We start from the raw sequence: 72,089 nt of genomic DNA on the forward strand, positions 1-72,089 counted from the left end.
ACCTGGCTAATTGTGTTTGTAGAGGTCAAGATATTTATGATCGTTAAGGAGGTTTTTAAAAAAAAGAACATGATGCATCTTTCACTTTCCCGAAATGTTTGTTCCTGCTGCTTATGCACAAGCCAAAAAAAACTCAACAGTCAACATTGCATTTATTGAAACAATCCTGCATATTTGTAAAGCAAGTTAACTCCACAGGACCTTGTGTTTACAGCATTGGTGGGTTTTCACTTAATTCTTTAACAGATTCTATTCTGCACAAAGTTCCCAATCAATGAAACTGAAACACTTTGTGCTGCTGAATTACACAGACAGCACACTGTTCTGAGGAGGAATTGAGGTAATTGGATCAAGAGGATATGTCCATTCTGTTCCTCCTTTTACCACTTCTCTAACAGAAATGCATTAAACACTTGCATATGCAGTACTTGTTGAAATATCATATACAAATGAAACTGCATTTCAGGCAAAAGTAAAAATACATCCATTCCTACTTTAATTTTCTAGTAATCTATGAATTCCTTTTTGGATTTGTATGATAAGGAAATATCCAGCAATGTACAATGAAAAACACAACTCATGTAAAGCAAAACCTGTTCCATTTTGTATCTTTCAGGTTATGAGAAAGTGTGAAAAAAAGTGAGTTTTCAAAAAAAGTATGAGTTTTCAAAAAAAAATGTTTGGATGCATTTGTGAGGGATTACCACATTACTCATCTCTCCTGTCAAACTAAAATAATGTTCTGATACTTTTTGGACGCTGAGTCAATTGTTTCACCATTCATTTTAAAGACTGTCCACATTTTATGATAAACTGACTGTAACTGAAAGAAATGAAACAGAACAACTAAAATAGTTGCACTGTTGCTTAATGCATTTCTCTTCTCTCAAAGTCCATTCAACAAGTAAAATCTGCATATTAATCTAGTATAGATTAATGGGATACAAGTCTATTGTGGCTCAACAGACAGATAATACTGGGCCGGTATTGTACCTCTTGCCAAGATGTGTAGAGTGTTATCAGGCCTTAGAGGTGTACACCCCAGTGTTTAACTTGTTCCTTGGTATGAAGACAATATCTGCTGAATGTTTCTGAAACATACTGATCTTATTTCCACTCTTGTGTGGCATTTTAACTTTTTCTGAATCAAATACATTTTGGGACTGTTGAATTCTTAGGTTGCCAGGTTATGGCATATAGCAATCTGAAAGATTCTGTAGCCTCACAGGTGACACGAATGGGCTGAGGAAAGACTAAGATAACTTTAGTAGCAGGCACTTTAAGTTCAAAATGTGCAGGTTACTTTCAATTGAAGTACTTGCCCCTCCCATAAACTGAAAAGAAATTTTCCTTGAGAAAGTTCTGTCCCCACTTCGTAGTCATATTAGTGTAAAAAATATTTTAAAGAAATTTATAAATTTGTTAGCTGCGGTCTTTCCCAAATGAAAATTAATGACACATTGGTTTTCAGATGGCTGAATGATGAGTCTTTCTGACAGGTATACCCAATGCTAGTGTATCAAGTTTGATGCCTTTCAGGTCCAGCCAACTTAAAAAATAGTCCATGTGTATCCTACCTAGAGATTTGGCAAAAAGACATCTGTGATTGTCCTTAGTATTTAAAAAAAACTGCTGCTCCTGCCTGAAGTGAATGTTGGCCAGAATTTTGGGGTTAAGAGGGCCCAGCATCCCTGCTTAAAACAGCTAAAACATACTGCAAAAATCTTTCAGCACAGTATAAAATATAAGACTGAAGCAATTATATTTACATTGCCACAGGCAGTGAAAAATCACCATTGTTAAAAATGCAAAGCAAGAGGATTAAAAATATTAATCATTTCAGGGCAGGGCAACAACTGAAATTCTGCAGTTACCCTCAGCACCTTGGAGTTGGAGAATTAACAATTTTGGCTGTCTTGCATGCTCACTATTTAGTCCTGCTGGAAAGTATGCTCTGAACAGCTGGCTGTTACAGGAACAAGATCAATGTCTTCAAAGTAACATGATACAGCTTTCTAGCCCTGTACTGCTGAGCAAGTACCTGCCAAATGAAGTCCAGGCTCTTTTCTCAAAAGGGAGACTTGCTCCTCAAACAAACTTGTGTATCTCCTTGTGGCATTGAGCACACAAGTTTACCAGGTAGTTCCCATAACCCTTCCTCTTGTGATTGCCTTTAGTGCACAACTACTGCTAGAGACCTGAGAGTAGAAACCGAGGGAACTACTCTTCAATTAAAAGGAGGGAAAACAAGCTTCCTTGAGAGACATGGTGCTGAAATGGAAGATCAGGTCCATGTTCTCTGCTAGAGGGGAAGAACTTTGGATAGAAAGAAAGAAAGGTCTAAGGCTTGTTTCTTCTTTTGGCTGGTTACAAACAACACTGATCAAAGCTTACCAGTAACTCAGCTACTTATCTTCCCTGTGCAGAACTCAATTCAAGGTGGGCAAAGATAATTGTTTTTATACCACACTGTTACAGTTTAGACATTGAACTGGGTAGCATTTAACATGCAGTTTACCTACTCTCCAAACTGACTTCCCTACTTGTCTCTCAGTTCCAATGGGAATTTAGAGATGGGTGATTGATTGACTGTTTATAAACTGTTCCTGGTGTTAACATTTTGCATTATAGCAGAAGCTAACATCAATTAATCACATTCTATTTTATTTTGGGAGAAGGAATCTTTAACCTCTATATTTTTGCCTGTTCTGAATATGGTCCAAGTCCCTACAGTTTTGCTGATCATACTTCAGTGAATTTTACTTTGGAATCCAAGACATCCCCAATTTTTATCTATCCATCAAATGGTTCATGGGGCAGCACAGAACATTCTTTATCTCAACAAGATTATAATGAGATATGGTTAACTGCAAGCATATTGAGTAAGATAGCACAGATTTAACATTATAGGTCTAATGTTATTACTGATTGAGGGTTTCTCCATCTCATCAGCAAATCATATAGATTACACTAAGAACATAAATCAGGACTGGTTTTCATTTTGAAGATTGCAATCCAATGTAAGATGTAAAAAAAAAACGTCTATCATCTGCAGGCTCAAGCATGTTTCCATGCATCTGGCAGTTTAGACTAAGGAGATGTCCCATGTAATAATGTGCATTCCTGCCCCACTTTTGGACAAACCAAATCAAAATACCTAAAATCACTTTTTTACAGCATAGGCACATATAGCTTCATGTTGTGCCAGCTGTTGTGAACAATCAGAAACTTAGGTCCCTGTTCTCCACCTATAGCCTCTACTACTTCTGCTAATTACTAGATGCTGGTAATGTCTTTATGATGTGGTAATGTTTGACATATTGTTGGAGGTGAAGACCAAGACTGTCTCCTCTGGTTCCTCCTTTGGCTCAGCTTTCACACGTATCCTTGATCGTTTCATCTCTGCCTGCCTTTCTTGCTCCTCCTGCTGCCTATGACATTTCATGTGAGCATTTCGACTTTTCACTTTGTCAAATACTCTGAAACATAAACGTGCAAGATAACAATCAATTTCTGCAATACGATGTGTTATTAGTTTGTAGACAGTATTATGGTTACTTGCCAACATAAATAATAAAAACACTGCTGATAGAAAAGGGAAAAGACTTCAACTCAGAATCGAAAGCACAGCAGAAAGTGGTCTGACACTATTAGGTGTCATCAAAGCCAGATGCTGATCTCGCAGTAATCTCCATAGACAGAAGTTATACCCAGCTCTAAAAAGAAATGCCTACGAAAGAAGTGTTATGGCTGAAAGCTGCAGTAGTTGTACACTCTGTAAAACTTGGGATTGTATAGTTAACTAAATGGAATATTAACATCTTTACACAAATTTCTCTGAACATCAATTAATAGCGTGCAGAACATAAAACCTTCTTGTTTTACTTCAAAAAGGGGCAGGTTACCTGAAATAAGGTTATGTTCTCTCACTGTGGGGGTGGTGAGTTGAGGGCCATGTTGCCAAGAACACCCAGATTTTTTTCCCTAAATTTGCTAAAGGCTTTTCATCTGTTTTATTCTCTCAGACAATTACATCTGTTGGAGGGGGGGGGGGGGGGGGGAAGAGATGTGGGAGCCATGATTAATTACATACTGACTAATGCTTTGTTAAATAACTCCACTGTAAAGAGTCTGGGAGGGTTTTACTGTGTTAAAGGCAATCTACAAGTCCAAGTTGTTGTTTGTCTTGAATATATTCAACAGATCAAGCTGGTCTCTTCCTGTCCATCTTTTCAGTCTTGCAGTTTCACCTCAAAAGGAGCAGAAAGGAGAGGCTGATAGGAAACATGAGGTCACACAACCTTCCTGTGCACAGTCTAAAGAGAAGGCTGCTCATGGCTTTGGAGTGAAAAGCAGAACACACAACTCCTTGGTACTCACCTAAGAATGTAGAGCAACATTATATGAATCAGACTTTCCAGTAGGAAGTCAATCTGCAAAGGTGTAAATAGAAGTTGGACATGGGGGGGCTTTTGGAAGCAGAAACATCTGAAGCACAATTACCTGGCATCTGGGACTCCCCAAAACAAAAGTCTCCAGCTCAAGAGGCAGAAACCTCAGCTGATTTGCTGCAATTCTCTACATTGCAACAGTCACTGTTTTTCAAAAGGAATTAAAGTACTGTGAAGTGTTTTGTATCAGCGAGTGGTAGCAGGCTCTATAAAAACAAAAGTTACTTCTTGAGCACCTCAATAGTGTTTAACCAGAAAAATAGTAACATTGCAATGTCAGACTGAAATTTCACCTAAACCCATCATTCACAATCCAACCTACTTTGTGCATTCTTTACATGGGAAATTTCCCACAGTAAACTTTTTCTCATTCTTGTCTTGGACTCCTGTCTGACAGTGAACTGATGGAGAAGGGTTAGGCTTAGCCCGTACAATTTTCTTCTTTAGTTTTTCTCTGCTCACGCTTGTCTGGGAAGGAATGCTTGTACTCTCTGAGAATGACTAAGGGGTGAAAAGGAAAAAAAAGTTGAAAATATTTACTCACAGCGGTCTCTGAAAATATTACAAGTGATTATATTTGCGGTTCCTGATACTAAATGTGTTTCCTGCAAAGAAAGAGAGTTCAAGGATACTATAGGTCACCTAGTCAGTCTTAAGAATCAAATCCCTTTCATACTACTTATTACCAAAAGTATATTTCAGCTTCTCTTAATGTTCTCAGATGACTTGCCTGCTCTGCCTCTCTGGTTAGTTGTCCCTATCGCTTTTTCATCATGCTTTGCCTAAAGCTAATTCATCAACTATTTAATCATTTTCCCTAGCTCTAACAATGCCAAACTTCATCAGTACTGCACAGAAATATCAATCTGTTGTTTATAAACTCCCAATCTGGTGCAAAGCTTGAAGATCTAGAGGTGAGTGGCTAGGCTAGAATGTCTGCTAGACAGACTCAAATAATTCACCATCTTGCTGATATGTGCTACCCTGACCTTTCAATCTATATTGAAAGTTAAAATTCTCTATTACAATTAACCTCTCACTGCAAGATCCTTGACTAATTTTTGTATTTATACAGCTGTAACTTCACACTTGTTACAGGGGGTTTATGTACAAATCCTATTACAGTCTTAAATTGTTTTCTATTTTTTAATTATACCCATAAAGTATCCACTATGTTTTTACCTTTTTGCTATATCCTATCAAGGAAGTTCAATGATTTCATCCTTAATGAGTAAACCTCCTGTTCAACCATTTTTCATCTATCCCAGAGACCCTACAAATCTGGTATATTTAGTTCCCAGTCTTGACCATCTTGCAGCTACGTCTCTAATGGATCCTAAATCTCCACATTTAATACATTGACAATGCAAATTCAATTTGTTCCTTATACACCATAGATGTGCACAATGAATATGTATTTGGGTCAAACGTACTTATTTAGAACATTACAGCGCAGTACAGGCCCTCATTGACCTGTGAAACCAATCTGAAGCCAATCTAACCTACACTATTCCATTATCATCCATATGTTGTTCTTCTCTAGTGTTGTATTGATAGCAAGTTTCACTCTTTTCACCTGTTTAATTTATTTAAACCTTTTCATTTTGCTCGCATCTACAGTATTGAAATGTCAATTTCGGTTAACTCTACCCAGTTTCTCTTTGTTTGTTTCTCAACTATCTTGCCCTGAAACAGCAGCTCCTTCCCCCCCCTCTCTTTCTAGATTACACTTCTTGTCCTATATATCCACTTCAATAGGATGATGGTCTCACAGCCCATGTCACATAGAGCTTCTCACTCTGCCAGTACTCCATGAAATGGTATTCCATTTTTCAATATGTTCCTAATAGATTTATCTTGATGCCTGAGGTTAAAATCTGAGGTCCTGTTCTCTACTTTAGCCCCTGGTTACTGTAGGAGCTGCTAACCCCTACCGACCTAGGTACTCATCTTGCTAACACTTCCCAATGTAGTTGTGCCACTATTCCGCTCTCTCCTTTTCCAGACACAACGATGTGTCCTAGACCTTGGCACTGGGCAGGCAACGCAACCTTCAGAACTCCTGGTCAAAGAGGAAAAAGTACCTTTTTCCGACTACTGTTTCCTCATACAACCCCATTCCTTTTCACGCTTTCCATGTGTATGGCCTCATGCACCATTGTTGCAAGGTAGCTTGTCATCCACTCTGCAGACTGCTTCATCTATGCAGGCAGCAAAGGCCAAGTCACCTGGAGTACTGCAGCTGGGGTCCCCTTACCTGTTTGCACCTTGTCCCCTCACTAACCTGAGCATAAATAGCAGCATTTCTAACCAGCTTTTTTATTTCTTTTCCATCAGCGGGACTCTCTGTCTCAGGCTTTATCTCGTCTTCCTCAAGCAAGTGTGTTCGCTTCCACTCAAACTTTAGCTGTTTCTTCCAGGTGTAGTAATATTCAACACACTGTGCCACGGTCTTGTGTTTTATCTGAAAAACAGCAGGACCCATGAAAGCAATAATCCTGTTTTTTCAGGGTTGATTTTCTGTGTTTGTGCTAATAGTGGGGAGTCTCACTCGGAGGAATAAACATGCGCACATTTTGGATCCAGAGCTCTATAATTTCTTTAAAGTACAGAGTGAGGTGTCATTGGTTGTGGTCATTCATAAAACCTGCTCTGTAATCTTTACTAAGGGTGCATCCTACTACTCAGTGTTTAAATCATCCCTTTTTTGAAAAGTATGTTTTGATTCAGCTGGCTGAACAGTCTTGAAGGTAACATGGGCATCTATAGAGTTTTAAACTGGACAGATAGTCTAGTCTGGTGGATTTTTTTGATATAGAATAATCGTAATAATGCCTTAATGCATAGTCTGTCCTATATTCATCAGCTGCTCTGACTCAATACTTACCGATGCTCACAACTAGAAGTTCTCAATTTTAGAATTAAACTGCTGTACAGTTCCACTGCAAAACAGCAATTTCTAACAGTTCCACTGACACAGAGGGGAAGCAACAACCCAGTAGTAATATCACTAAACTATTAATCCAGAGACACGACCAATGTTCTGGGTACCCAAGGTTCAAATCCCAGCATGACAGATGGTGGAATCTAAATTCAATAAAACTCTGATCTAATGATGACCATTAATCCATTGTTGATTGTCAGGAAAACCCCATCTGGTTCACTGATGTCCTTTTGGCAAGGAAACAGTTGTCCTTACCTGCTCTGGCCTACATGTGACTCCAGACCCGCAGCAAGGATTGACTTTCAAATTAGGGATGGGAATTAAATATTGCCCTGGCCAGTGATGTCCATGTGCCATGAATGAAAAACAAATCAATGACCTCTTTGCGGAAAATAGTGGTATATGCTGTGAGCTCATAGAGGTGGTCACAGTCCCCTTCCTAATTTATTTCATTCAAGTTCCTTCAGCTTAGTAAGCCAGGAAAGATTGATTTAAGAAACAGTTACAACTTGGAATAGGAATATGGAAAGATAAGCTGAAAGGCTTTCTATGTCCAAACCATTTTTTTGTAGAGAGAGTTTTATTCTCTGCACTGGATTCAATCCCAAGCTACACAAATATAAAATAATTCTTTTACTGGCATCAGCCAGTTATCATTTTGAAACATCACTTAAAATCCTAACAGATGCAGTCCTTTTCTCTTATCACTAGGTGGTAGCAGCAAACTGTGAAATATAGCAGGGAATTCTCAATGGAACAAACAATCTAAAATTACAGTACAACTTCATAATGCAGTATTATTAATAATACACAAATATTTAATCAATTATAGTTTTGTGATTGTTTTACCAAGGGTGCCCAAGATGTTTGACTGTGAAACGTTTCTCGACAGAGTTAATACTACATTTTACTTTGGAGCCACTGCATCCTGCTAACCCAAATATATAGTTTAGGCTACATCATCTTTTATTAAATTCTTACAAATTCCATGGTCAAGTTATAAATAGATCATGCACTAGTAATGTGCTGTTAGTGCTAGCTGATTAAATACTGGATGATGCAATGCAGTCAGAGTCCAATTTGCTCCGAATGCTGGAGGTTCAGACTGTCCAGGTGAAAGCTCCCTCTGTATATGAACTGCCCAAATCAAAACTACTTTGGACAGGACCCCAATATTCAATACTACGGAGATCAAGATGGCAGTGTAACCTAGGAAACCCATAGACTAAAGGCACAAGCAAAACATGCAGCATCCAGAACATTCTGGGAACACTTACAGCGGAGGTGGAGGAATTGGGAATATGGGTTGGGTACAGGGACATCGACCACCTCAATGTGTCCACCGCCCTCACCCACTCCAACCTCTCACCCACTCCAACCTCTCACCCACTCCAACCTCCCACCCTCACAATGCACAGCCCTCCGCTCCAACCCCAATCTCACCATCAAACCCCAGCGGGGGGGCCGCAGTAGTAGTGTGACGCACCAACCTCTACACCCCTAAGCCAGGCGCCAACTCACAGACACCTCCTCCTACTGCCTCCTTGATCATGAGCCCACCTCCCAATACCAAACCATCATCTCCCAGGCCATCCAAGACCTCATCACCCTCTGGGGAATTCCCACCCACAGCTTCCAACGTCACTGTCCATGAATCCCTCACCACCCGATTCTACCTCCTATTGAAGATTCACAAACCTGATTGCTCCGGTCGACCCATTATCTCAGCCTGCGTCTGTCCCACTGAACTCATCTCTTCCCATCTCGACACTGTCCTGTCCCCCTTAGTCCAGGAACTCCCCACCTACATTCATGACACACCCATGCCCTTCACCTCCTCCAAGATTTTCATTTCCCCAGCCCCTAGGTGTCATCTTCACCATGGACATCCAGTCCCTGTACACATCGATCCACGGCGACAAAGGTGTCCAAGCCCTACATTTCTTCCTCTCTCGCTATACCAGCCAATATCCTTCCACCGACACCCTCAACCGCCTGTCTGAACTGGTCCTCACCCTCAACAACTTCTCCTCCCACTTCCTCGACCCAAAGGAGTAGCCATGGGCACCCGCGTTTGACCCAGCTATGCCTGCTTGTTTGTCGGATACATGGTCCACTGTTACACCAGCACCACCCCCCGCCTGTTCCACCGCTACATCGATGACTGTATCAGCGCCTCCTCATGCTCCCACGAGGAGGTTGAACAGTTCATCAACTTTACCAAAACCTTCCACCCTGACCTCAAATTCACCTGGACCATCTCGGACACCTCCCTCCCCATGCTGGACCTCTCCATCACTGTCTCCGGCGACCGACTAACCACAGACATCTACTACAAGCCCACCTTATTCCCAATTCTTCTGCTTCTGTCACAGCTGTTCCCAGGATGGCCAATTCCACCTCAAAGTCCCAGATGGCCTCCTTCTTCATGATCGCAACTTCCCTTCCCACATGGTTGATGATGGCCTACAGTGCATCTCCTCCACTTCATGCACCACCGTAATTTAACCCCACCCCTCCCAATGCAACAAGGACAGAAACCTCTTGGTCCTCACCTTCTACCCCACCAACCTCTGCATACATCACATCATTCTCCGTCACCTCCAAAAGGACCCCACCACCAAAGATTTATTTCCCTCACCACCCCTATCAGCACTCTGGAAAGACCATTCCCTCTACAACTCCCTCGTCAGGTCCACACCGCCTACCAGCCCCACCCCACACTCTGGCACCTTTCCCTGTCACAAGAAGTCAAAACCTGTGCCCACACCATTCCCCTCACCTCCATCAAAGGCCACAAGGGATCATTCCACATCCGTCTGAACATTACCTGTTCCTCTAGCAATGTCATCTGCTGCATCTGTTGCACCCGGTGTGCGCTCCTCTACATCGGGGAGAAAGGACACCTTCTTGTGGACAGTTTCCGAGAACATCTCTGGGACACCCGCACCCACTAACCCCACTGCCCCGTGGCTGAATACTTCAACTCCGCCTCCCACTCCATCAAGGACATGCAGGTCTTGGGCCTCCTCCACAGTCAAACCGTTACCACCTGATGCCTGGAGGAAGAACGCCTCATATTCCGCCTTGGGACTCTGCAACAGGATAAATGTGGATTTCAACAGCTTCCTCATTTCCCCTCCCCTCCCACATTATCTCAGTGCCAAGCCTCCAACTCAGCACCACCCTCCAGACCTGTCCATCACTCCCCCCTGACCTGTCACCTTCTCCCTCACCTTCATCCGCCTATCACTTTCTCAGCTACCCATCTCCCCCCCCAACCCCTCTCATTTATCTCTCAGCCCCGGCCCACAAGCCTCATTCCCGATGAAGGATTTTTCCAGCAACACACTCTTGACTCAGCATCCTGCTACATCAGTTTACCACCCAAGTGAAGGTATGAACTGCCTACAACAAATTTAATGTACTACACAGGCTCAATTTCTTACAAGTTGAAGAATGGTGCATCTCAACTGACTTAACATGCTAATTTTGCCATTTAATTATCTCTTACCATCTTCTGCATCAGGAAGAAATCCTTGTTGTTAAGGCAAATTGCCCTATTGAACAACCTTTTCTCTGCCGTAGTCCACTTCTCAGTACCTAAATTCAAAAGAAAACCCTGAAGAATTAACAATGTACAGGTGAAATGACAAACAGCAATTGTCAAAAGTTTGAAAAGGGTACAGGATGTGCTGGAATTACACCCCAGGCCATTCAGCACATGAAAGAGAAAACTCATTAAATTCCAGTCAAACATTTAAATCAAGAAATGTTCAAACGGAACAGTCTCTTTTCAATATTGACTGATCAGTTCTTTGCATCATTTTCTGGTCTCACCACAGATTTCTTCAAGTCACTTTTCATTTTTTTTAAGCTGTTTATTTATGAAGTGTATAAGATATATCTATTTCACCTCTGTAATAGCTTGGCTATTATTAATGACATCTTCGAGGAGAAAGTGAGGTCTGCAGACTCTGGAGATCAAAGCTGAAACTTTATTGCTGGAACAGCACAGCAGGTCAGGCAGCATCTAGGGAACAGAAGATTCGACGAAGGGCATGTGCCCGAAACGTCGAATCTTCTGTTCCCTAGATGCTGCCTGACCTGCTGTGCTATTCCAGCAATAAAGTTTCAGCTATTATTAATGACATCAGTGCTGAACCACATCACTTGACGAAATGGAAAAGGAATGCACAGCAGAAAGCGGTCCCACTCACCCTGTCAGTCAAAAGAAGTGCATGGTTTCTAGGTTCATTAATTTGTTGATGATTGCCATAAAGTGCCAAAACACACTGATGTTCTGGCACACAGCTTTGGAGTATTAGGATCATGGAGCTCCAAGACAAGGTGCTGTACACAGTGACAAGTAGTGGTAAAATAACTTGCATTTCAATGGCTCCTTTCAGGTGTCGCAAAGCACATTACAGCCAATGAAGTACTTTTATTTTTGATATGCAGTCACTGTTAAAATGTAAGAAATGAAGCAGCAAACATGCATTAAACAAGCTTCCACAATAATCTGTTTTTGTGATGTTGACAGAATGATCAATACTGGCCTAAACATTGTAATTCCAGCACACGGTGATATGGAACAACATAGCAATGGAGCTCCAGCCCAACAATCTGTTTGCCTCTTCACCAGGGAATCAGTGAATCATAAATTGATGCTATACATGAGGTAAGATGAAACTGCTTAGAAACAAAGAGAGAGACAGTAGAGGTGCTGCTCAAATTGAAATGGTCTCTTCCAATATAAAACAGGATGTTTGCTGAAAGATAATAACCTTATTTACTTTCCATTCTTATCCTTGCTATATAAAAAGTGAAAGCTCCATGGTTAAACCCACTCAGCAGAAATTAGCTAGTCATAAACAGCAGGAAAGCCTCAGGTTCGATGCTCAATTTGTGCTGAAAGCCAAGGATAGAGAGAGAAAGAAAACAATCAGCCAGCATTCCTACTCCTGGCTATCCATCTGCATAGCACATGTGGGGTACGGACAAGGACAGATCTGAACTCAGCCCACTACCACCATAGCTCAATATCCTACAAACAAGCAAGCATAGGCAAGAAAGACAACCATTTAGATGAGAGAGCAAATTGTCCTGTACATCGTCCACCAACACAGAGAAGATAATGACTTACGATATTTTTAACCTTGGATGAATTAGTCTTGTACCCAACATTTAAACAGTTGATTCTAAAACTATCGCTATAGTAATTACAGATGCAACATTTCTTTTTCAACATTTCCCTTCGCACAATCCAAGATCCCAAACAAACCTCTCTGGTGAATTAGCAATTTACTTGTACTTCTTTCAATCTACTATATTCTTTGCTCACAATGTGTCCCCTCTGCAGTGGCAAGAAAAAAATGCAGGCTAGGTTGTTTGTAATTCCAATAAACAGTTTCGCTCTCATGCTAACATTTCCATCCTCAGCCTGCTGCAGTGTTCAAGCAAAGCTCAACACAAGATGGAGGAATAGCACCTCATTTTCCACTAAGATACTTTACAACCTTCAGGAGTCAACATGGTCTTAAGTTCTTCACTCAATGAACTCTGTCCTCCGTTTTGATTCTTTCATTCTCCAAATCCCCAATCAAGTGTTTTGTTTGCATGGATTTGCTCTCAACAGAACTGACCTATTTTCTGTTATTTAACACCTCTCATTAATATCTACTCTACATCTTCTTTTGACCACCATTGCATTCTCTTTGCCTTTTGCTCTGGGGCACCTTTCCTTTCTGCTCCACTATTTCAAAGGTGCTGCCAGACCTACTGAGTCTTCCCGGTACATTCTGTTTCTAGGTCCACTGAAATGCTTCCGTTTCAATTAATAACACCCAGGTGGGAGCTAAATTCCAGCCAGGTGAAGAGCTGAACATCAGAAAGCTTAAGAGTGAGAAATGAAAACTTAGGCAATGAAGACAGCTGTTTTATCCAAATAGGCTCTCTATTTCCAAACATAAGACCTGCTGATTACATTTACAAATTAATTCCCTTCCAACAGGTATTAATCAAATTTATTGACACAGGCTTTCTGCAGTCCAAAATTAGGGTTTGCTCTTGCCATACAGCAGTGCAAGCTAGCTTGTCCAACCAAATGAGGTTGGGTTCGACATCCGTCAAGGCAGAGAGTTTAGTGCTGAAAACAGTGAAGCTACTGAACCACCTGAACATTGAATCTATCTTTCATGTAAGTGGCTGTGCTCTTACCAGTGTAGTGGTAATCTCCCAAGGGGTGACAAGGGTCTCGCCTTACACCTTTCATTAGTAACATATCCAGGGCAGCCTACAAAAACAAATATCAAGAGGAGCCGGAAATAAGATGAATCTGAATTAACACATTTGAATAAACTTGATCTGAAGCCATTCTAAGAAAGTTAATGCATTTCAAAATATCAGGTGAAGAAATCTGATGTAAAAGTCTGACATGCTAATTCCAAGCTGTCATTCAATAATATAACTGAATTCTAAATCCATACAATTTGCTGTATAACACAAAGCAGGGGCTTTATTTACAGAGATGTGAATTGTGACTTGCAACTTGTGATTTTAAACAAACTGCAACAGAAATTAGTCTTGGCCAATTCCAGTGCAGACTCTAAGTCCACCTGACAATCCACCAACATGCATATCTCTGGACTGTGGGAAGAACCAAAGCACCCAGCAAAAACTCACAGAGACAGGGGGAGAAGATGCCAAAAGATACCTAACGGCAAGTCACACACTCCACAGCCGAGAGGCCAAAGAGGGATAAGTGGGTGGGATGATTGCAGAATCCATGACGTGGAGGAGGCGATATTGGGCTAGGGTGGACAAAGTTAAAAATCACACAACAACAGGTTATAATCCCAACAGGTTTATTTGGAAGCATTAGCTTTTGAAGCACTGCTTCGTCATCAGGTACATGTGGAGCAGTACCATAAGAGACAGAATTTATATCAAACAAAACCAGATTGTTGTTAAGTCTTTTCTCTTTTAGAATGGATTACAGGGTTCGGTTCATTAATATGTAAATCCCAGAACTTCTTTAAGTCACATTCTTAAGGTTTTATAAAAAAGTGACATCTCAGCTCAGACAATGTATTAAAGGTGTGAGGTTAGAGTCGTACCCAATCTTGAGTCAGACTGGTTCTATTTCCAAAGTAGAATTTACAAATTATTACATGGATTGACTGCCTGCAGGTTGTGCACTTTTTCAGCAAAATAGAATGTATCTGCAAATATAGTTCTGCAAATACAAATTCAATTATAAATAGACATAACTCTGTGCGAGTGCAGGAGAGAGAATGTGTGTGTGCATGTGTGTGAGAGTGTGTGTTTGCGTGTGCGCAAGCTTGGTTAAGTGTGTGTGTGTGATGAGGTATAAGCCTGTGAGAGGGTGCATGCATGGGTGAGAGTCTGGGGGTGTATGTGTGTATGAGATAGAGTGTGTGTACAAGAGAGGGTCTGTGTGTGTACGAGAGAGAAAGGGAGAGAAAGGGAAGAGAAAGAATAGTGTAGTGGAGTCACCTGTTGTGTGACATGAACCCAAAAGTCTCGGGTGAGGCCATCCTCATGGGTACCGAACTTGGCTGTTAGCCTCTGCTCAGTCACTTGCGTTGTTGCCTGTCCCGAAGTCCGCCTTATAGGCGTCAATCCATGTAATATTTTGTAAATTCCACTTTCGAAATAGAACCAGTCTAACTCAAGACTGGAATACAGACAGACTTTAACCTCACACCTTAAATGCTGTCACCATTATTTTATCAAACCTTAAATTATCTTGAGACTGTGACTTAATAGTAGTTCTGGGATTTACATATTAGTGAACTGAAACCTGCAACCCATTCTAAAGGAGGCAAGATTTAACAACAATCTAGGTTTGTTTTATATATCATTTCAGTTGCATGACACTATAATCTTTTGCTATAAATTCTGTGTCTTATGTTTCACACATGCCTGATGAAGGAGCAGTGCTGAGAAAGCTAGTGCTTCCAAAAACAACTGTTGGGCTATAACCTGGTGTTGTATGATTTTTAACTATTGCAGAATCATTGCATTCCTTGTGGCCAGAATTGGCAAGTGGCAATGTAAGTGCATAACATTTGTGTCCAGTTACAGCATACTTGGGTTGTGATTACATCTAACAAATACTTCCACTGCACCTCCTTTATCTCTGAGAATTAGTTGCCCTAACTCTACCTTGACTGACCACCAACTATTAAAACATGCAAAAGTAATATTATGCTTTATGTTTACTCCTTCACTTGTCAGACTTCTAAAAACACAGGAAATAGGAGTAGGCCATTCAGCCCATCAAGCTTGCTTCACTATTCAAAAAGATCACAGCTGATCATTCTATCTCTACCACATTTCTCCCCCAACTATTGTCAAATTACTTGATGTCATTAATATCCATGAATCTAGAGATTTCAGACTTAAATATGCTCCATTATTGAGCTCCCGTAATTCTCAGAGGGTAGCACAGTGGCTACCACTGTTGTCTCACAATGCCGAGGACTCAGGTTCAATTCCAGCCTCGGGTGACCGTCTGTGTGGAGTTTGCACATTCTCCGTGTCAGCATGTGTTTCCTCAGGTGCTCTGGGTTCCTCCCATGGTACAATGATGTGCCATTGGATTAGCCACGCTAAATTGCTCTATAGTGTCCAGGGATGTGGAAGCTAGGTGGATTAGAAGTGTTGAGAGTCTGGGTGGAATGCTCTTTGGAGGGTTAGTTCAGACTCGATGGGCAGAATGACCTCTATCTGCAGCACTGTAGGGATTTTATGAGAATTCCAAATATGCAAACATCCTCAGAATGAAGTAATTCCTCCTCATCTTAAACGTCCTTTCCCCTATTTTGAGACTGCCCTCATGTCCCTCTCCAGTCAGGGAAAATATGCTCCCTGTTACATCCACCCTGTCACAGCCTGCAAGAACTCTGGTAGTTTAAATTATGTCACCTTTCATTCTTCAAAACTCCACAGAATACAAATCCAGGATCTCATAGTAAATCAGCTGATATTTGTGTCACAAAAATGTCATAACAATGACCATCTCCAATAAGAGAAAATTATAACCATCCACTGGATGTCATCCCTTGACATTCAGTGGCATTCCTGGCTCATAATTCCCCACTGTTAACATCCTGTGCTTTACCACTGACCAGAAACTGAACAGGACTAACAACGTCGGTATGGTGGGTACAAAAACAGCTAACTGAGTAGATCTCTTGCAGCGAGCAACTCACCTCCTGACTTCCCAGAGCCTGTCAAACATCTATAAGGTAGACGTCAGGAGTGTGACTGAATACTTCCCACTTGCTTGGATGAGTGGAACTCCAACACAAAGCAGTCTACTTGATAGACACCACATCAACAAGCATTCACTCTGCCACCAATACTCAGTAGCAGCAGTGAGTACTATCTACAAGCTACATTGCAGAAATTCCCCAAAGCTCCTTAGCAGCTTCCAAACCCACAATCACTACAATCAGGAAGAACAAAGGCAGCAAATACGTAGCAACACCATCACCTACATGTTCCCCTTCAAGACCCTCACATCCTGACTTGGAAATATATCACCATTCCTTTTGTGACGATGGGTGAGAATCCTGGAATTCCATTCCTAACAACATTGCAAGTGGACTCTAGTGATTCAAGGAAGCAGCTTACTGCCATCTTCAAGAGTAATGAAGGATGGACAATAAATCCTGGCCCAGCCAGTGATTTCCACATCCCATGTCTTCTACCAGGGAGTAGTCTGATGTATCTCTGTTGCACTCCCTCTATAACAAGTATATCCTTTGTTAGATAAACAAAATCTGCTCATAATACTCAAGGTGCAGCGCACCTAAGTTCTATACAAGTTCAGCAAGACATTTTTACTCCTGTATTTATCTCTGAATGAACAGCAGCATACCACTTGCCTTTCTAGCTGCTTGCTGCTCTTGCACACTAGCTTTTAATGACCCATTCTAAAGACACCCAAGTCTCTTTGGAAACCAACGCTTCCCAACCTCCCACCATTTAAGAAATACTATGCCCTTCTGATTTTTTTCTACCTTACTGGATGATCTCTCATTTATTCACATTGTATTCCAACTATCCTGTTCTTGCCCATACACAGCCTGTCCAAATCCATTTGGAGCCTCCTTGGATCCAGCTCATCTCCAATTTTATAGAACGTTACAGCACAGTACAGGCTCTTCGGTCCTCGATGTTGCACCAACCTGCAAAATTAATCTGATGCCCATCTAACCTACACTGTTCCATTATTATCCAGATGTATGTCCAATACCCATTTAAATGCCCTTAACATTGGCGAGTCTACTACTGTTGCAGGCAGGCCATTCGACGCCCCTACTACTCCGAGTATAGAAACTACTCCTGATATCTGTCCTAAATATATCACCCCTCAATTTAAAGCATGTCCCCTCATGTTAGCCTTCACCTTCCGAGGAAAAAGGCTCTCACTGACCACCTGATTTAACCTTGTGATTATCTTATATGTCTCAATTAAGTCACCTCTCAACTTTCTTCTCGCCAATAAAAACAGGTCTCAATTCCCTGAGCCTTTCCTCGTAAGACCTTCCTTCCATATCAACATCCTAATAAAGCTCCTCTGAACCTTTTCCAAAGCTTCCACATCCTTCCTATAATGTGGTGACCAGAACTGCACGCAACACTCCAGGTCCAGTCTTACCAGTGTCTTGTACAGCTGAAGCATGATCTTGTGGCTCTGAAACTCAATCCCCTTACCAATAAACACCAACACACCATATGCCTTCTTAACAACCCTATCGACCTGGGTGGCAACTTTCAGGGTTTTATGCACCTGGACACAGACCTCCCTGTTCATCTACACTGCCAAGAATTTTACCATTTGCCCAGTACTTTGCATTCCTGTTATTTCTTACAAAATTAACTACCTACACTTTTCCACATTAAACTTAATTTGTCACTTCTCAGCCCAGCTCTGCATTGTATCTATGTCCCTCTATAACCCACAACATCCTTCGGCACTATTCACAACTCTGCCTACCTTAGTGTCATCTGCAAATTTACTAAGTCATCTTCTACGCCCACCTCCAGATCATTTATAGAAATGATATACAGCAGTGGCCCCAAAACAGATCCTTGTGGCACACCACTGGTAACTGAGCTCCAGGTTGAACATTTCCCATCAACCACCACCCTCTGTCTTCTTTCAGCTAGCTAATTTCTGATTCAAACTGCTAAATCACCTTCAATGCCAAACCTCCTTATTTTGTGCAATAGCCTACCGCGTGGAACCTTATCAAACGCCTTACTGAAGTCCATATGTACCTCATCAACCGCTTTGCCCTCATCCACCTGTTTGGTCACCTTCTCAAAGAACTCAATAAAGGTTGGGAGGCACGACCTACCCTTCACAAAACCGTGTTGACTGTCCCTAAGCCAACTATTTCTCTCCACATGATTATAAATACTATCTTTTATAAACTTTTCCAACACCTTACCTACAACCAAAGTAAGGCTCACTGGGGCCTATAGTTACCAGGGTTGTCTCGACTCCCCTTCTTAAACAACAGAACAACATTTGCTCTCCCCCAGTCTTCTGGCACTACTCCTGTCGACAACGATGACATAAAGATCAAAGCCAAAGGCTCGGCAATCTCTTCCCTGGCTTCCCAGAGAATCCAAAGATAAATCCCATTTGGCCCCGGGGTCTTAACTATTTTCAGATCTTCCAAAATTGCTAAAAACTCCTCTTTGTCAACCTCAATCCCATCCAATCTTGTAGCCTGTATCTCCGTATTCTCAAAACATTGCCCTTTTCCAATGTGAATACTGACGAAAAGTATTAATTAAGCACTTCCCCTATGTCCCCAGATTCCACACACCACTTTTCACTACTATCTTTGATTGGTCCTAATCTTACTTCAATTAATTTTTTTTTTCCTGATATACCTACAGAAGGGCTTAGAATTTTCCTTGATACTATCCTATCCAACTTCTCATGTCCCCTCCTAGCTCTTCTTAGCCCTCTCTTCAGATCTTTTCTGGCTAACTTATAGCTCTCAAGCCCCCTAACTGAGCCTTCATGCCTCATCCTCAGAGAAGCCTTTCTCTTCTTCTTGACAAGAGCTTCAACCTCTTTAGTAAACCATGGCTCCCTCTATCGACAACTACCTCCCTGCCTGGTAGGAATATACTTATCAAGGACCCGCAGTAGCTATTCCTTGAATAAGCTCCACATTTCAAGAGTGTCCATCCTCTGCAGTTTCCTTCCACATCCTATGCATCCTAAATCTTGCCTAATCGCATCGTAATTGCCTTTCCCCCAATTCTACCTCTTTCCTTGTGGTATATACCTATCCCTGACCATTGCTATTGTAAACATAATTGAATTATGGTCACCTACCTCCAAATCTAACACATGACAGGGTTCATTCCTCAGTACTAAATCCAAAATGGCATTGCCCCTCATTGGCCTGTCTACATACTGTGTCAGAAAACCCTCCTGCACACATTGAACAATGTAGTTTTGTGTCACCAGAAAACTTGGAAATACGACATTTCAAACTCACATCCAAATCATTTGTACAGATTACGAACAACTGTCATCCAACTGTTGATCCATACAGTACCTCATGACGATCAGCCTGCCATCTTTAGAATACTCATTTTTCTGTTTGTGAAGCAATTCATAATCCATAGCAATATTTACTCCCCAGTCCCATCTGCTTAAATTTTGTTTACTAACGTCCTCTGTAGGACTTATTGAAAGCCTTCTAAAAATCCCAACACATCTCTGGTTCTCCTTTATCTATATTTCAAGTAAAACCCTCATTTCCACTATATACAAGTAAGCTTTTCAACAGGGTGATGATAAATAATGGTAAAGGTAGTTAGTGAAGAGCAAAGAATAAAATTCCAATTATGATGGTTCAGAACAAGCACTATGCATTTTCAAAGAAATGAACATGGCTGGTTACCAAAATATCTCCCCGGGTGTCGTGTAGACAATGCAGAGCTAATTCCAAATTGGTACCTCCTCCAGGCAGCACACTCGAACAAGCTAAATTCAACAGATCTGTCACTGCAGAAAAGTAAGTTAGAGAAAATCACCATAAGAAACTGAGCAATTTGAGTAGAAAATGCAACAGCGTCATCTGTAGTTTCGTCCCTCTCCACCCTCTATCAAAAGATGCTAAGTCCAACATCCACAAACACATTTGCGCCCTCTATTGAATAATGGCCAGGAGCGAGATCTGATTTTCTAACTCTTCCCCAAGTCTCCTTTGTGTAGACATTAGTAAACAAAACGGACACAAGTGAAATTTTGGGGGAGTGCGGTTGGTCTGTTGTGTGGAGACGGTCATGAAGAGGCTTCAAATGAACCTTCCCACACCCATCCCATTCCTGCAACCAGTCACATTTTACATTCTCCCCCACCAAAAAATTGTCAATGGGGAGCAACATAAAAATTCAGCCCACTGTTTTAAAAATTGAAATGCCTTAAAAATTTTGAGGGTGGGGGCTTGTGGCAGAGAATAAAATTCAGTTTTAAACAAAGCAGATTTTTAAAGCTACTCAGAGTTCACATTTCAAGACTTAAACCAGATGGACAAATAATAAGTAAAAAACAAACAATAAACAGTAAGTTTTATTTTTTAAAATCACTTTATTCTCTACTGTGGTTATGATGAGAGTAATTCACACTCTCTGAATGATTAAAAATTGCAAGAATATTCCATAAGACTTTCCTTGGCCTAAATTTACAAATTTTCAGTTTTTAGTTTGGGAATAAAGAACTTGAGTATTGCTAAAACAAATTTGTCAAAGCTTTTCATCTTATACTCATCATGACAATTCATAAGAATATCAAATTTTCCCCATACATTGTTATTTCATACAAATTGTATTGGTAAGTGCAAGACGAAAGGTTTTCACAAAATGCAACTTTTCTCAGAAATAATTTGTTAAATCATGTACTCACAGTTTGAGTTCCTCACATGACTACTCATTTGCAAAAGAATAATTTATAGCAGTTATAAGTCAAAACTTTCTGATCTGCAACAATACAGGATAGGATTTTCGTATTTATATCAAATAAGCTAACTACATCTAGCAGAGATTTCACGACAAACAGATTAAGGCAGCTAGCTTGAAACGCATGATCACAACATTTACTTCTGCTACCAGAACTCTAGCTTCACATCACCCGATGAGCTCAAGAAATTTTAAGAAAATACAAAATAATAATTTTTCAAAAGAAAAGAAATCTCAAACTTACCTCTCATCTGAGTGATTTTATTAGTTTCAATGTCATCCCATGGTTTCCATACTAGATCTGCTTGGTGAACGCTATCATCAAGTAATGACTTGTCTTGCAATAACGGAATCTCTGCCTGGAACCGTGTTCCAATGTTAATATGCCTAAAGCAAGTTACACAGGATGAAATGAAAATTATGCTGGATCATAAGTGAATGAAATGGCCAATTGGAGAGAATGGAGAACTCTCAATCCTTCATACACAAAAATCCTAACCTCAACTAGCTTGCCAATGAGGAGACACCAAAGCAAGCAAATAAATCTCAGAATTCATTACTAAGGTGAGTATATTGTTTTCCTCTATCAATTAATGGGTATTGTAGTAGCTGTGGTACTATGTTGACTGTGTCAGTAGATCCATTATCCAGAGGTTAAAGGGATCCAGAGGTCTGAATTAATGATCTAGTAAAATAAATTTAAATCCCATAGGGCTGCTGAGGAAGTTAGAGGCATAGAGATGTACAGAATGGAAACACTCTTCGGTCCAACCCGTCCATGCTAACCAGATATCCCAACCCAGTCTTGTCCCACCTGCCAGCACCCGGCCCATATCCCTCCAAACCCTTCCTATTCATATACCCATCCAAATGCCTTTTAATTGTTGCAATTGTATCAGCCTCCACCACATCCTCTGGCAGCTCATTCCATACACGTACCACCTTCTGCGTGAAAAGGTTGCCCCTTAGGTCTCTTTTATATCTTTCATCTCTCACCCTAAACCTATGCCTTCTAGTTCTGGACTCCCCGATCCCAGGGAAAAGACTTTGTCTATTTATCCTATCCTTGCCCCTCATAATTTTGTAAGCCTCTATAAGGTCACCCCTCAGCCTCTGACGCTCCAGGGAAAGCAGCCCCAGCCTGTTCAGCCTCTCCCTGTAGCTCAAATCCTCCAACCCTGGCAACATCCTTGTAAATCTTTTCTGAACCCTTTCAAGTTTCACAACATCTTTCCGATAGGAAGGAGACCAGAATTGCACGCAATATTCCAACAGTGGCCTAACCAAGGTCCTGTACAGTCGCAACATGACCTATCAACTCCTGTACTCAATACTCTGACCAATAAAGGAAAGCATACCAAACGCCTTCTTCACTATCCTATCTACCTGCGACTCCACTTTCAAGAAGCTATGAACCTGCACTCCAAGGTCTCTTTGTTCAGCAACACTCCTTAGGACCTTACCATTAAGTGTATAAGTCCTACTAAGGTTTGCTTTCCCAAAATGCAGCATCTCGCATTTATCCGAATTAAACTCCATCTGCCACTTCTCAGCCCATTGGCCCGTCTGGTCCAGATCCTGTTATAATCTGAAGTAACCCTCTTCGTTGTCCACTACACCTCCAATGTTGGTGTCATCTGCAAACTTACTAACTGTACCTCTTATGCTCACATCCAAATCATTTATGTAAATGATAAAAAGTAGAGGGCCCAGCACCGATCCTTGTGGCACTCCACTGGTCACAGGCCTCCAGTCTGAAAAACAACCTTTTTCCACCACCCTTTGAGCCAGTTCTGTTTCCAAATGGCTAGTTCTCCCTGTATTCCATGAGATCTAACCTTGCTAATCAGTCTTCCATGGGGAACCTTGTCAAACACCTTACTGAAGTCCAAATAGATCATATCTACTGCTCTGCCCTCATCAATCCTCTTTGTTACTTCTTCAAAAAACTCACTCAAGTTTGTGAGACATGATTTTCCACGCACAAAGCCATGTTGACTATCCCGAATCAGTCCTTGCCTTTCCAAATACATGTACATCCTATCCCTCAGGATTCCCTCCAACAACTTGCCAACACCGAGGTCAGGCTCACTGGTCTATAGTTCCCTGGCTTGTCTTTACCGCCCTTTTTAAACAGTGGCACCACATTTGCCAACCTCCAGTCTTCCGGCACTTCACCTGTGACCATCAATGATACAAATATCTCAGCAAGAGGCCCAGCAATCACTTCTCTAGCTTCCCACAGAGTTCTCGGGTACACCTGATCAGGTCCTGGGGATTTATCCACTTTTAACCGTTTCAAGACATCCAGCACTTCCTCCTCTGTAATCCGGACATTTTGCAAGATGTCACCATCTATTTCCCTACAGTCTATATCTTCCATATCCTTTTAAACTTAGTTATGAAATTAATCTGCAATAAAGATTAATTGGGGGCAGCATGGTGGCTCAGTGGTTAGCACTGCAGCCTCAAAGCACCAGGGACCCGGGTTCAATTCCAGCCTCGGGTGACTATGTGGAGTTTGCACGTTCTCCCAGCGTCTGCACGTGTTTCCTCCAGGTGCTCCGGTTTCCGCCCACAATCCAAAGATGTGCAGGTTAGGTGAATTGGCCATGCCAAATTGCCCATAGTGTTCAGGGACATGTCAGTTAGGTGCTTTAGTCAGGGATAAATGTAGAGTAATGGGAATGGGTTTGGGTGGGATATTGTTCAGATGGTCAGTGTGGACTTGTTGGGCTGAAGGCCTGCTTCCAAAGGCCTGTACGGATTCTGATTCTAATTCTAAAAACATAGGCTAATGGGAAACCACTGATCTTTCATAAAAATCCATCGTCAATGTCTACTGAAAAGGAAGTCTGCCATCCTGACTGATATGCAACTCTAGACTTACAGATTTGCATCTGTCTCTGATATAAACTTGCTAGCCATTTAGTTGCACAGGCACAGCAGGCCACCTAACCCTTCAGGCTGTTCTGTCATTCCATGAGATCATATTTGGTCTGCCATCTAATTTTGCATATTCATTTTTGTCCCATAACCTTAATATTGTTAACAAAAAACTATCAAGCTCAGACTTAAAACTGATCGAGCATTAGTTGCCATTTGTGGAAAGAGTGCAGAACTTCTACCACTGCAAAGATTGCCTTTTATTGAACTGTCGATTTAAAAATGGGAGAAGATACTGTTTTAAACCAAGGAATGTAGAAGACTATGTTGCCATTTTAAAAGGAAGTTACTGGAACTCATGCTGAGTTGTGTATATAATCTTGCTTCATTAGGGACAATTTTTGTCCAATGAAAGACTTCTGGTTGGCTTTTCGACTAGGTCCAATTGTGTGCATTCAGAAGTGCTCATCACAGTAACAATTTCTTGATTAGTTAGCTATTCACGTTATATATTAATGATTTAGGTGATGGAATTAAATGTACTATCTTCAGATTTGTAGACAGCACAAAGCTGGGTGAAAGGGTGAATTATGAGGAGGATACAAAGATGATTCAGTGTGATTTGGACAAGTTGAGTGAGTGGACAAATGCATGTCAGATGAAATATCATTTGGAGAAATGTGAAGTTATCTACTTCCGTAGCAAACAGGAAAGCAAGTTATCATAATGGTGATGGATTAGAAAAGAGAGAGGTGCAACAACAACCGGATGTCCTTGTATATCAGCTGCTGAAAGTAAACATCTAAGCAGTAAAGGTGGGCAGTGGAATGTTGGCCTTTGTAGCAAAAGGATTCAAGTACAGCAGCAGGGATGTTTTGCTGCAACTGTACAGGGCCTTAGTGAGATGCCCTGGAGTACTGTATAGTTTTGGTCTCCTTATCTGAGGAATGATGTTAGCCAGGGATGGTGTGCAATGAAGGTTTACCAGACTGATTCCTAGGATTGCAGGAGTGACGAACAGAGAGAGACTGGATTGGTTAGGATTTTAATAAGGAGTTTATAAGAATAAGGAGAGGAATCTCATAGAAACCAAAAAATTCTAACAGGCCTAGACAGGATGTAGGAAGTATGTTTTCAACGACCGGGGAACACAGAACCAGGGGTCACAATCTAAGAATATGAGGTAAACCACTTGGGACTAAGAGGAGAAGTATTTTCACCCAGAGGATGGTGATCCTGTGGAACTCTCTGCCAGCACTGAGGCCAAAATATCAAACGTTTTCGTGAAGGAGTTAAATATAGTTCTTCGGGCTAAAGGGATCAAAGGGTATGGTGAGAAAGCTGGACCAGGGTACTGAGCTGGAGGATCAGCCATGATCATATTTCATGGGTGCAGACTTGAAAGGATCGAAGGACCTACTCCTGCTCCTATTTTCTGAGTTTCCTGGGTCAGAAATATCTAGTGAAGGAGAAAACATCTCTCTCTCTTTCTCTCTCTTCCCCTCTCATACACATATAAGTTTGTGGGGTGAATTTGCAATTGCAGAATTACATTTTACTTTGTTCAAAAACTACATGAATCCATGTAAATCCGTTTTTTAGATTAGAATCAGTCTGACCATTGTGGCACAGACAGCCTCACAGAGAGTTAACACCTTCAAAACCTTATCTGGGCCGACATGACACCAATTGTTAAATTGCACGAGAATGTAACTTTTAAAACAAGTTTTGAGATTTACATATGAAAGAACTGAAACCAACATGGTCATTCTAAAAGATGAGAGACTTAACAAACAATCCGGGTATTATTCAATATATAATTTCAGTTACATCACACTGTAGATTTTTGCTATAAATTCTGTGTTTTACAATCTTATTCTCCACAATAACTTGCTGTAGGAGCACTGCTCCGAAAGCTAGTGCTTCTAAATATACCTGTTGGACTATAAGCTGGTGTTGTGTGATTTTCAACTCTGGGAATAGGAGGCTTGATTTCGAATGTACTGTCCCTGTGTGTCATGATACAAATCGTCAATGTTTCCGAATTTCACTGCTGAGAGAGCCATCCCTAATTTTCAAACAATGTCCTTTTAATCCTAGCCTGATCATTCAGCATCATAATCTAATCTCCTGAAGGGAAATTCAGGATGAGCAGTAAATTCTGACATTTACAATGAAGCCCACATTGGATAAATGAGCAATAGAATAGCTAACTGTCTTTGTAAATTAGGGTAGTGCATGTTAGTGATCAATTGAGCTGTAGGTGGTAGGAAAGCACTTTGAGCTTGACCATCCACTGAATGCAACCCTCCCACCCATCATCTACAAACACATTTTCTAATCAAGGTCTGATGGAAATTGGAACACTTGTTGATAGGAGTCAACGTTTTACAACATCTCTGCTAGTGTTTAACAACAAGTAAAAAATAAAGTCTTCACTCCAAAGATACAAATCACAATAAAGCTTATAGTTCCATGTTCTGGAGAAGGGCCTGTGCCCGAAACGTCGAATCTCCTGTTCCCTGGATGCTGCCTGACCTGCTGTGCTGTTCCAGCAATAAAGTTTCAACTTTGATCTCCAGCATCTGCAGACCTCACTTTCTCCTCCATGTTCTGGAGAGTCAATGCTAGTAAAATAGTCTGAATTTGAAAAACTAACTTACGGTTCTATGGTGACTATAGAGTCATCTTTAACCACAGAGATACCACAAATTCCATCTACACCATCTGTAAAGGAAAGAATTATTTAAAGAATAATAGCAAGTTTAAATCTGCACACACAAAAACAAAATCAACAGATGTGTGCGTACTCATTACTTATATCCAAAAATGTCTAAAGGCTGGGCCCAGTCTTTTGCTACCAAGGTGGGTAGCTTGGATTGGGAAATTTCCTGGCTTGCAACACCTTAGAAAAAATGCTCAATTGTAGCAATTTTTGTTTTAATATGGGAGAATCAAGTCCATACAAGTAGAAGCAGAAGTATGCCATTTGGCCCATCGAGCTTACTGTTGTTGCACTTAACTACACAGCTTAGACTCTCCCACAAATGGAAACTGCATCCCTGTCCTAGCAAGCCCCCTAAGAATCCTTTATTATTTCAACAAGATCTCCTCTCATTCTCCAATGAGAACAAGCCAAACTTTTTCGACCTCCCCTCATAAGAAAATCTTTCCAAATCCAGAATCAGCCTAGTGAACCATCTCTGGACTGCTTCTAATGCCAGTATATCTATCTTTAGATAAGGGGAACAAAATTGTTTACAGTATTCCAGCTGTGGTCTATCGGCCTTTCCCATTACCACTGAACATGGATACTATTCATGCATAGGGACCCCTATATCTGTTTCTGCAGTCTTTCCCCATTTAAGTAATATTTAACTATGCCAAAGAACATAGCCTTACACCTCTCACATTATATTTCATCTGTCAAGTATTTCTGCCCATTCATTCAATCTGCCTATACCCGCTGTAGACTGGGTCCTCACTACTTGCCTTCCCAACTACTTTTGTATCATCTGTAAAGTTAGGGAGGTAAATTCACTTTCCTCATCCAAGTCATTAACACATATTGTAAATAACTGTAGCCTCAACACTGATCCCTGTGGTACTCTGCTAGCTACAATGTGATGTAAAGTTCCCTCCATCTTGCCACAAAGTGACTCAGCCCTAATGTTATTAAATGTCCACCTCCTCACCCAGAACCATCACTACCAGTGCAACATTAGTTCACTTCTTAAACAGAACATCATGTAATTTCTTGGATGGAACAGTCAATTTAATGTTGACCTATTCAGTCCTTTTTCTCACCAAGCTCTGTAGGAATTGAAGTGAGCCTGCAAAGATTAATTCCATTTAACACACTTAATTAGCATCAATATAAAACCAGAGACACGACATGGCACAAAGCTGCTTGCAATCTGTTGATAATTAACAGAAAATGGTACTCATAAATTATGGATAATGATAATGTCCCACCGGGGGCAGTAGGGAGTGTTCTCATGTTGAGCTAAAAGAACTGAGTGATAAAACAGAGGGCATTATTATATGCTATCCTTAACCTGTCCTATACCCAACTTGAAATGTTTAAAGTTGACCATGGATATCTGAAGTATTCCATTCCCCAGTACTCTCTTTCACATAGCATTTCTAAAATAAATTTAAGAGGTGTAATTTTTTTTTGCAAAAATAACACCTTGGATTGTTTTTATTTTTCTCAATGAGTTAATGGAATATCTGAGACCGCTTCATGTAAAATTAATTTTCACCTATTTTACAATAGTTAACACTTAAGACATTCCTCACGAATTTAAACAAATTAATGAGTTTTGAGAAGATTTGCTCAGGTTGAGGTTCTGGATGTAGGTTTGCTCCCAGAGCTGAAAGGTTCATTTTCAGATGTTTCGTCACCATATTAGATAACATCTTTAGTAAGCCTCTGAAAATGAACTTTCCAGCTCAGCGAGCAAACGTAATCAAATCAACTCAATTAAAATTGTATAAATTAAGTTTACACTAAAGTCTTAATAATGTATGATCAACAAAACCTTTATAATGGCATAACTGAAAAAAATGTTTACCTACAACACTGGCCAGAATTCCTTTAGGAGGGTATGTATTGTGTGATGCCTTACTCCCAGACAAAGAACAGATCCTGTTGAAGTAAAGTCCTGAGCCATGACGGATGGGACTCAACATCGGGGGAGGTGTGTATGGCGGAGGTTGAAAGTTTTTCTCTAGAAGGTGATCTGCTAAACAAACAGGGGAACGCATATGGCTCTGATACAGTACCATCCCTGGCAGCACCCCAGTCTGATTTGATGCCGGTGATGGGATAAAGAGAGGGTCTGGACGAGATCGCTTCTTACGTTGCTTTTTGGAATTGCCTCTACAATTTACATTTGCTTGTTTGCCTGTTTCAGTGACCTGCAACAAACAATTCTTTAAAAAGTAACAGGCATTTGAAATTATAAATTTCCAAAGTATTCATGTTAATACAACACTGTCTGAATGTTGACCGACGTCACTACAAAATCATTAATGCAACATAATTTACTGGCTCATAATAGAAGAGAAATTATGACTTGTACTATGTCAATAGATGTGAAGCTGGAAAAACACAGCAGGTCAGACAGCATCCAAAGAGCAGGAAAGTTAACGTTTCAGGCAGTGCTTTTCCAGCTTCACGTCTATTGACTCTGGCTTCCAGCATCTGCAGTCCTTCCTGTCTCCGTGGATTGTACAGTGATGAAACACCTATTTCATAGTACAATCGCAAGTCACTGAGAGATGAAAAAGAACATAAATGCTGGCAAACTGAAACCAAAGCAGAACTTCCCTCAACAGATCCAAAGAAGGGACTACATTTCAGAAGGAACCTTTCAACCAATAACTTGCTGCTCATGATCAGCTTCTTCTATTTTCATTAAGTGCTGCTTGGGTTATCATGCAAATTTATTAGTATGACTACGGCACCAAACAATTAGACAAGCCAAGACCATTCTCACCTGGGCAGAGCTGTCATTTGAAGATACTAATAGATCAGTCAATTTTGTTGTGACTGACTTCCTTGGTGTAACTGGTGAAGTTTCAGATTTAACAGATGTGCCATCTTTCTTGGATTTTACAGGCACTGACACTGGAATCACTAACGGCACTGCCACATTTTCCTCAAGTGGCTTCTTTAGCAGAAGAGCACTGAGTTTATCCTCCAGATACTGAAAGAACAATCCACCATGTTCCATTTTCTCAATTCCATTATCAGTCACCTAAAATTAGAATTACAAAATAGTATTTGTCAAATTTCTTAGCAATAACCCACCAAAATATTCCAAGTTGATGATGATGATGGTGTGTATATAGACTTAGGTGCCTCTGGCAGGACAGCACAGAACATCCATCCCTAACTGACCCAAGAGGTGCTGGTTAGCTATTTTCTTGAACCACTGCAGTGATGTTTTAATAATGATTGACAACCCTCAGAGGCTTTCTAGCCCATTTAAGAAGGTAGGCAAAAGTCAATCACAATGCAGTGTGTCTGTGGTCAAATAGAGGCCAGTTCTGTAAAGACAGCTGACTTTCTTCCCTAAAGGACATAAGCAGACCAGAATTTTTTTTTAAAATCACAATCTAGCGAATACAGGGGCAGCATTACTCATTGAGAAGACATGGGATTCTTATTCTGACTTTTCTATTTAAATTTTCCAGATCTTTGGTTAGATTTGAATTGGCTTTTCAAACATTCAAGTTTAGTCCACGCCCCTAAAGTGTCGGTCCAGCAACATATGCATTTTGCTACCATGTCTCCGAATATCTAACAATACTCATAATATTTCAAATTAGTGTTCTAATTGAGCAGGTCAAAAATTCCTCAGCCAGTGACAACCACACTCAAACACATGAATAAAAAAATTCACAGCTGCACATGTTTCTTAGAGGGGAGACGTGGACCCCAGTAACAGAAGACAATTTTTTTTTGTACAGGGTTGGGGAAAAGTCGATTAACCAGTTGAGGTTATAAAATAATAACCTGGTCAGCTTTCATGACATTTTTCCTGTTACCAAGTTCTCCTTTGGTCAAACTCTCAATCATAGCTTCTATGCAGTATCTATTATGCTATTAAATCAATGCATTGTGTTTCTTGTGACTAACTGACAAGAGGCATTGCTTCCTCAACAGTAATTCTGTGACACAATCACAGCTGCAGCAGCACTCTTCTAAAGTCAAGAGAACTTCAGTATTTTCAGTAGCTACTGATCCACAGATTTATATGTACAGCAACACTTATGCACTGAGGGTAATTTGCTTCATTGTGACTTTCCAAAGTAGAATATATATAATTTTCCTAACCTTTTGTGCCTTAACACCATCTTCCAATGAAAGCTGTTTTCCCATTCCTTCTTGTGGACAAGTGTGACAGTTTAGTCCTTTTAGAAAATGGAAAACACCTTGACACCTTTCACACCTGAAGTTTTCTTCATTTTCATCCAAATTATGGGAAGTGCTGCTACTCACCAAGTCCCTGCTGTTGATTGAAGATTATAAAGTCAAATCAAGTTAAAAAAAAAGACTCTTTAACACTGGAAGCCCCAAATACAAGGTTTGAAATGCAAAAATCAATCAGCATTTATGCTTTGTTGCCTTGCTTTTGCTATATTAAGATCTAGATTTTCTCACTCTGTTTGTCAAATTTGTAGCTTTCTGCACAAATTCTGAGGATTAGTACAAATGGAATAGCGCTGGGATCTTTCCGTACCAGTGCCTTTAGTGTTGTTGCTACATTGAAGGCACATGCTACATCCTGTGTATGCAGCAAGTAATGTATCCCACACATGTTGAATTATTGACACCCTTCTCTGCATTCCTTTTATTTTCTAATCTCACCACATAACATTTCTGACTATAGGACAAGATCGATGATCTGCTTCCAAGTGTCCCATTTTACATTTGACAGTCCCTGGAGAGTCAACTGCCCTTTAATCAAAAAGATCAAGAGTGATCACAGTAAAATTAACAATTTATTATTTAGGGACATGAGTGGAAACCTGTATGCGCTACTCAACAGTGCTCAACTCTTCCTTTCCCCAAATCAATGGAACCAAGATCAGATGATGTTCAGCCCTTCTACATGTCTTTTACTAAAGGAAAATTTCATACCACAGCACTGTTGATGATCCATCTGCCTCTTGTGGTATGCTGGAAAGACTGTAAATATCTTCATCCTGAAAAGTCAAAGCTCATTACAAACAAGACAACAAGAGTTATAAAAGTTCTTTAGGCTGGAATGTTTCAAATTTAGGAACGTATGCAGGATGTATGATTAAAAAAAGGTTTACATTGCTGGACTTTAAATGCTGCTCAGATATTTTATGTTATACAAATAAATATTTAAGATTTCAAGGTATTATTTATGGTCCCTAAAAGATGAGAATTAACATATTTCTGCCCATGTAGAGGCAGCTATGCTACACCCAGCAGGGAGTGTGTTGAGAATTCTGTATTTTATCAATTTTTGTATTTGTTGACTTCAAAACACACTGTGTTCCCTTGCATGGTTTCTTTCAGGCAGCTAACAGTCTTTTGGAACTTAGGGCTGCGGATGGCAGAAAACATGGCAAAATTTACAGGAAGGCCCCTGAGCATGTCAATATTTTAATGGGCTCCCTACATAAAGGCTTCAAAACTGTTTTGAAACATTTTCCAAAGTTAAGACTTAAACAAAAAGGAAAGCATTTTATAATGTAATGCTAAGCAAAAACACAGTGTGGGTTTGCTCTGACAGAGTCTGTTTGTTGTCAATTTTCACACACACAAAAATATTCAACTTGTCTGACAGGGATGACAAGACAAAAGCCAGTCATCTCATGCCCGTTTAGGATGGCCGGAGTATTAGTTTCTACCCATCCCAGTCAGAGACTCCAACCCGTGAAGTTATTAAGAATTTATTTTAGAAACACAATCCGATTAGAGCCAGAGACTTTCAATTCAACTCATGGTCTGAATTCAGAGCAGGTTTGGCTCTGTTCGCTCAGCTTTACTTGCCATTACATTTTACAAATCTTAACTTGAGTCTTCTCATGGACATGAACTGGAGCTGCTTTTATCGGATCCTTTGTACGTGCCCTAGCTCTTCTAGAATTGTAATGTATTGTTCCACTGGCAGGAAGTTGCTGCTGTGTGCTTTAAAAGTTGGAACAAAGCATATTCATAATGGCACACATCCACCAGCAACAATTGTAAAACTACATGTCTGGGGAGATCAGCTTTTATTTTTGTGCAGGTTTTTTCAGTATCATTATTCATTTCTTTGGTTCGGATCAATATGCTTCTTTTGTACTGGTGTCATTCACAACACTTCACCCAAGAAAGGCTGCCCAATTGACCCTTCCACAAAAAAAAAATGGAGAATGCCCTATTCCAAACTTTGTCACCACCAGCAGTGCCTGTAAGCTTTTGCTCTTGCCCAGGATATATAACTCCCAGACCCGTGTACTCCCAAAAGTTGTAAAGCATTGCATTGATACCAGGCAGAAGAAGAAACAGTGGGAAGTGCCCTTCAGTGCATCAGCATTGTAGAGATACTCATAACAGCACTGCGTCTATAAGCAGCCACAAACTGCATTTTCCCCTGGTTGACAGTCAACATCACCTCACATGCTAGAAAATCCCCCAGTGTCAATATAACATGCAATGTTCCAGTGGGGATGAGTACTAAACTAGATCTTAAATCTAGTTCCTATTCATCTTGGGTTACATTTGGAGCTCTGCAATTGCCCTGGGTTAGGAAGAGGAAATATCAGTCTAAATTCCTGTTCCTGTCCATCATGTAGAAAGAAAGATGGGCTCAAATTTGATGATCTCATAACCAATATGCCTATCAATATTCTCTTCAAAAAACTGTTACAAGGTACTGGGCAGCCGCAACCAGCTGTAGAACCGTACTGTTGCGAGAGTCAGTGCTTTTAAACATGCGAAAAAAGGCATGTATAAATGGAAAGCCTAAATGGAAATTAAGGTAATTACCTGTACATTAGCATAAAAAGATGGTTTCTGAAGACAGTCTTCCATACTCCTCGTCAAAGAATTCTGAACAGGAAAGGAGTTCATAGCCACCTGACTAGGAGGAGCAGTGCAATTGGGATCTAATTTCTGTCGTTCCTTTCGAGAAATTGAAACACTCTTACTGGATTTACCTGCAATATTGTAATGCTTCACACACACATCTTTATTAGAGATTCTGCCTCTTTTGTTGCTACAGGGTGGAAGTGACCAACCTTCCAACTGCTCTGACTGTGACTGAAGCTGATTCTGAACAACAACTTCTTCACACATTGACTGAGGAGGACATTGTCCTTTGAATGGACTCTTCTTGGATTTCTTGTGACATTCTGAGATTCCCCTTGACACAGGCTGTAAACCAGTCTCTGTCTGCTGGTCTGTACATTCTGTCTCTTGTGGATAGCAAGAGAGAATATTCTTGGAGAGTTGGCACTGTTTTGTTGCTTGAAACTGTAAAAATGGAGAAGTGGTTTCCTGTCTCAAGGAATGCTGGAAGTCTTGTAATAGTTCTGAGGGATGATGAGATTGGGTTCCATTATTCTGGATCTGGGATGGAATTTTCTGGGCAAGTACATGCTGGGACTGGGTAACTAGCACTTGTGACTGGCTTACCGAATTTTGGGATTGAGACAGATTGTACTGGGTATCAGAAATCAGGTGGAGCATATGGTTTTGAAATTGATCTTGGTTTTGCATCGGGGAGGCCTCCTGATCTCCCATGTAGACTTGCGTAAACAGTGAAGTTGCTATCTGCTGTTGATGTTGCTGGTGCAGAGAGTACTGCTCCTGCAGTATTTCACGTTTCTGTTCAGGATAGGCTTGCCACTGATTCAAATTAGTTTTGTAACTCAAAAGTTGTCTGAAGACATTTCCACAAGCATCAAATTCAGACATTGATGAGTTTTCACTCTGATTCTTCGCAACAGAGGAATTTGACTGAATATCCAAATTCTGCCTTGTAAAGGCTTGGGCAAATGAGTCCAGCTTATGCAAAGCACCACTTGAAAAAGTGGCAGAAACTTCTTCAGGAGGCTGGGAATTGGGGACAATATAAGAATAACTTCCTTTGCTGCCACTGTAAGTTGCCAAGTTATTGGTCCACACAAGATCTTGACTCGGTTGTTGTCTGGTGGATCCAGTTTCAGTTCTTGATAATGTATGATTTGTGTTCACATCTTGTGGCCAACTTGCTGGTCTTGATGATTCCAAAGTATATTGTGCAGGCTGCGAAGGTCTACCAGGAATCATTGAATCCAAAAGATAAGAATCTAGATTTTCTACACAGGAGACACTGGGATCTGCTACAGAAAAGTGAGAAGGGTTTACTCTGCTGTATGGATCAGTTATGTTACAGTTTAAACCAGAAGAAGAATGCTCTCTTTGCATTATGCCAAATTTGGCTTGTCTAACAGTGCTTGACCTCTCTGACAAACAAATATTTGGACTAGTAAGCACACTTGCTGTAGCATGGGTTTGTGTGGGATAGTGCAATGTAATTTTGCTTCCAGTAGCACCAGTTTCACAAGGTATTTTTTGGCTTACACTGCTCGTTAGGGGCCTCAGCATGTCTCGGTTAGGCAGACAAGATCTTTGAGAAAGAGACTCAACCTGTGTTGTCGGCCTCTGTGCCACTCCCACTTCACACTGAAGGGTCTGAGTTTGGCCAGTCTGGGGGTACAGCACACCCTCTGTTGAGTCCACTTCTTTCGAGCTGTTGTCAGCAAAAGGCTCCCTCTGACAATACAAGCCATGCTGAACCTCATAGTGACGTCGCAAAGACCGGGAGTCACAATAGCTCTTGTCGCATCCGTGTTCCATACAAACATAAGGTTTATTTTTTTGGTGTGTTAACAAATGCCCAGATCTAAGGAGAGAATGCAGAATAAAATGCCTCATTAAGTTCATCTCATAACATTTTGCTCCTAACATTTACTAAATGATGGGATATTGCTTTGCAAGGTCATCATCGTTCTTCATAGAACTGACCTGTATTAATAATAATTTGACAGATGATTGGGAACAATCACATGTACCTACTTCAATCTTCCTTCTCCTTGTATTCTTTGATGAAATTAGCATAAAATGCATTTAGTTTCTTACCCACCTCCCTCATTTATTCACCAAGCTCAACTATGAGAAACCTTACAGTATCTATTCTTGAAAAATTCTTATTCTTTGTAGATTTCAACTATGGGCCTCACCTACAAGTGTAAGCAATCATATTTTTTTTCTTGCATTTCAAACCGAAGTGGAAGTCAGACAATGCTGTATAGCTGAAATACCAGGAGAGTTTTGAAATTTGGAAAAAAATCAAGTTATGCTGATTTCTTTCTGTGTAAGACAATATTGCTTTTTGATGCAGTCAGATTATTATTTGAGACTGAGTGATACCAACTGTGCTTACCCTGAAAAAAGTGAGGACTGCAGACGCTGGAGATCAGATTCAAAGAATGTGGTGCTGGAAAAGCACAGCCGATCAGGCAGCATAAAGGAGCAGGAGAGTCGACGTTTCAAGCATAAGCTCTTCATTCCTGATGAACAGCTTATGCTCGAAACGTCAATTCTCCTGCTCCTCAGATGCTGCCTGACCGGTTGTGCTTTTCCAGCACACTTTTCATCTGTGCTTACCCTTTCTACACATTTTTACTCCCATTACATCATGTTATACCGTATTTCTTCTGTCTGCCTTAACTGTGAATGTGGGTGCCTTATTTGCAGTTTTTCAAAGGGCGCAATTTAACTCATACAGTAGGAATCTTTTCTCCATTATTTGTTAAAATGTGTTACAATAAATAGTTATTTTATGCTTCTGACAAAACTTCATCAGAACTGTCTTCATCCTGAATAGCAGTCAGTTAGACTAGTTGATTATCTTGGTGTTTAATTGGGATTTTATACATTTGGTTTGTGGAATGATCTGGAACTATTATCAGAGCTCTCTTCCCAGTTAAGTTGTGACATCAGCATCTCTGACCAGCAAGTATCAAACAAATCTCAGGCAAAATTCTTATAGCCACCAGGGCAAGAACTGTGATCCTTTCAATTTTACCTAAAACTAAGCACCGATTCCAAAGTTAAATGCTTTGCTAGCCTCATATGCAGGTGATAACCATATTAGCATCCAGTGGAATCAGTATATATAGAAGGCAATCAATTTGTCTGGTCTCCACTGAGAATTTGGAATCTTAGCTCATGATCAAGCAACTTGAAACTAATAATTTAAAAATAAACTTTAAGAAAATGCTTACCACTTAATTCTCTCAAACTTTAACTAATACTGAATATTTTTAAACAATCAAGTCCTGTCTGAGTAACATTTTCTTCCAGGCAATTTGATATTTTGACACACATCAATAGATTGAACTTTGAATCATGGAAGGATGCAATACAGATAGACACCATCTGGCCCATCAAGCTTGTGTCAGCTCTGAAAGAGCTTTCCAATTAGTCACACACACCTTGTTCTTTCCTCATCATTTCAAGTATTTATTCTACTAACTCTTCCAAATTACTATTGAATCTGCCACTCAAATATTAAGTAAATATTTTGGCTATGGTTAATGTCACTTTTAAATCTGGCACCTCGTAGACTTGTAAATGGGTGGTTTTTGGTATACTCCTTTCAATATTTTTTGTTGTTTTCCAGGTCAATAATCGTTCTTCAACCAAGACTTGTAAATGCAAATTAAGTGATTGTTTATCTCATGCAGTAGTTTGTGGGATGCTGCTGGACAGGCACTATTACGGTTACAGGATTGTAGCCTGTTAATTATATGAACACGAGGAATGGAATTTAATCCCACAGATCAAACTCACATCCAACTTGAAATGAATAAAACTAAATCTGGCATTTAGTTTCATTCCAGGTGGACAAAGCAAATCTATTGTGTGTGAAAAATAATAGAAATTCCTGAGTTACATAATGTTCACACACAAGTGGTCCTGTCTCTTAAAGGCCTTATTGCAGATCCTGCAGACATGCCGACGTTCATGACTATGCGTCAGGTAGTGTTTGCTCAGGGCACTGGCACTGCTGAATGACTTTCCGCATTGGCTACATTCCTAAAAAAAACAAATGAATTATCTATTTTTGCCTCATATTGATTTCAATATAAATGTAAAACAACTCTAAGAGTTAACATTTAAATTACTACTGATTTCCCTAATATATTCTATTACTGAACAAACCAGAACTTATTATTTTTGACAAAACTGGTTTGTGTTCTTGGGCTTGATGGTTTTTTTTAAGAACAGCTCAGTCGTATATACTGTAGATTAGAAACCTCTTGTTACAGGTTTTTTTTAAAAAGGACTCTAAAACAACAGACTGGAAGAACAACTGGATGCAGTGCTAACCTGGAATGCTTGCTGCGGAGAATGCCGTGTGGAGAGACGCCTTCTCTTCTGCAGCCCTCCATATTTCCCTTCACTTTTACCTCCACTTTTCTCAGGGCTATTTTTTTGAGGTACAGGACTAATACCTATAACAAAAAAGTCAATAGGAAAAACCAGCAATATTTCAGTTCTTTTTTTGTTAAACACACATTCGGATTTTAAGTCAGATGAGTTGGACTGAAGACCAGTTTCTGTGTTGCTATTTCTATATCATTAAACCATCCTTTGTTTATAAACCATTTGTTAAGAATGGGCAGAGTGAAAACTTAATTTCCAAATAGTGCAACTTATTGTTTGCCTTATTCCATCATAATTTGGGCAGTCTTTTTCAGTTTATGAAAATCTAAGTCAGTCTAAATGACCATTGCACACAAGAAACCAACATTAAACACAAGATCTCAGATTACCAGCTGCCTTTTACAATTCTACCTGAAGTGATAGCATCACAGCCTCAAATGTGATGCTGGGAGGTTCACTGGGTGGTTTTCAGTGTAGGTATCTGTCAGGCAATATCCCTAGAAAAGGACATGACAGATGTTATCACTTCATTAGAATTGAAATGCTCTTGTCTGTTACAAGCATAATTTTCTGATCAGGCTATTTGTGTGTTGTGTTACAAAGTTTATTTTATCTGCCAAAATGCCCCAAAAGGAAGCTGGGCATCTATATTTAAAAATGATCTCATTTAGAAAACCAGTTGTGAACTGATTATTCTTTAAGGTTGCAACTCCAGCATGTTGTGATATTACAAATACAGTTCAATGTCAGGGTGGTATATGCCTTTTTCTTTCCAAAAAGCAACTTTCTAATCAGCAATGTACATAAAATTTCCCTGGAGTCCTCAGCCATTAATCACCTACCAAAATATTTCCAAACATTCTACTGGTTTCAGAATGCTTTCCATTGATGGTACTATCACAATGCCCCAGCACTCACGGAGATACAATCCAGTATTATATTTGACTAAACAGGGAAAAATTAGTCAGCACTACAACATGTGATCACTTTCTCATGAAGCAACATTGATATGTTTAGTAAGACAGTCTAATTCAACCGTCGTATCATTTTTCAACTTTCAATAGTTCATTTGTTGCTGAAACAGAATATTTTAATACATTCCTGACCAGCCTCCCAATCTCTAAACTTTTAGGATAACAAATAACCTGCTGCTTATGCCATAACTCACAGTGAAGTTCCAGAATCCACTGCTTGCTGACCTATACTGGCCCCAAGTTAAATGCCTCAATTTTAAAATTCTCATTGCCCTTCCTCGAATCCTTTTGAGGCCTTACCCTTTCCTACCTTTGTAACCTCCTTCAGCCTTTCAACCCTCTGGGTTCTCTCTGCCTTTCCAATTCTAGTCACCTGAGTATCTCTAATTTTAAATACCACAACTGAAGGACATGTCTTCAGCTGCCTATACCCTATGTTCTGAAGTTACCTTCTCAGACCCCTCTGCTTCACTCTCCTAAGACTTGCCTTAAACTCTGCCTCTTTGACCAAGACTGGTCATTTGACCTAAATAATGGTGTATGGCATCAAATTCTGTTTTTTGTTATACTCCCATGAAGCACTTTGGGGAATGTTACTGTACATATGCCATGAAAATATAAACTGTTGTGTAGACATCAGGAGGGGACAGAATGTGGTTCAGATATAATGCTCACCAGAACAAAAGCTGCTGACAACAACTATTTAGGATTGGACAGGTGAGGTACCACAAGTTAACTTCCGCTACTGGAATTGAATCTTAGCCATTAGAAAAGACACAGAGGTAAACAAAAGAGTATATATAGCAAAAACATTGGCATTGTAAATATAAAAACAAAATCCATATGCATACAGTTTTGATTATATTGTTACAAAACTGATTTCCATGAAGCATCTAGTAGCTATAATATAACTACATCACAACATCCACGCTAGCTGCTTTTATAACAAAAACACATAAATCAGAACCACCATTCAGGTAACAGAACAAATTAATAAATATCAGGGTAGCGGGATCCTGGCAGGAGGTTGACCCACCTATACTGAAGGTCTACTTGCATATTTGGGAGTAACAGTCCCTCTTATCATACTAATTTTTATTTCCACTCTACAATTCTGACAGCCACAATTATGAGTGTCTGGCTGAGCAAGACTAAATAAGGAGAGAAAAATAATACAGTACAGTAGATACCACACAAAGTTGCTTTTTCTAAGTCGTAGATACTACTGTGTGTTTATCATGGACTAGGTTAGTTTGAATGCCTTCCCAGTGGGAAAAGTAATAAAACTGGCGAATGAGACATACAGATCCAATTCATCTTGTGTACTTTAAAATGGAGGACCGCAACGTACATTTCCAAGTATTCCTGAGCTTCTTTTTCACTTTTCTTTTCAGAGTCAGAGAACAAACTCGCCTATTTAGCTATAAATCCATACCTAACAGATAACCATTCAGCAAATATAAAATTAAACTTTACAGAATATGATTTCCCGTCATAATCTTTGCAGAAAACTCTGGAAAATCAGGATCAATGGCTGTTTCTACCATTTCTCAGTAGCTTCTGCCAAACGTGTGAGAGGGAGATTGCTCAGAAAACACACAGAGATTAGAGAAGCCTTTTTATTTCCTAACAATCTTTTCTGCTCTTCTGAAAGAATTGACTTATGGTGAAATACAGTTGCAGCTCTCTGGTATTATTGTGTGTGTATGAGACTAGGCAATGGAAGTGATCAAGCTATTTGAGTGAGGAGAGAATCACATGCACATTTTGATCCTTCCTGCATGCACGATTCACATTTTACTTTCCAATCAATAGGATTTATTAAACTGAAGTTGAGAACACTGGAAGAATTTCACCTTCATAGCCAGGGAGGTTGAGGCCAAATGTAGCTTCTGCTGTTGCTCTACCTAACTTAACACTAATGATTATGGATCCGAACAGCCTAACATGTTATGAGGCAGTCTTATCAAAGAGGCCATCAGGGATGTTAATACAAATTTTAATAAAATCTTATGGGAATTGTAAAAGTGGGATGTTACTAAGTAATTTTGGCTGGGGATTTATTTTAAACCAGCAGGAAAACAAATTTATCCCAGCAGCAAATAGTTATAAGAGCACTGCTGCGCTTTAAAAAAAATGCATGCACATTCAAGTACCTAGCAACACGGGTGGAGAATCTGTGTCCGTGGAGTCACTGGGGATCTTTGGGGAGTCACATCCCTTATCTACAGTATAGAGGGATAGATCTACATTGTCAGCAAATGGATCGCCAGGAATTTCTGCAGTCTCCAGGTTATAATCAAGTTCTATACTTGTCATTCCTGCATAAATAATATCATCAGGGTCTGGGATGAATTCTTGTCTCTGGATATTACTTGCAATGGGCAACTCACTGTCTGATAGCAAAGGCAGATGCATTTCGGTTTGGAGAGAGCTTTCATCGGTGAAACTGTAGCAATCCATAGCTCCTGATTTGGCAATGTCCTTCTGTAGAATTAAACAGCAGGCAACTACTTTTCACAGCATGAATCTGGCAAAAACATCCTCTTCTTTACTGTGTATTGATGCAGCTTTAATAAAATAGAAATATAAAAAAAGTTTAGAGACAAATTTAATTTACAGGAAGTTGATAGGCCAGTTAGGTGTTATTATACAGAATTAATTTTCTAGGTTTTCCACAATACCGTTCTATTTAAGTTTTTCCAGGCCATGCATTTTTCTCCAGCAGAAATTACTGCAAAAGATCAGCAGGGAGTTGTTTAATTTTGAAAGGAGGGAAAGGAGGAGAGAGTTGGATGAAACGCCCTCCATTTTCTTTGCTCCTGCCCAAGCAGAGAAACACATCTCCCTTCGGCAACCTCCTTTAACAGGTGAAATTAGCAAAAACTGGGTGAAGAATTGCAGCTACAACTTCATACCCTGGAATACTGCTGATAAAACCCTAAACTCAAAGTTAAGCAGTCACTAAAATACTGCTATTATGTACTATGAATTGAAATAATCATGGCTATGGCTAATCATTTATTGTTTTTATTACTGATTAAAATGCACAAATACGTTATATTTTGACCCAAAAAAAGGAGTTTGTAACCCATTATATTTCACTTATAGACTTGTGGGTTTTTTTAGAAAGCAAACTCCAATACTGAGATGAAAATGTGTTGCTGGAAAAGCGCAGCAGGTCAGGCAGCATCCAAGGAGCAGGAGAATCGATGTTTCGGGCATGAGCCCACCTTCCTGAAGAAGATTCTCCTGCTCCTTGGATGCTGCCTGACCTGCTGCGCTTTTCCAGCAACACATTTTCAGCTCTGATCTCCAGCATCTGCAGTCCTCACTTTCTCCTAAAGTGAGCTGACCCAACAATGAATTCCTACTATTGGTTCTGTCTCAAAGGTGCTCAACGAAGGTCAGGGAATGACAGAGAGAGGAGGATTTTAGAAGAATCAATGAAATTTCATCTTTTGTAGAGAGATATGTTCGTAGTTACATCACATGTATAGACACTGAAATGGTGAGAGTGGGGCTTGAAAGCCTAGTCAACACGATGAATTTTAAAAGAGTTCTCATAAATGGAAAACATTATGCAAAAGTTTACAAAAGGAGCTCAGAGAGGGAACCAAGATGACTTAGAGACTCTGTTAGCAGAAGGAGCAAAAAAAAAGCAGAGGAAGGTGAAGTCAAGAGAGACAATAGAAATTCTTTGTAGTAAAAAGAATGCCCTCTTTCATCTATCCTAGTTAAGAGCAGTACATTTGAGAAAATAAAAACCAAGTAAATCTCAGCGTAGGGAAGTTTTGTGTCTGAGAAATGAATATTTCCCTACGAGAGCAAACAGCATTAATAAAGAGAGCAATTACCTGGTCATTATCTCATTGTTCGGTTGTCATTTGCTGCAAGTTGGCTGCCAATTTCTCTAGACTACAGCAGCGACAAGCAGTCAGAATGAAAGCATTTATATAAATAATTAGTTATATTTTTTAAATATAACTAGTTTTCACAGTTAATGTTTAGAAAGAAAGCAGAAGAAATAAACAAGCTTTAAAACAATACACTATCCTACCTTGCTTACTTAAGAATGTTCTGCTATGGTTCCTTTAATTTTACAGGCTTTGATTTAGCTTTTTTTGAATGCTAAGTGATAATGAACTTACACTAGAGGGTGCTCTTGCCTTCAATCTATAGCAATAACATGTTTTAATTAACAGATATATTCTTGAAAAATCGCTATTTAAATCAAAGCAAGGTTGCCCACTTAATTTAGTACCATATGCAAAAAAAATGCGCATTCCCAAATCAAGATTTTTCAGCCCCAAAACAGCCTAAATATGAAATGTGTATCACTTACTAGTAATAAACAAACATGTTCATACAATGGAGATTGTGGCAAAAAATATGTAATAGTACATGATCGGCTGTGCTCTGTTTGAATGGCAGAGCAGACTCGATGGGCTGGTTGCCTAATGCTATTTCTACTCCCTATGTTACACAACATAATTCACAAGAACAATTAATAGGCTTAATTAGCAAGGTGGACTTTCTTCTGTCTAACTTCTGAAATGTTTAAAGGATGCTTGAATGAAATGTTAAACATTGTAATCTAATCTAATCTAATCGTGCTCTTCATGGTAAAGACCCCTGCAGCAAGTAATAACACTTTTATTCTCCCTGCTGAATTTTAGAATAATTCTTCTTTGGAAAGAAGTTTATCTTTGAAAATTTTTAGTTCTCGAAAGCCTCCAGACAGGTATTACAGTGTTAGTTGCTTTGTGATTCTTCTTCCTGTTCTTCATTGTCTCTGATCAACCCAATTCTTGCTGAAACAGCATCAGTTTCTCACTGGTCAGGAGGTTCTGGCACATTTTTCAACATTATCTTGGTCCACTTTAGAAAATCCTACCAGAAGTACTCCCTGGAGTGATGGAGTGTAAATCTGCATGTATATCCAGCAGATACTATGCTGGACCTGGCTCTCCATAGCAGTCACCAACCTGTCCATGCAGGGAGCCAGACACTCACACGTGTGATGCAGCACCATTCCAATGGCATGGTAACAGGCCTACAACCTTTGTGTCAGGTTACCCACTGCCCTTGACAAACCTGCCTTCTACTCATGCATCTGCACGTAATTCTCAGTAAAGTCACAAATAGCTGGCACTACATGGTACTCTCCTGCAGGGGCTGTGCAGCAGCATTTCTTCTTCAGCCATGTGGACACCTGACATTGATATGCTCATTAGCATGTGCTCCTGACTGCAATCTAGCTAATGTTCCCACTGAAGTGTCAGTACCTGAGCTATTTTGTTTTTTGGGAGGGCAGGGGGTAGTGGTAATTGGGGGCATCCTTGCCAGTACATTTCCTGAGACATCTTTACTTTCTTCCTCAGTGGTGGAAGAGGTGATGTCCTGCACAGCTGGCATCTTAACAGCAGAGACCGGGATGATGCAGTTCATGCCTGAAGAATAAAAACAGAAAAAAGCATCGGAAACAGATTGTGGCGTGATAAGAAGGTATTCACAATGGCAGCAATGGAAGATGAGCACTGTAATGGTCAAAGATCTCAGTCATCGCTGAAATGGACCAGGCTCCAATTATCACTGGGGATGGGCAATCGTATGCCAACATCCCATCACATGTCTTGGTTCTTTCTGCCCTATTATGGCCCTTTTCCTCCAGGAACGAGAAAGGGAAGGATTGCAAGAGATAAAAGTGAGTGGCAAACTATTAATGCTGACTTAAGTCCAGAAAGGTGGGGAGGTGTCTTCACAGTGAGTGAATAGTTAACACTATGGCCATGCAGGTTTAGGAGGATTGGGTGGCTGAGAGCAAGCAAGATGATGCATGCAATAGTACAGGTCATTCTGCTATAACGTGACAGTAGTGTTCCTGTATAATCTCGCACTATAGAAAATCATGCTATGGGAAACCAATATAGATATCCAGCTGCAGAAGATCGCACTATAGATAACATACAATACCCGTTCAACAGAAAGTTCGCGTTAAGCAAACATCACAATTCATCAATTGCATTATAGCCAATCCACACTGATGAAATGCATGTTATAGAAGAACTTCTTGTATGAACAGTAAGTCATGAATTTTGGTGGGAGGCAAGTGCAGTAGCAGAGAGAAGATGGGGTCACTCACCCTGGCTGAACAAGTAAGCTTCTTATTGCTGGAAATTTCTTTGATGGTAGAGACTGCACTGACCCAGGTAGCTTGCTGATGAGAACCATGGCGGGAATTTATAGTCACGGCCACTGCTCACAGCATTTCTCTTATAGCTGCTGGACTGAGCAATTTTGTTAATTGTGAATCTTCCAGTCCTTGAACCACAAAATTCAGGATCTGCAATCGAAGAAGAGCAACATGGGCAGATATGTTTTCCCATGGCATACTCTTAAGGCACTTCTCCTCCCTCCAGCACAGACATATTTGTGCAGATATTTCAGGAGTGTCAAATTCCTGTGCTTGATCGTTTCAGATGGCATTCACAACTTGTGCTTTGTCTGTAGCAACAAATTAGTGACTTTATCAAGTTCCTCTGAAGTGGGTTCAATATCCAATTCTTCAATGTTAGGCAGGCTCTCAATAGCATCTCGATCTGCTTCACTAACCACATTCACAATTCAAGATAGTGTTCCGCCCATCTCTCTGTCTGTTTATTGTAGTCAGGGATGATCCTTCCTTTGTTTACAGTGCAACATTTTTGCGGATGGATCTGTCATCCTTTTGATCGCATCAGTCATGCCATTAGTATTCCTTGTGTCATATGGTATCTGGAAATTCTAGTACAATAATAGTCAGTAATCATAGGCACAGCACCTAACTATCTGTTAGATTTTGCTTTGAACTGCTTTTAGTACATTAATAACTCATCTCTCCTGGATCTCTTTTATAATAAAAAGTGAGAGCAGACATTTAAGGGCATTATTCCAATTTGGTGATACAAAGAAAGTAGTGCCAATACTGGAAAATTGGAAAAAACTAAAATGCTGAAAATACTCATCGGGTCAGACAGCATCTGTGGAGAAAAGAACAAACTTTTCATGTTATGATGCTCTCTCATCAGTGCTGAATATTACATAACTGCACAGAAGCCGGTATCCCATCACCAAGTCACCCTTTATTTACTAATGCACAGCACACTGGCTGTGGCCAACCAGCTCAGAGTCAGTTTTCCGAATGGAAGCAATTCTAAAGGTTTGTGAAGGCTTGTAGCTCAGGTTGAGATTTAGGGTGTAGGTTTGCTCACTGAACTGTAGGTTTGATATCCAAACGTTTCATTACCTGGCTAGGTTACATCATCACTGGCGACCTCCAAGTGAAGCGAAGCTGTTGTCTCCTGCTTTCTACTTATATCTTTTTCTTGGATGGGGTTCCTGGGGTTTGTGGTGATGTAATTTCCTGTTCGTTTTCTGAGGGGTTGATAGATGGCATCTAGATCGATGTGTTTGTTTATGGCATTATGGTTGGAGTGCCAGGCCTCTAGGAATTCTCTGGCATGCCTTTGCTTAGCCTGTCCCAGGATAGATGTGTTGTCCCAGTCGAAATGGTGGCTTTTTTCATCCGTGTGTAGGGCTACGAGGGAGAGAGGGTCGTGTCTTTTTGTGGCTAGCTGGTGTTCGTGTATCCTGGTGGCTAACTTTCTTCCTGTTTGTCCTATGTAGTGTTTGTAGCAGTCCTTGCATGGAATTTTGTAGATGACGTTGGTTTTGTCCATGGGATGTACTGGGTCTTTTAAGTTTGTTAGTTTTTGTTTGAGAGTGTTGGTGGGTTTGTGTGCGACTAGAATGCCGAGGGGTCTGAGTAGTCTGGCTGTCATTTCTGAAACTTTTTTGATGTATGGTAAGGCGGTTAGAGTTTCTGGCTGTATTTGGTCTGCTTGTCATGGTTTGTTCTTGAGGAATCTGCGCACTGTATTTTTTTGAGTATCCGAGTTGTTGTCGGTTCCATCACTACGGAATGTTGTCTCCATTACAGTGATGAAAGCCTTAAACCTATGAGCAAATTCTAGCTTTGCTTCTCCTATCTTAACAGTATGGTATTAATAAATGATGTCTCAAAATATGTTCCCTTTTACATGTAAATGTTGGAGTGAATCTGTTCAGTCAAATTGCAGAATTGTCAGTTCTTATTAGATTGGCAATATGGCTGAAGTTAATAGGAGAATGGTCTTTCAGCATTGAATGAAACAGCTGCAAAGATTGTATTCGAAGTCTGGTACCGAGAGTAATCTTTATCATACAGCTGTGGTATCTTTGTTAAGAATGCCGTTCAAAGTAACATTTGGTGAAGATCTGGTTCAGTTGGTACCAATGTCCTGATCTTGGATGGCTTCAGGGCACCTGTAGCATGAATTGTTCTAAAAGGCCTTATTGGCTACACAAACCTCATGGCAGTACTAATGATCAAATAGTATCAGACAAAATTTATTGATCTTTCTTAAGCCATACAAATTTCAAGGCAGGAGGACTATGCCTCATGGTCAACATTCACTCATGTTTCAAATCAAGTAAACACAATAAACTTTTTTATTTTGCAGCACCTATGAGATCAGGACTGTGCCAATTGATCAAATATTCTGGATAATCAAGAGGTACGCATAACTGCTGACCAAGCAAAATTTCAAGATATCAACATCTCAAAAAAAAATGTAAAAACATCAACACATCCCCTAAGATCAATATAAAACACAATGCAATTGTGGGGTTATTTACATCACAGCTATACTTTATTTACAGCATAAATACTTTGATATCACAGTAGATTGCAGCATTTGAGGTTTATCGTTTTTGCAGTTTATCAAGTGTGCCGGTTGAAACAGTTTGCTGTTAATATGTTCGGACTTAGCAATTCTGTTCATAGCAGGTTGTAGAACTTAACCGCAAAGCCTACACACTACTCATGCATTTTCTCTGAACTCCTTCCCAGCCAGATGAATAGGATCCACTTTCAGTGAACTTATTTTCTTGTATGAAAGCAGTCAACATTCAGCCTACAGGTGTTATTGATCACTGGATGTTACCCATTACTTTTATGAACATTGAATGTTCCAGATTGCCAATCGCAGAGTAAGCATCTTCTTTCTTTCTCTTCATCTTGTCTACCTGGTGCAAAGGATTTACTCTGATGATTGAGGATAAACTTAACATTTTAAATCACCCTACCAAGAGGTGGATGGACTATGGCAGGTCAGCATTTACTATTTGGGGCGGTCTGACTTGATGTGACATTGTGTGTCTAGCTACAGCTTATGGACTTCATGTGGAGATCAAAGATGGACCTGGTCCGAAGGGACACCATGTACAAAGATCTGGACAAAGAGATAGAAATCACATCCAAAGCTACCCTCACCCTGATGGCCGCCTTTGTGTATGGCTGCAGCAAGCTGTGCATAGATTGCCAGTACGTAAACACCAAGTGTCACTACCTACTGAGGTTCTACCTGTCCCTGGTGTTGCGAAGGATGAGCCTGGCCTCACTGCCGGGGAACATTTCAAGTAGTTGGACCATTTCGTATCACCTGTCCCTCCTGGAGAAATTTGTGAAGAAAAACACCTTTGACCACAAATCCATCAGGAAGCGGTCAACACAGTGTCCTTGGAAACCCTTCGAGAAAAGGAGAGGGCTGATCCTGTTGAGCAGTTCCCTGGGCAGACTGTCAAAGTCATTTGGCAGAATGCCTCATCGCCAGAACTTTCAAACAAGCACCATGACATGGCTTGGCTGGTGGTGAGAAAGGCTCTGCCTCAGATTCTTTATGCATGCCTGGACTCTCTGTGCCACTGCGCACTGCCCTCGAAGTGGCTGTGGAGGGGACAAGACTGTCACACACCTTCTTCTGGAATGCACCTATGCAAAGGAAGTCTGGAGAGGAACACAGTGGTATTTGTCGAGGTTCGTCCCGCGCAGCTCGGTGACAGGGGACTCCGTGCTCTATGGTCTGTTCCCCAGGATGCACACTGAGACAAACATCAACTGTGCCTGGAGGATCATCAACTCTGTAAAAGACGCTCTTTGGTCTGTCCAAAACTTGCTGGTCTTCCAGCTGAAGGAGCTGACCCTGACTCAGTGTTGCAGACTGGCACATTCCAAGGTCCAGGAATACGTGCAGAGGGATGCACTGAATCTTGCAGCTACCAAGTCGCAGTGGGGAAAGACCACTGTGTAAGGCACTTCTGCCAAAGAATAACGGAGGCCCATTCAGTAATGAGGCTCCGCTGACACCTCAGCTAAATGCCAAGAGGCTAAATGGTTAACATACGGAATTGTAAATACCAAGGACTCAAGTCTGTTCTCTGAATGTATAAACATGTAAAGTATGCATCTGAATGGCATCATCAACTGTACCAACGACTCGAGATTAGATTCCCTTGATTTCTATGAATAAAGTATATTTTTGAAATTAAAAAAAGACTGCAGTCATCACCACCTTCTCATGGGCAATGAGAGATGGGTATAAATGCTGGCTAGCCAGCATTACCCACATTCCAAAAGTGAATTAAAAAAAGGCCAGTGAGTGGTCAAACAAATACTTGGTACCTCCGAGTCAGCAGATGGCATCTATTCTCTATCAGTTAAGTGGAGTTTAATCACCCATGACTGCCAGCACTTGAAAAGCTGGAGTGTCTACTCCAGGTTGCATGTCTGAGCAAAATTTATGGGGACTTTTCAGCCTCCACAAATGTTATGGTCCTCTTCTTAACCTTTCTGGTTGGATCTAAAAGGAACATTCGACTTTGTTAGGTATCAGCTTGGTTGTAGGAGTTGCTGTAGAGTTAATATATTTAGATACTACAGTCTTTGAACTCCACTCACAATTTTCTGTCTGAGTTTCTTTCCTCATCCTTCAACTTTACGATGCATCATAAGGCGGTGGACACATACTTCGGTGAAGTCCAAATGCCTTGTGGATTTATCACCCTAATCCTAACCTAATTAAGAAGAAACAGACTATTTTTCTTGTAGAAATCTCTATTTCTTAAGTAGACTTTATCGAAAAATTCTCCAATGGTTAAAATTTATTAATTTTGAAACAGCACTGAATCCATCATTTTACTATTCTTAAAGTTATTCAGTTAATCATTTGACATCAGGTGATGATATATGAAGATATTCCAAGAAATCAACAAATTGACAGCTTTGGAAAGTGTAAGTGTGATACACATACTCTTGTGTAGGTTTCTGATAACTATTAAAGGTATTTAACAGGACAAGAGTAGCTTTTCCCTGAATTTACTACATGTTTATTGAGCAGAGGAACATGGCATAACAGGTTTAATTTATAATTTACTCCTATAATATTTTGTCTTATTTTCACTAGCATACATAGCTCAGGTAAAAGTTAACAGGGTGCAGATCATTTAGTAGTATATTTTACCAATCCTGATCTACAAGTGCTAATAATAACCCAGTATTCTCAAAAGAAAATCAGTGACTAAACAGTTGTGGCTTCAGCTACACCTTTTATTAAAGTTCTAATTTCAGTAATCAACTATATCAGCTTTCCAGATAAATGTATTCCATTCATAAATGTTTGAAATAAATTATTAATAAAAGGGACTGAAGCACCTGCACTAATTAACAAAGGATACAATCTGCTTTTCCGTTTACCAATCTTACAAAATATTACTAATGTCTATTACTAATTTTTACATTTAGAATCATCATCAGCAGTCCCTCACAGCCGAGGATTATTCTCTCCAAGGATAAGAACAGGCTGATACAGCTACTGCAGATTCTGATACCCTCGGGGCAGGTGGTAGTCACATGAAAGGGTGGGTAAGGCATTGGTTTGGTAGCACACTCCTTTCACTGTTTTCACTTGGCTTCCATTATTTCCCGATGGGAAGTCTCAGTGCTTGGCACCTTCCAGAGTGCTCCTCCTCCACTCGGGACAACCTTAGGTCAGTGATTCCCAGGTGTCTAGGAATGCCACACTTCACCAGTGACACCTTGAGGGTATCAGTGAAGTGCTTCCTCTGTCTACCTGGGGATCACCTGCTGTTTCAAAGCTGGGAGTATAGCACTTGCTTGGGGAGTCTTATGTCAGTCATGCAGATGACGTGTCCAACCCATTTGCAGTCAATCAAGGGTGGTCAGTGCCTCAATGCTGGGAATGTTTTTTGACCTGGTCAAGGACACTGGTGTTGTTGCGTCTTTCTTCCCAGGATGACTTTCCCAACAGCAGGGAGATTAGCCTGTAGTTACCACAGTTGTGGGCGGCACGGTGGCACAGTGGTTAGCACTGCTGCCTCACAGCGCCTGAGACCCGGGTTCAATTCCCGCCTCAGGCGACTGACTGTGTGGAGTTTGCACGTTCTCCCCGTGTCCGTGTGGGTTTCCTCCGGGTGCTCCGGTTTCCTCCCACAGTCCAAAAGATGTGCAGGGTCAGGTGAATTGGCCATGCTAAATTGCCCGTAGTGTTAGGTAAGGGGTAAATGTAGGGGTATGGGTGGGTTTCGCTTCGGCGGGTCGGTGTTGACTTGTTGGGCCGAAGGGCCTGTTTCCACACTGTAATGTAATCTAATCTAATCAGTTGGACGTTTTTAGAATCACGGAATGGTCTGTTCACTGGTCATAATCCCTATTACAATTGTTCCTCCAATCTTCTAGCTCTCACCCTGTACACTTGAGCTACCGTTGATGCCATGAACCTGGTTCTGGGTGCACTCGCCAAAGAAACCATCACTCTCACTGGTATACAGAAATGAAACTGGTTACAGAATGAGATGCACATGAAAGGTTTCCTGTATTATCTCTTGTTCTTATTTGGCAGACATATAATGCTTCTTTGCGTGTATACCAGTCAGCTGAAGGGTGGCCACCTCTCTAAAAAAAAAAGTACTACTCAAAATTCGTTCTCATGGATTCACTATTGTGACTCTAGCTGCTGACACTTCCTGCAGCATCCTGGAGTTCATAAATGGAACAGGTATGCATTCTACAAAACTGTGCTGCCCTGCCATCCCTTTGTTTTGCAACCAATAACTACACTTTTTCATTCAGCTTCTCCCAGTTTACTCTGCTTTGCCAAGGTACTGGTTGTTACCCATTTCCAGTTTCTGTCAGTCACCCACTCTTCTGTCATCTTCAGTTGAGCTGTTTAGGTCTCTAGCCTCTCCATGCTCCCATTAGTTCTGAACTCTTCTTTTCTCCTTCTTCCTGACAGTATCATGTCTAACACTCATCTCACTATGTCCTCTCCCTCCACACATCAGAATTTATTTTTGGCTACTTCCTTTAATATTCCACAATTTCTACTGACTACCTGATATACTGGTTCCATATCTTGTTCTTTCTTGACACCTGCACATCAGTCTGAGCTTCCACATCTCATAAGTATCCAGTCAGTCCCCTCTTCATGTTGGCCAAGTTTCTGCACAATGTAACAAGGTCAGTCTCATAAGTATCTTCCAGATTCTACCTTTCAATTTTGATGGTGATTTTCTGACATGCAAGCACAACACACACACACTTCAGTGCACTCTTACAAATATTCCAATCACAGGTAAACTATTAATTAATTCCCGTACTTCAATCTTCAGCAACACCTACCCCAGGTATTTGGACGGACTCACTTTCCCGGTAATCTTCTTCCCTAGTTTCAAACTGATAGTCCAGATTTACTGATCAATTGATCTTCATATTTCTGTCCTGCAGTAATTTTCTCCAGATACTATGTTATATGATGGAGATGAAAACGTGGCAATGTCAACTGCAATCACTGATTAAGATACTTCCTTTCTCATTTACTTGGTGAGGGCATCCATGACGATCAAGGGGCTCAATGTCAATCCTTGGTAAAATTCAACTTTGACTTTCAAATGTTGGTTGCTATGCTAACTTTTATGTGTCAACTAAACTTTTAGAAATGGAACTCTAGAATTATACCACTTTCAATCCATTTTTTTTTTATGAGTGCTATTTGCTTTAAAAGCTTAGATCCTTACCTTAGTCCTTAACTCTCTACCAAATTTTAGTTCCCTCACATTTTGCAGTTCCTTCCTCTCTGCACTGACTTGGACATCACTTCCAAATTCTTCCTACATTCCATCTGGCCACAACCTGCTCTGTTGCTGTATCTTTACTACTTCACCCTTGATCAGCTCCCACTCCTCCTGATTTAATAATAATAATTCTTTAGTGAGAAATGCAATTAGCCACATATTCAAAAATGTCAATTACAAATGTTTTAACCCTTGGTTGGACTATTTATTAATTCAACCATTGTATCTTCTGTTTTGGGGATACTGAGTTTGAGCCTCACTTCAGATATTCTTGGTGATTGAAGCCAAGACCTCAGATTCAAGCTTAAAATTCACATCAGTAGCATGTGCGATTCCTTCAATCATACCAGCTATGAGAGCCTGTAAAGTCTCTTGTGGCACAGAACCAACTATTAAGATGGTTACAGGAATAGGAAGAAAGAGGGAGAGAGACAGAAAATATTCTTCTGCTTCACACTATCCATGGGAAAAATAAGAACGTATGAAACTAGCCATCACTTTGCTGGATATATCTTAATCTGCAATTGTAGTGTGTTGAGACCCACCTGCAAAGATAGTGCATTTAAATGAATGAAAATGAGCTGCCCTTGCAGTACAACATAATGTCAGCTGTACTTGTTACCTGGACTTGCAATGTATAGGGTGCTATTAGTGGTATAACAGGACTCCACACTTGGCTCCGATTTGACTTATTTCTGACATATTTCCAGCATGGATAGATATTCAGAAAAAGCAGGCATTTTGGTTTGATCACTCAAAGGAAATACTTACACTAATGCACATTTCTTGTTCCTAAGCTTATCTTTCAGATGCACTTATATATGTAGAATACGAAAATGAAATAAAACCTTTCTCGATTTTAAAAAGTTTGTAATATAGCTTCCTTAAATAGCAATGATCATTAACTGTTTTCAAGATACGTCAGTTCTGTTATAACGCATGTTTGTTCAATGCGATTGAAGAATTTAGACTGCTATTTGTAGCACACGAACTTTCCTTACCTGTGTCGGCTATAACACAGCTCCACCCCCATTATTTTCTTATAACTCAAGATTGCATGAGAATGGAACTATCGAGCTATATTAGAATCGACTGTAGACAATCTTATGGATATAACTTTTTTCTCCAGTCCAAATTCTTCCTTTAGTCTTCATGAATCAGCTGCTACTGAGAAGACACATACCTAAACCACACTTAGCTGGTTCAAAGCTGCATTTCTAGAAGTTATCAAGAAATGCATAAGCAATTTTTCAAAAACTCCAAGAACACAAAATATCACTTGAGGAAAAAAGGTGTAAATATTCAAGCTACTGGTCATGGATCCTGGATAAAAAAATTAGTGGTTTCCTCCTGTCAACATAGATTGAATTGTTTATGCTATTAAGTGCTGGAGAAAGCGCAAGAATTATTAATCTGTGGTCCACAGAAATATCACTTATGGTTAGATGTGCAGTAGTTAAAATTAAAATAATTATTATACTATAAACACGGTGTAGATTATGGCACCTTAAAAAGTAGTGCTGTAACTAGAGCATAAATTAATGGCTATAATTATCAACTTCCAACAAGTGAAATGGTTAACAGTAATACAAAAACTCCATAAATTCTCAACTAAACATAGCAGAATCATTAGCAAAACTAATGTTCAATAATATTCTCACTACTTAGAAAATGTGTGCATTCTAGAAGGCAGACATAATTCAATAAATTGTTTGACATCATCTTCTTCACGTATGATTTTCACTTAGTTTTGTATAAGCATTAACAATTCTACTGCATTAACATCAGTCAGACACAATCTACTTGTGTTTCATTCCAGGAAAATGTATACATGATCTAAACATCATTAGTTTTGCCATTTGAAGCTTGTCACTTGGCAGAACATTCCAAAGTGAATTTCAAACCCAGACTGTTCCAACAGTAGTGAACTATGCCATGCACTGGTTTAAAAAAAAACTCATTGGGTATGCGTGTCACTGAACAACATAGCATTTATCACCCATCCCTAGTTACCGTTGAGATGGTGAGCTGCCTTCTTGAACTGTTACGGTCCATGTGCTGTAGCTAGACCACATCCTCCAGTCAGTCAGCTCCAACTCATCCGAAGAAGGGCTTATGCCCGAAACGTCGATTCTCCTGTTCCCTGGATGCTGCCTGACCTGCTGCGCTTTTCCAGCAACACATTTCCAGCTCTGATCTCCAGCATCTGCAGACCTCACTTTCTCCTCCAACTCATCAATGTTGACCTGCTGTGGTTCACCACCTGCTTGATTGGGTATTCTAGGATTCTTATTCAACAACACTGAAGGAACAGCAATTTATTTCCAATTCAGGGTGGTGAGTGGCTTGGAAGGTAACTTGCATGTGGTGTTCTGCTGCCCTTGTCCTTCTACAGAGAAATGTTTGTTGGTTTAAAAGGTGGCAAAGGAGTCTTGGTAATTTTTTGGTGTTCTAGATGGTACACATTGTTGCTGCTGCTGAGTATCAGTGGAAAAGGGAATGGATGTTTGTGGATGTGATGGCATACAAGGGGGCTGCTTTATCCGATGGTGTTGCTGGAACATCATTCTTCCAGGCAAATGGTAAGTTTTCATCGCACTCCCAACTTGTGCATTGTACAGGAAGGAGAGGTTTTGGTGAGTCAGGAGATGAGTTACTCACTGCACAATTCCAAGCCTCTGATCTGCTTTTGTAACCACAGTATTTACATAGTTAGTCCAGTTCAGTTTCTGGTAACCATCAGGATGTTGATAATGGGGGATTGTGTGATGGTGCTGCCACTGAATTTCAAAGGTCAATGGTTATATACTCTTTTCTTGGAGATGGTCATTATCTGGCATATGTGGAGCAAATGTTACTTGGCATTTTTCACATCAAACCTGGACATTGTCCAAGTCTTTCTGCATTTGGACCATGGACTGTTCAGTACAACCTGTTTTGCTCTAAAGCAGTAGTTGCATTCTCGTGTGACCTCATGTTATAGAAAATTGTGCAACAGTAATAACAGGGGCTATGGGAAAAACAGAGTTGGGGCGAACCACCAAATATATCAGTAAAAATCAAAACAAAAGCAGTAGTAGTTAGCCAACACAAACAACAGCACAGTCTAAGTACATGTTAATATCATACTTTAATGAAATAATATAATAAATTTAACACTTTAGGGTGTTTCTGATTTTGTTGAGTTATAGTACTGTAATAAGGCAGGGGCTGAGGGTCATCAGCATTACTTTCAGGTGCAGTTTTGGCAGGGTTACAACAAAATAAAATATTTAATCCAGAAGCGGATGGCTATAGTTCATTGTCTTCCAATTGATGCTTGGAGCTTGGCTTTAAAAAGGCATCTAGTTTTTGCTGCTTTGCCATCTTTCTCCTTTCATGAAGAAGCTGTTCATAGGGTGACAGATAAGACTTTAAGCCACAAACTGCTATCCTGCTGCATTCTGCATTGTAATCATTATCTTATAAGAGCTGCAACTGCTTCTCAACTTCCCTCCGGAAAAAAACAAAAGTGGAAAGTTCTCTTGGTGCTGCACCCTGGATTTCATTGTCTTCATCTCGACTTTCAACTTCCCCCACTGCAACAAGCTGTTGTAGATGAGTCTCCACTTCTTCAAATCCAACTTGCTTAGCAAAAACAACACAATGTTCTTTGATTGCTGGAAGCTCGTCTGACGGTTCAACACCTTTAAAAGCATGAAGAAAATTTGCGAGAAGTTTCCACCAAAATGCATGCAAGCAGTCCTCACTGACATCATCACAGGCTTCCACAATGATGTCAATAGCATTCTTAATGTTAAAGCTCTTCCAAATTTGAAGAATACTGTCTTCATTATCCCCTTCAATAGCTGCAATCAGCTTCCTTAATGTGCACCTTAAATAATAAGCTTTAAAAACTGCTATTGCATCCTACTCCATGGGTTGAATGAGAGAGATTGTGTTTGGAGGTAGAAATAGCACTTTGACGTTTTTAGAAAGTGAACTTAAGGTAACCGGGGATGGAATCGCATAATAGCCTGTTTTTTTAAAAATTGTTTCCCAATTCACCAATCACATTACAACCAAATCACATTGATGAAACGCCGCTATAGGAAAACAACCTGTATCAGAACACAGAACATAACAGCACAGTACAGGCCTTTCGGTCCTTCAATGTTGTGCCGCCCTATGAAAGCAATCTGAAACCCATCTAACCGACACTATTCCAATCTTGTCCTTATGCCTATCCACTGACCATTTAAATACCCCGACATTTGGCAATTCTATTACTGTTGCAGGCAGTGCGTTCCACATCCCTACTACCCTCTCAGTAAAGAAACTACTTCTGACATCTGTCCTATATCTATCACCCCTCAATTTGAAGCTATGCCCCCTCGTGCTAGCCATCACCATCCAAGGAAAAAGGCTCTCAGTGTTCACCCGAAGTAACCCTCTGATTATCCTATATATCTCAATTAACTCACCTCTCCACCTTCTTCTGTCCAATGAAAACAGCTTCAATTCCCTCAACCTTTCCTCGTAAGACCTTCCTTCCATACCAGGCAACATCCTAGTTAATCTCCTCTGAACCCTTTCTAAAGCTTTCACATCCATCCTATAATGCGATGGCCAGAACTGCACGCAATACTCTAGGTGCACCACACCAGAGTTTTGTACAGCTGCAGCATGACCTCATGGTTCCGAAACTTGATCCCTCCACCAATAAAAACTAACACACCATATGCCTTCTTAACAACCTGGGAGGGATTTATGTTCATTAACACTGAGATCTCTTTGCTCACCCACACGACCAAGAATCTTACCATTCGCCCAGTACTCTGTATTGCTGTTACTCCTCCTAAAGTGAATCACCTCACACTTTTCCTCATTAAATTCCATCTGCCACCTCGCAGCCCAGCTCTGCAGCTTATCTATGTCCCTCTGTAACCTGCAATATCCTTCTGCACTATCCACAACTCTACTGACCTTGGTGTTGCCCACAAATTTACTAACCCATCCTCCTACACTCTCATCCAGGTTGTTTATAAAAATAACAAACAGCGGTGGACCCAAAACAGACCCTTGCAGTACACCACTAGTAACTGAACTTCAGGATGAACATTTCCCATCAACCACCACCCTTTGTCTTCTTTCAGCTAGCCAATTTCTGATCCAAACCGCTCTCAATCCCATGCCTCTGTATTTTGTGCAATAGCCTACCTTGGAGAACCTTATCAAACACCTTACTGAAATCCATATACGTCTACCTGTTTGGTCACCTTCTCAAAGAACTCACTATCCCTAATCAACTTATTCCTAGCAAGATGAATATAAGTCCTATCTCATATAGCCTTGTCCACCACTTCACCCACAACCAAAGTAACACTCATTGATCTATAATTACCAGGGTTGTCTCTACTCCACTTCTCAAACAAGGGAACAACTTGCTATCCGCCAGTCTTCTGGTACTATTCCTGTCGACAATGACGACATAAAGATCAAAGCCAAAGACTCCGCAATCTCTTCCCTGGCTTCCCACAGAATCCTAGGATAAATCTCATCTGGCCCAGGGTATATACCTATTTTCACACTTTCCAGAATTTCTAACACCTCCTCCTTGTGAACCTCAATCCCATCTCGTCTAGTAATCTGTTCCCTTATATACCTATAGAAAGCTTTTGAGCGTTCCCTAATCCTATCTGCCAACAACTTCTCATGTACCCTCTTCGCTAGACTTAGCTCTTTCTTCAGGTCAGTCCTGGCAACCTTGTAACTCCCAATCACCCTAACTGAGCCTTCACATCTCATCCCAACATAAACCTGCTTCTTCCTCTTGACAAGAGATTCAACTTCCTTAGTAAACAACGGCTCCTGCGCTCGACAACCTCTTGTCTGACAGATACATAGTTATCAAGGACACACAATAAGCTCCACATTTCTATTGTGCCCATCCCCTGCAGTATCATATGCATCCTAAATCTTGTCTGATCGCATCGTAATTGCCTTTCCCACAGCTGTCGCTCTTGCCCGCCAGTGTATACCTATCCTTTTCCACCACTAAAGTAAACATAACTAAATTGTGGTCATTATCACCAAAGTGCTCACCTACCTCCAAATCTAACACCTGGCCGGATTCATTACCCAGTACTAAATCTAATGTGGCCTCTCCCCTTGTTGGACTTTCTACATACTGTGTCAGAAAACCCTCCTGCACACAATGGACAAAAACTGACCCATCTAAAATACTTGAACTATAATATTCCCAGTCAATATTTGGAAAGTTGAAGTTCCCCCATAGCAACTACCCTGTCACACTTGTTCCTATCGAGAATCATCTTTGCTATCCTTTCCTCTATGTCTCTGGAACTATTCAGAGGTCTATAAAAAACTTCCAACAGGCTGACCTCTCCTTTCCTATTTCTAATCTCAGTCCATACTACCTTAGTTGACAAGTCCTCAAATGTCCTTTGTGTAGCTATAATACTGTCCTTGACTAACAATGCCACACCCCCACCTCTTTTTCCATCTTCTCTGTTCTTACTGAAACATGTAAATCACGGAAACTGCAACAACCATTCCTGTCCCTACTCTACCCATGTCTCTGAAATGGCCACAACATCAAAACTCCACGCTGCAAGTTCACCCACCTTATTCTGGAAAAGTCATGAGAGGTGCTGAAAATTAGATTACTTACAGTATGGAAACAGGCCCTTTGGCCCAACAAGTCCACACCGACTCGCCGAAGCGCAACCCACCCATACCCCTACATTTACCCCTTCACCTAACACTACGGGCAATTTAGCATGGCCAAATCACCTGACGTGCACATCTTTGAAATGTGGGAGGAAACCGGAGCACCCGGAGGAAACCCACGCAGACAGGGGGAGAATGTGCAAACTCCACACAGTTGCCTGAGGTGGGAATTGAACCCAGGTCTCTGGCGGTGAGGCAGCAGTGCTAATCACTGTGGCACCGTGCCGCCCACCAATTGTGCAAACATATCCATTTTTGACTTTATGATAGAGGGAAGGTCATTGATGAAACAGCTGATGATAACTGGGCCAAAGACAGTACCATGAGGAACTCTTGCAGTGATGTCCTGGAGCCTGGATAACTGACATCTATCTTCCTTTATGCTCAATATGACTTCAACCCTGACTCCCTTTGAATCCACTTTGCTAGGACTCCTTGATGCCACACTAGGTCAAATGCTGTCGTGAGTCAAGGACTGTTACTCTCACTTCACCTCTGGAGTTCAGCTCTCTTTCGAATGTTTGAACCAGCCAGCAGATGCTGCTTGATAGCACAGTTGATGACATCTTCCATCACTTTACTAATGATCAAGCGTAGACTGATGGCGTGGTGACTGGCTAAACTAATTTTTTTTTGTTTTTTGCTACAAGACACTCCTGGGCAAGTTTCCACCATGTCAGGTAGACCCCACCTTTGCAGCTGTACTGGAACAGCTCAACTAGGGATGCAGCAAGTTCTGAATTCTTCATACTTCATCAAAAGCCCAGCCTTACACAGCATCATTGTCAAAGTACTTTTACCTCATTTGTCTTCCACCATCATCTCAATGAACAACATTAATTTTAAGATTGTTCTTTAGCAGTTTTTATTTATATATTTATATCCCAAAAATGATCCAATTAAAAACAGACATCTCAGAATGTTTCAATTTTAGTACTATCAGCCATGTGATCTCAAACCATACTAGGAAAACTACAATTATCCTGGAGCTTGATGCTTAAGTTTGCAGGTCTCACTCATTACTCTGTTGTTGGTCTTCCCTCAACATAGTACCATCGGGGAGAAGCTGTCTGTTCATCATATTTTCTGTTGATCCACTTTTTTAACTCACATTTATGACATATTGGGGGTTTCCACAAGATTAATGTACATAACAATCTACATAAGAAAAAGGTCAAAGTCTTGACCAATGGAAGAGCCCAAATACAACGCACATGGTGACCATTTAGCAAAAGAGCTTCTTTTGATATTGTTCATTCTTTGGCAGCAAGAAGCTCCTGGCCTCCACTCAGATTTCTATTGCAGACAAAGTGACAGCAATTTTATGGGGATCAGATATGGACGATATTAAGATCGTGAGGACCAAATATTAATCATGGCAAGCCATTTAGCTGTCCAAGAACTAGTACCTTAAGAGATAAGGAAAGAAAACTGAGAAGGGGTTAGAGGTGAGGAGATGTGGCAATTGGGGTGGGGGAGGAGAAAAGAGAATTGAGAAAGATGGAGAAGGCCAATACAAAAGGCAAGAGCTACGGACTAACTATGCAAGCAAGAAATCAAAAATAAATCAAACAATTTTCAATTGTCAGATCAACGAATTCAGAAATTGAAGGTTCAAATCAAATTTCACAGTTTGAGAATATTAATTCAGTCTTTAAAAAATTAAATAGGAAATAAAATGCTGGTAAACGGTGAAGGTTCACAAAGTTAAAGATTGTCGTAAAAATCCAAGATGTTAACCAAATGCCCTTTTGGGAAGGAAAGCTTCATTTGGCCCGTATGTCACAGTGAATCCCAGGCCAATGAGATTAATATTAAATCCCCTTTAAAAAGTGGCTGACTGAATTTCTCAAGTTTAACCTACGCTATTGGCTTTATTTTGAACTGCATTAATCATCTAGACAACTGAGCTAATCAATCCTCACATTAATGCAGTACGCATCTCATAAAAAGTAAAATGTTAGCCAATTATAAAAATATTGAATAAATCAAGTCATTTAACTTTCAAAGTTACTCAGTGAAACTAAAACACATTAATATTTTACAATTATATACATTCTCCATTCTTTTTGCTTTCAATTGATCCTCTTTTATTCCTTCTTCCCCACCTTCAGTCCTTACAATTCCTCTCTGCCCCCCCTTTACCATCTCCCACCTCTCAGCATCACCTCCCATATCCTTCTCCCTCCCCAAATCTCCTCTTCCATTCTTCTCACTCCTCCTTCCCATTACTGTAAATAACTTTCATCACTCTCTCTTTGTAAACTCACCACTGCACCGCCACCCCCCCCATTCTCCATCTCTCTCTTCCCTTCCACCTTTCCCATTTCTAAGTGGGAATGGAAGTAGTTTTGCAGAGTGTGAGGCACAGGAGGTAGGGGTGATATTTGTTTGGGGAGTAGATATGGAGGAGGTACTGGAGGAAGTATGGATGTGGGTGTGGTATTGGGGGTATTAGAGTTATTTTTAGGGGATATTGGAGTTATTTTGGGGGGTATCGGGGTGATTTTTGAGTATGGAGTGACTTTGGGGGGCACTGGGATAATTTGGAGGGCGTATTGGGGTGATTTGGAAATATTGATGATATTTTGGGAGAGTATTGGGATGATTTGGAGGCTATTGAGGTGATTTTTGGGGGGGTATTGGCATGATTTTGGAGGGCTTTGGAGTGATTTTGGCAGAGTATTGGGGCAATTTGGGGGATATTGGAGTGATCTGAAGTGTTGAGGCAATTTGGGGGGTTATTGGGGCAATTTAGGGTACATTCCAGGGAGTATTGAGCGATTTGGTGAAATGTTGGGGTGAGTACTGGCATGATTCTGGAGAGGATTGGTGTAACTTTGGGCGAGTATTGGGGACATTGGAGTGATTTGGGGGAGTATTGGAGCGATATTTGGATAATGTTTGGGGATACTGGAGTGATTTGGGGAAAGTTTGTGGTGTGTTGGTGTGATTTTGGGGAGATAGTGAAATGATTTTGAGTGAATATTTGGGGGGGGGGGGGGGGGGGGGGGTTGAAGGGCCTCACCTCCTGATTTTCTTTCGACGCCTCCGGCCCGCGCCGCCTCACACTTTGGCGCCTACCGCCGTCACCCGCTCCCTCCGCGCTTCCAATATCGTCCCCGCCGCCGACCCCCAAACCTCTCCAATCGCATCTGCGTCGAATCTCGAAGTAGCCGGCAGTATATTTCGGGGAGGGGTGAGCATGTGGGTCTGAGGGTGGGACACGAGGGGCGACGGTAGGGCGGCGAATTAAAGACGTCGACAAATGGCGGAAGGTTATCGCTTCCTCCTCGCGGTGGAAGCGTCACGCGGCCAAGCCTCTCTATTATCACATCAAGAGGGGGGATGGAAACGACTTCTTCACATATTGCCGCACGTAATGTGAAGGAGTTAATTCTTTCTGAGGTGCCAACGTTGGATCTAACAGTTTCTTCCCCGATTGCAGATGTATTCGAAGCGCATGCTGGATTGAGCAGCGGGATAATTGAAGAGACGTAGTTGATCCTCCCCTACTCCTGAGTCCGTGAATGGTCTGAGCCAGGCTCGAGGAGTAGCGCGCGCCCTTGTAGCCACGTGGTCCAGGGCTTGAAGCACGTGGCGCTGGGAATGGGAGCCATTGGGGCAGGGATGGATTGGGAATTCTGAAAAGGTATGGGAATTCTGTGAGAGAATAGGAATCAGGGACGTGGGAAAAATGAGAATGGAAAATATGTTGGTGGTATGGAATGGAAATTCTGAGAAGGAATGGGAATCGCAGACGATGGGAAACAATGTGGGAAGGGATGGGAGTTCTGTGAGGAATGGGAATTCAGAGGAAGTGGATTGGAATACATGGGGATAGCAGCGAATGGGCATTTGGAGTGGGAGATGGGAAACAGGAGTGGGAAAAATGTGAATTCTGAGAGGAAACAATGGGAAGACATGAGAGGTTTGTGATGCAATGGGAATTCTGAGATGGAGTGGGAAATATGGAGTTTGGAAGGAATTGAAATTCTGAGAAGAAATGGGAAACGGGGGAACAGCTTGAATGGGAATGCTGAAAGCAACTGACAAACATGGGGAAGAGAGAGAATGGTAAACGAGATGTGAGATGGAATTAGAATTTTGAGAGGAAATGGGAGACTGAGAGAATGGGAAACAATGTGAGAAAGGGTGGGAGTTCTGTGGGGATGGAAGATATGAACGTGGGGTTAAAAAATAATTCTGAGTGGATTGGGAAACAGGGTGGGATAGAATGGAAATTTTGAAAGGGAATGGGAAATCTGAATTCTGAGAGGGAATGGGAAATGGAATTGGGAGTGAATGGGAAATATATTGTGATTAGGAATGGGAAATTCTGAGGGAGAATGAAAAAATGGAGGTGGAAGATGATGGGAATTCTGAGAGGGAATGGGAAACAGAGGAGTGGGATGGAAAGTGAATTCTGAGAGCAAATGCATGTGGGAGGCAATGGGAATTCTGATAGGGATTGGGAGACATGGGAGTGGAATGGAATAGGAATTGGGTGGAATGGGAAATGGGTGTGTGGGCTGGAATGGAAACTCAGAAAATAGGAATTCTGAGAAGGAATGAGACATGTGGTAAGCAGGTTGGAATTGGAATTCTGGGAATGAATTGGAATTTAATGTGGGATAGTATGGAGTTCTGTGAGGGAATTGGAATTCTGAGAACGAATGAAAACATGGGATGGGTGGGAATAGGAATTCTGAGAAGGAATGGGACATGTGGAGTGGAATGCAAAGGGAATTTTGTGGGAGTGGGATATAATGGGAATTCGGACAGGGAATGGGAACCATATGGTGGAGGTCAAATGGGATTTCTATGGAGTGGAAAGCATTGGGTTGGAGAGAATGGGAATTATGTGAGGAAGTCAGAATTCCCTGAAAGGAGGTAGCTTTGTAGTGTGAGGAAATGGGAATCCTGAGAGTAGGTGGGAACCATATAGGATGTTTTGGGAATTCTGAGAATGCATAGTTTCTCTGAGGGAATGGAAGCAATGTGGGAGGGATTGGGAATTGTGGGAAAGAATGTGCATTGTGGAGAAAATGAGAATCATGATGGAAAGAATAAAGAATTCTGGGAAGGACAGAGGACTGCGTGGCGGTTGGCACTAGAGATTGCTTTGAGGCATTAGGACTTATTATCTTGAAAGCACACTGATATACACTTCAGTATAATTTCATCAATTAAGATGGCAATATTCTGAAACTTTGTCATAATTGTTGCTGCATGATAGAATATTTATAACACAGAAAGGAGTTATTCATTCAGTAATGTCCACATTGGGTGTTTCCAAGATCATCTGGTCTGCTTAATTGTGTAAATATTTCCAAATTCAATGAAATGTTGATGATAATCACTGTCACAGGGTGAGCACTCCAAATGCTGTGCGTTTCTTGACCACAAGCCTTATAAGGTATTAGACTCCGTGTTGTGTATGATACTAGATCTGCTGAGAATTGTGGCCTTTTGTTGATTATGGTGCTCAATAACTCCAAAGAATGAGGGCTATGTCACCAGCTGGGCTAAACCCTAAACTTTTGAATTCCATCCTTAACCCTCTTTGTTACCCTCTCTACCTTTTAAGATGTCCTTTTAAGATAATTTTGAATCAACCTGTTCAGAGAGGTTATCATTCACCTCCAAGTGGATGGGACTTGAAACTGGGCTCTTGGTCTAGAAGTAGGGACACCAGCACAAGTGCCTTTAAGATATCCTTTTAAAACCTATTTGTTTTATTTTGATCACTTGTCTTAAGAGGTCCTTGTGTGGCTCAGTTTCAAACATAGTTTAATAAAATTCCTGTGAAGCACTTTGGGAAGTTTAATTATGTTAAAGGAGAATCATTGTGAATGTAGGACATGGTTCAAGTGAATGAAAGAAAACCTTGCATTTCTGACACTGTGTTTATAACCTCAAAGCTCTTTCATTGGGGTTGCATAGGGCTAAGAACCAGGTCCCTTATTTTCTGTAGCATGTTCTACTGCATTAGACTTGAAAGAAATCTGCAGGTGATACTAAGTTTGTTGGTGTGGTTAAAAGTGAAGAAGAAAGCTTGCGACTGAGGGAAACAAACAGTAGGCTAGATCAGTAGATGGGGCATTGGCAAATAGTGTACAAGCTAGAGAAAAGTGAGGTATTGCATTTGGAGAAGTCTAAGAATCAAGGAATCATTGGTCTACGTAGTAACAGTGGCATAGGTCAGTTCTATTATCCAATTCAGTCAGGAAACGACCAGAGGACATAAAATATAAACAGAAAATAAATCTGTCTATCTTTTGAATCCAGGAGAAATGAAAAGCAGGATCTGTATTAGTCTTAAATGATTAAAGACTTTGCATCATACCAGAACAAGATGAAATATACATCAGATTTAGGCTTAGGAAAAGCTCCTATATCTTTGAAGTGTTATCTATAGATCAATAAATCAGACTTAATTAAATCTACATCAATTCCAGGAAACCTAAGCGTAATGGCAAACACTTGCTAATACATCACACATTTTCCTCAGGCCAGTATCACAGGAATAGACCTAGATACAAACTGCAGCTCATGAGAATTTAGAAAATGAGAATAAGAATTGTTTTATTCAACAACCCTTTGATGGACTAACTGTTGCTGCTTTGAGGCTTAGGGGAAAGGCACTTTGCAAAGGTACAGATGGTTATGAACCATACAAGATGAATACCGAGATGAGCACCATTATCTAGCATTCCTAACAGCATTAGTTGTTGCTCGTTTTGATGACAAGGATCTGATTAACCTTGACTGGATGCAAATCTAGACCCAATTACATGTATGGCTGTCAAGTACCAAGTTACGTACACATGGAGACCAAACCCTTGATGTAAACATCTGTTAATAAGGTTGGAAGCAAACAGTAGCAGCTTTGAAAATGACCTGAGCAATTTCTTTTGTAGCTTTGCCCAAAGATAGGGCTGAATTTCAGCATAAATCGGCTGATGCTAAATTTGACAAGTTTCATGGAACGTTTCTTTCCATGAAGCCCAGCACAATTTCTCTCACTATTGTCTGAAACACACTTCATACCTATGCATCCTATGAATATAAGAAATAGGAGCAGGAATAGGCCATCTAGCCCCTTGAGCCTGCTTTGCCATTCAATAAGATCATGGCTGATCTTATCATGGACTCAGTTCCACTATCCACCCATTCACCATAACCCTTAATTCTTTTACTATTCTAAAATCTATCTGTCTTTGCCTTAAAAAAATTCAACAAGAGAGCCTCAACTGTTTCTCTGGACAAGGAATTCTACAGATTCACGGCCCTTTGAGTGAAGGAGTTCCTCCTCAACTCAGTCCTATATCTAGTTCTAGTTTCACCTGCCATTTGAAACATCCTCCCTGCTTCTATCTTATCTCTTCCCTTCATAATTTTATATGTTTCTATCAGATTCCTTCCTCATTCTTCTAAATTCCAATGGGTATAGTCCCAGTCTACTCAATTTCTTCTCATAAGCCAACCCTCTCAATTCTGGAATCAACCAAGTGAACCACCCCCTCCAGTGCCAATACATCCTTTCTCAGCTAAGGAGACCAAAACTACACAGTACTCCAGGTGTAGCCTCACTAGCACCCTACACAGCTGCAGCATAACCTCCCCATTTTTAAACTCCATCCCTCCAGCAATGAAGGATAATATTCCATTTTCCTTCTTAATTACCTGCTGCACCTGCAAATCAGCTATTTGTGATAGCTATTTGTGATTCATGCTCAAGGACAACCAGGTCCCTCTGCACAGCAGCATGTTACAATCTTTCATAGTCCGTAATTGTTAAATAATCATGCCTCTATGGCGCCCTGCTTGTTGTAACTTCCCTCTTGCCATGTGCAAAAGTACTCTTCCCAACATTCCTGGTACTGGGGCCAAATCTGAAATGCATTTTTTTTTTAATTCACTCATGAGAAATGGGCATCACTGGCTGGCCAGCATTTATTTAATTTCTGGTTGCACTTGAAAGGGGATGGTGAGCTGCTTTCTTGAACCACAGTCCATATGCTGTGGGTATATCCATGATGTTGTTAGGAAATTCTAGAATTTTGACCCAGCGACATGTGCATTGAGTGAGGCACTATCTGTCGATTTAGAGCTGCCCTGAATGGGTAATGTGAAGCACCCAAGACATGGCAGACAGTAAATGCCATGCTTTGGTGACAGACTCCTGAGGTTCTGGTGGATTTGATGACAAAGAGAAAGGCCACCCTCTTCCCTCCAGAAGGGGCAACCACTTCGTCAAACATTGTCACCTGTCTGAGGTTGCCACCTGGTTCAGTGCTGTTTTCATGGTCAAGAGGAGCACCCAGAAATGCAGAAAGAAGATCAGTTTCTCTGCTCTGCAACAGTGAGTGCCACCATATTTTCTTTGCAACTTCACCAGTCCCTGTATCTCTATTATTGCCCCAACCTCCGACCAAAGTTCATGTCTGCCATTCTAACTATAGCATGCAAATCTTCCCTCACTTGCTCTTAACCACCCAATCCCCCAGGCCCCAGACAATTAACCCAAATGGTCCCTGTGCTGCCTACTTAATCACTTGAGACAGCTTACCATCTTGCCCTCACCTGCACTAGCACTAATAGCTGTACAAGTCCCTTTCATGTTTCTCAATCCCTCCTTTTATTCTCTTCCAGAGAAAACTGGCCAAAATAGGGTGGATAGCCAATAAGAGTGATGGGGTGCCAAATAATCAACTCCTCACCCCAAATGAGGTGAGGATCACAATTGTTCCTGTGATGATTTTGAAACCTCTATGTCGTGGCAATGAAGTCAGAATGATTGTCATTACTGGCTGCTCTCCCATTGCTGTTAATTTGAATGCATTTTTACTATGTCCAAACTTCTACCTCTTGTTTGTGACACATTCTGTCTTTTCTCTCCTCAAGATACAGTGGCACCTATACAGTCTATGATGTCAAGAGTGGTCCCATCTCCTCCTCCACATCTGAGGATGAAGCCACAGATTCTTCAGAGGTTGCACTGGCAAGGCTGCACCCTCCACCAATTCAGGTACTGACAGTTAGGTTGGCAGTTTAGCCAAATTAGAGTTGAGAGGACATCACTGCCATGTCTCAACAGCTGGTCAAAGAAGAAATGCCCTACATCACTGGCACCTAAAAGACAGATACCAGGCACCTCACCGCCCCATTCAGGAGAGAACTCTATGGTCTCAACAATGAAGAACATCATGGGACCCAGGACCAGTGGACAGGTTTGTTGGAGGAACTGGGCAAACTGGGGTAAAGGTTGGAGGACTCCACCAATGCTGATTGCACCCTGCTGCCTCTATGCAGTTGTCTGGCTGCCTCCACGAACAGTTTGGTAGCTATCTTAGAGAGCCATGACAAACCTCATTCCCACAAACCTGCATTGCATCATTCTAGTCATTAGTTTTCAATACCAGTCAAAGGAGACAGGAAGATGAGGGACTTTGACAAAACTCCTTCTTCACAAAGAGACAGGGTTGTCCCCACAGACACCCAGCTCAAGGAGGAATCATAAACATGTGCCCCAGAAGTCTAATCTCAGGACACTCTAGAGCAATATTCCTGATATTTTTCATGCATAGACCTGACAAAAGCAATTGAGGTTTTGATCAACCAGAACCTAAATGGATGATGAAACAGGCTTGAGGGGCTGAATGATCAACTTGTTCTAATTGTTTCAAATGCAGTTTTGTTTCTTTCTGATTCTCGGCAGCATCTTGGGAACTTTTCTCTTCTTTAAAGATCGTGTTTGTTCTTGAGCAATAATCTGTGTTATCATTCCAATCGATGTTATTACTGGACACGTCAGATCCCAAACTATCTGGCTTGATACACCTTTTTATTTTAAGAAGGTGGTCGTTCACTGAAACACCAGCACACAATGCTGCAGATTTGGTTTTAACAATAACCAATAGTTTATTATGCAAAAGAAATGTAAATAAAATAGAATAAACCAAATTTCTTACACATAACATTGATTTAAAGATTTCAAACACATGATAAAAGTACAATCATTTAATTCCAACAGTGTTCCATTATAGTACTAAAACACCAGAGAGTATTTTCAATCAAACTTATGTTTGATTTAGCTGTGGCTTCAGTTCTCTATTTTTAAACTCTGATACCTTCTTCCTGGAGCCTTCAAACAACTGAGCTTGCTTGACTTCAAATAACCCCTTCAGGGTTCTAACCAAACACATCTGTTCTGGAATCTTTAAACCCTTTACTTTGAGGTAACCTCTTTCTTAGTCCTAAAACAATCATTCCTTTTCTCAGGAGCAACTGTTTTACACATGCAATTTCAGCCAAGACTTCTGCAACCTGTCCCAAACTGAAATCCAAAAGTTTTATTTTTCCAAACTATTGGTTTCCCCTAACCTGGAAAAGAACAGTTCCAGAATCTTCTATTTGAAAGTCTCATTCACAACATTGTTTACTTTGTTTGCTTCTAAACTCTCCCAACCTAAACAAATTTGAGTGCTCTCTAGGAAGATTCTCTCGAACACTACGTTTTAAAAAAAATCACCATAGCTACAGAGATATTCACAAATTAATCATTAAACCCCTTCAGGCACGAAAAACGTTTATGCCACTTGTTCAAAATTCAAAAATTCTATTGTAACACATATACATGACTCACCTTACTCCTTTGTTGTTATTAGTAACCAGATTACACAGAGTAAAATCTCATGTCAGGCATGGAATAAATCAGCATTTTTCCTCCTGGAACATTTGTTTGTGAAATTAATATTATGTAAAACTCCTCACTCTTCTTGTTAAAAAGTATTGGAGGGTAGTTTTAAATTTTACCCAAACATGGACATTGCTTTGATATCTATTGCTTTGATTCACTGATGTCCTTCAGAGAAGGAAATCTGCCATCCTCACTTGGTCTGGCCCACAGCAATGTGATTGGGTCTCAACTGCCCTCTGAAATAGCCTAGCAAACCACTCGGTTGTATCAATTGCTACAAAGTTTCAAAGAAATGAAACCTGGCATCAGCCTAGGCACTGGAAAAGAAAATGGCAGAAACAGCTCTGTTGACCCTGCAAAGTCCTCCTGACTAACATCTTGGGACTAGTGCAAAATTGAGAGAGCTGTCTCACAGACTAGTCCGGCAGCAGCCTGATATAGTCAGACTCAAAGAATCTTACCTTAAAGGCATTGTCCCAGATGCTACTATCACTATCCCTGGATATGTCCTGTCCCACTGGCACGACCCACCCAGCAGAAGTGGCAGCACAGTGTGAAACAATCGGGAGGGAGACAGAGTCATACAGCATGGAAACAGACCCTTCAGTCCAACTCATGTAGGCCAACCCAACATCTAAACTATTTGCCAGCACCTGACCCATATCCCTTTAAACCCTTCCTATTCATAAACATATCTAGATGCCTTTTAAATGTTGGAATTGTACTCACTTCCACCACTTCTTCTGGCAGCTTGTTCAAGACAAGCACCACCCTCTCTGTAAAAAAAGTTACACCTCAGCCTCTTTTTAAATCTTTCCTCACTCACCTTAAACCTGTGCCCTCGAGTTTTGGACTCCCTCACTCCAGGAAAAAGACCTTGGCTATTCACCCTATCCATGCCCCTCATGATTTTATAAACCTCTTTAAGGTCTCTGAATCTCCAGGGAAAAAAGGCCCAGCCTATTTGGCCTCTCCCTACAGCTCAAACCCTCCAAAGCCGGCAGCATCGTTGTCACTCTTTTGCCTTAGCTGTCCTCAACATTGACTCCTGACTCTATGAAGTCTCATGGGTTCAAGTTAAATATGGTTAAAAAAAACCCTTACTAATTACCACATACTGCCCTCCCTCGGTTGATGAATCAGTATTCGTCCACGTTGAACAAGCACTGAGGAAGCACTGAGAATGGCAAGGGTGTAAAATGTACTCTGGGTCGGGGATTTCACTGTCCACCACCAAGAGTGACTCAGCATCAGTACCACTGATTGTACTGGTCAAGTTGTAAAGGATATAGCTGCAAGACTGTGTCTGCAGCAGGTGGTGAGGGAGTCATTAAGAGGAAAAAACATACTTGACCTCATCCTTACCAGTCTGCAGATGGATCTGTCCATGACA

At 40.7% G+C, this 72,089-nt stretch overlaps 2 protein-coding genes across 2 annotated transcripts in view; one reads left to right on the plus strand and one right to left on the minus strand.

Moving 5' to 3' along the window:
• Window positions 1-82, plus strand: part of erh (ERH mRNA splicing and mitosis factor) — a 14,870-nt gene extending 14,788 nt beyond the window's left edge. Inside the window, exon 4 of the mRNA XM_043680726.2 lies at window positions 1-82. This exon is cut by the window's left edge and continues 1,515 nt beyond it. The gene's annotated coding sequence lies outside the window, so the exon portion shown is untranslated.
• Window positions 83-3,295: 3,213 nt separating this feature from the next.
• Window positions 3,296-54,292, minus strand: LOC122542734 (zinc finger protein 541-like). The gene is made up of 20 exons (XM_087983924.1): window positions 54,261-54,292; window positions 51,873-51,946; window positions 44,602-44,702; window positions 43,654-43,725; window positions 41,406-41,736; window positions 38,219-38,343; window positions 37,782-37,924; window positions 33,827-35,726; window positions 31,961-32,025; window positions 31,154-31,328; window positions 29,811-30,071; window positions 28,884-29,229; window positions 26,970-27,033; window positions 21,665-21,807; window positions 20,364-20,467; window positions 13,615-13,690; window positions 10,910-10,998; window positions 6,736-6,915; window positions 4,774-4,952; window positions 3,296-3,479 (listed from the first exon to the last, which is right to left on the minus strand). Exons 1-20 carry the CDS (start codon window positions 54,290-54,292, stop codon window positions 3,296-3,298), a joined length of 4,644 nt encoding a protein of 1,547 aa, XP_087840050.1.
• Window positions 54,293-72,089: the final 17,797 nt, after the last annotated feature.

Source organism: Chiloscyllium plagiosum, unplaced genomic scaffold (assembly GCF_037043375.1).
Source record: "Chiloscyllium plagiosum isolate Xiang-an unplaced genomic scaffold, Cpla_swu_hap1 HiC_scaffold_47, whole genome shotgun sequence".
Classification (NCBI taxonomy): domain Eukaryota; kingdom Metazoa; phylum Chordata; class Chondrichthyes; order Orectolobiformes; family Hemiscylliidae; genus Chiloscyllium; species Chiloscyllium plagiosum.

Bases quoted from the DNA above. Each gene is read 5' to 3' on its own strand.
- LOC122542734 (XM_087983924.1), bottom strand. From the start codon at position 54,292: ATGGGGGTGGAGCTGTGTTATAGCCGACACAG. The intron at 37,925-38,218 runs GTTAGCACTGCA...TGTTTTTTTTAG, and splicing joins CTCCGCAGCAAGCATTCCAG to GAATGTAGCCAATGCGGAAA. The intron at 29,230-29,810 runs GTGAGAATGGTC...TGTTTGTTGCAG, and splicing joins CAAATGACAGCTCTGCCCAG to GTCACTGAAACAGGCAAACA.